Source organism: Chiloscyllium punctatum, unplaced genomic scaffold (assembly GCF_047496795.1).
Source record: "Chiloscyllium punctatum isolate Juve2018m unplaced genomic scaffold, sChiPun1.3 scaffold_77, whole genome shotgun sequence".
NCBI lineage: Eukaryota > Metazoa > Chordata > Chondrichthyes > Orectolobiformes > Hemiscylliidae > Chiloscyllium > Chiloscyllium punctatum.
Window position 1 is genome coordinate 193,363 of NW_027309811.1, and position 72,089 is coordinate 265,451.

The window sequence follows — 72,089 nt, forward strand, 5'->3', positions numbered from 1 at the left end:
ACACAGCTTGAAAACTTTGCCCCTTGGATCCGTTTTTAATCTTTGCCCTCTCAACGTAAACCAATGTGATCTTGTTTTGAACCCACCTAACTGGGGGGAAAAGACCCTGGCTGTTCACCTTATCCATGCCCTTCATGATTTTATAAATCTCCATGAAGTCACCTCTCAGTCTTTGACTCTCCAGGGAAATTAACCCTGGCCTATTCAGCCTCTCCCTGTCGCCCAAATCCTCCAACCCTAGCAAAGTCTTTGTAAATCTTGTCTGAACTCTTTCAAGATTCACAACATCCTTTCCAGAACAGGGAATTTCGAACTTAAAACATAATTCCTGAAATGGCTTAATCAATGTCCTGTTCAACCACAATTTGACGTACCAGCTTCTGTACTCAATGCATTGACCAATAAATATAAGCATACCAAAGACCACCTTCACTAGTCTGCCTACCTGCGACTCTACTTTCAAGGAACAATGAACTTGCATTCCATGGTCTCTATGTTCAGCAACATTCCCACGGACTTTACCATTAAGTGTACAAGTCCTGCTCTGATTTGTCTTTCCAAAATCCAACAGCTTACATTTGTCTAAATTGAACCCAGTCTGCCATTCCTTGCTCCAATGTCCCATCTGGTCAAGATACTGTTGCATTCTGAACTAACCTTCTTCATTGTCCACTACACCTCCAATTTTGGTGTCTTCTGTAAACCCACTGACCATATCTCATATATTCACATCCAAGTCATTTATTTAAGGACCCAATATCCATTCCAGCAGGACAATGCTGCTCACAGGCCTCCAGTCCACAAAGCAACCCTCCATCACCACCCTCTGCCTCCTACCTTCAAGCCAGTTTTGTATCCAAATGGCTAGTTCTCCCAACATTTCATGTTATCTAACCTTGCTAACCAGTCTGCTTTGTGGAACATGGTTCAGTGTCAATATAGACAGCGTCCAGAGTCTGCCTTCATCAATCACCTTTGTCACATCTTCAAAATAACTCAATCAAGTTAGAGAGAGGAAGAATTTCCCACACACTAAGCCATGTTAACTAGCCCTAATCAATCCTCGTCTTTCCAAATACATGTAAATCCTGTCCCTCAGAATCCCTTCCAACAACTTACCTACCACTGACGTTAGGTTGACTGTTCTCTTGTTCCCTGGCCTTTCCTTACCACCTTTTTTAAATAATGGCACCCATCTTCCAGCACCTCACCTGTCACAAACAATGATATAAATACCTCAGGGAGGGGCACTGCCAAAACCTTCCTAGCTTTCCACAAATTTCTGGGATACACCTGATCAGGTCCCAGGGATTTATCCACCTTGCTACTGTTTAAGACATCCAGTACTTCCTCCTCTGTAACATAGACACTTTTCAAGTTATCACTACTTATTTCTCCAAACTCTGTAGAATAGAAGAGCATAGTATTTCTCCCACATCCTGTTGTTCCATAGATGGCCTTCTTGATCTTTAAGGGGTCCTATTGTCTGTCTGGTTATTATTTTATGCTTAAAGTATTTGTAGAATCTCTTTGGATTCTCCTTAAACTATGTCCTAGAGATATTTCAAGTCCCCTTTTTGCTCTCCTGATTACCCTCGAGTATATTCCTGTAAAAACGTGATCTTGTACTCCCAATACCTCCGCCTCTGCCATATCTGCTCCCAGAAGAAGCAATTCCACTCCAGGACATCCCAGAAAGGTTTCCTCTTTCAAGGACCGCGTTTCTCACCCACTTGATCAACAATGCACTCCAACGCATATCCTCCACTTCCTGTACCTCTGCCTTCCCCCTACACCTCCAACCACAATAAGAATATAATCCCCCGGTCCTCACCTGCCACCCACTAATCTCCATTAACCTTTGCTATGTCTGCTACCTACAGTCAGACCCCACCACCAGGGATATATCTCCCTCCCCAGCCCTTTCTATCTTCTGCAGAGACCATGGGATCTTTGGTGCTGATGTGCTGCCCCACGGATACTTCAGTCTCTCACCCTGCCAAATGGCCGAGTGAGATTATCATTAGATGGATAATCCAGACACCCAGATAACGTTCTGAGGCCCAGGGTTTGGATCCGGTCACGGCAGACAGTGGAATGTGAGTTCAATAAAAATTTGGAATTAAGAATCTATTAAAGACCACGAATCCATTGTTGATTATTGCGAAAAAAACCCTCATCAGATTCGCTAACATCCTTCAGGGAAGGAATCTGCCATCCTTACCTGGTCTGGCCTACATGTGACTCCAGACCCACAGCAATGTAGTTGACTCTTTACTGCCCTTTGAGCCCAGCCAGTGACACCCTCATCCTGTGAATGAATAACAAAGAAGGTCAAGTCTTGTACACAACCATACTATTCTTACAGATAAGTGATCTCTTAGTAAATTTGCTTCTCAACTCCCTGCTGAGTATTGGGGAAGTTGGGGGGCGGTCAATAGTACCATCCCAATAAGGAGATCATCCCTTTCTTATTTCTCAGTTCTGCCTGGATGTACTCCCAGGAATACCCTCTTGAAGCCCAGCTGTAATGTTATCCCTTATCAAAAATACCTCTCCCCCTGCTCTGTTGCCCCCTTTCTATCTTTGCTATAGCATCTATACAGTGGAACATTAAGCTGCTGGCCCTATCCGTCATTAAGTTATGCCTCTGTAATTGCTATAATATTCCAGTGCGATGTTCAAAACCATACCCTGAGCTCCTCTGCCCCCTGCATTGAAACATATGCAGTATAACTGCTCATTCTGTGCCTTGCCCTTGTCTGCCTTGACTGTTTGACGTCTGAACTGTACCAGCGTCAGACTGAGCTCTTCCCTCACTCTCTCTCTGAGTTTACCCACAATCCTTCACTGGTTTAATGCCTCCTGAATAGCACTAGCAACTGTTCCCTTCCAGTGCCAGTACAATCCATCCTTCTGATGGAGGGCAATTCTACCCCACAAGAGATTCCAATGATCCAATAATGTGAACTCTTCTATTCCTATGTCATTGATACCAATAAACAACAGCCTCCCCTCAAAATGGTTATTCTCCCCTTTAAGAATATTCTGCTCCCTCTCTGAGACATCCTTATACAAAAATTACACATTCGAATTATAAACCTTACACTCATCAGGTCATCATAAAAGGATTACATGACACATTGAAGGTTTGGGGAGACCTTTTGAGAGAATGTGATGATTCAAAGGAGAATTTTTAAGCAGCAAATGGGATTGATCTGGAACACAATACTCACACACACAATGTGAATATCCAGATCCTGATATACTGAGTAATTCAATCAGAGTTTAGCAGAATATTTACTGAGATTACCAACTGAATGTCCACCTGTAATATCCCGTAATACAAGTTTATAAAATCTGTCACTATCAGTTTAAGTTAGAAACTCACAGCATCCCCTCCTTGTGGCCCAGGATTACTGTACATATTACCCTAGAGGACATCAGCAGTCAACTCAGAGGGAAATCTGTGGGTTTCTAGGACATTCCAACTTGAGATCTCATGTGACTGAACACAGCAGTTCTTTGACACATTGGAGAAAATGATCCAAGGGTCAGTGAGATATGGGGAACAAGAATTACTTTCTTTTCTTTCATTCCGTGCTGCCGCTCTGCCTCATCAATAAGACATGGGTGTGAAAGGCTAATGCCTAACGATGGGCAAGTTGTCTCCATCCTGACCAATGGGTAGGAAGATCCTCTCAATCACTCCAAAGCGTATCCCTAAAAAGACAGCAACTCTGTCTGCTTCCCACTGCCCAGTGCTCCCAGTAAATGTTTGGAAGAATGGGAAGGGGGGATATCTCCTAGAAAAGGCATAACTGTAAAGGTCTAGGAGGATTATGAAAAGAGAGAGATGCACAGGAGAAGGGGGCAACAAGTTGCCAGATGGGGTGTAACTTGGGAAAAATGGGAAGTTGCTCATTTTGGAGGAGATAATAAAAGAACAAAGTACTATTTAAATGGTGGAAACTGTAGAAAGCTGCACCACAAAGGGACCTGTGGTAATTGTTCAGGAAACACAGAAAGCTACCACACAGTTACACCAGGAAATCAGGAAGGGGAATCGAATGTTTTGTTTCAAAAGTTTTCAGTATTAGAGTTTGGAGTCTCTACCTGAGAGTAACGTGTGGAAGTGCTGGTGAGACCACCATATCTGCAGTAATGAGAGCAGTTTTGGTCCCTTTAGATAAGGAAATGTGTCACTTTATTGGAGGCATTTCAGGGAAGATTCAATGAGATGATCCCTGGTTTGGAGGGATTATCTTTTAAATAAAGGTTGAAAAGGTTGGGTCTCTACTCACTGGATTTTGGAGAAAGAGAGGTGATCACATTGAGACAGATGGGATTCTTTAGGGGTTTGACAGGATAAACACTGAGAGGATGTGTCTGAGGGTAAATACTGAGAGGGGAGTCTGAAACCAGATTATGAGTCACGGAATCAAGGGTTCGGTTTTGGATTCAAGTTTAAGGTGACACAGACGCGGGTAAGGGGTTTCAGTAGCAATGGAGCTGGGGTGAGGTGGAAAAAAGTAACGTTTAAGAGATTGGAATTCCTGGTGTTTGTGATTGTGTGGATGTCTGATCAGAAGGTCACCTTGGGGTCAGATATAACAGCAATATTGTGAAGAGTGTCATTCTGCTTCAGAGAGTTCCCAGTGAGAGGGAGGGGCTCAGCAGAAAGGTAAATGTAAGGCAATGGGTTTAACCATGACAATGTTTCATTGGAGGAAACTGCAGCTAATCGAGTAGTAGGAGTGTGGTAAGCAGTTTGATAACTGAGTAACAGTGGAGTAATGGAGAGGGATGATGGGGAGGGAGAGCTGGGCATCGTCCGTGTACATGTCAAACCTAACACAGTGTGTTTGGATGATATCACCTCCTGGCATGATGTACGTGAGATACAGGAGAGACCAAGGATAGATCGTTGAGGGACACCAAATGCAAGGAATTCAGAAAGGAAAAGGAGAGTGGAGATGGAGCAGGATTTTCCAACAACAGTGAGGTCAAGTATTAGTTTTTCACAGAATGGGAGAGAAGGACATAACCAAAAAAAAAGACCAACAGACAGAACAAGGAACAATATCTATGAATTGGCGAGGGGGAGTGATGAGGCGGCAGCAGAGGAAAGAGAGTTGGAAAGTGAGTTTAGTGAGATTAGGCTAAACTGTCAAGGTGAGCTCTGATAAGACTTGACAAGACACTGGAGAAAGATGTAGGTTCAGGACAAAACCAGGAACACCACGTGAGGCAGTTTGGCTCAGTGGGCTAGCGGGAGGGAGAGAAGCAGCAGATCGGATTATCTCAGTCTTAGTGACAGAGAAACTCCATGTGCTCCTCACTCGTTGTTGGAGGGGAGGATGGAGGAGACAGGATGATGGGCAGTGTTTTACAAAGAAACAAAACCAGGGTTAGTGATATTTAAAATGAATGAACAAACCTGGTGTATTTAGGTTTTATCCAGAATATTAAAACAAATGACTGAAGTCCAGGTTCGAATCCCATCTTGGCAAATGGTGGCATCTGAATTCAAGAAAAAAAAAAACAACGTATTAGGAATCTCCTGATCTCCATGAAACCATTGTCATTGGCGAAAAAAATCCTGCCAACCTGACAGCAGCCCAGCCAGCTACTCAGTGAAATAATCACTGCAAAGTCTCAACACAGGAATGAAACTGGATGGACCAGTTGGCAACTAACAAGGCACCAGAAATTACAACCACAGAATCAGCTCTCTCGATAGTGCAACGTCCTCCTCACTAACATATGGTTTTTGGTGCCAAAATGTGCAGAGCTGTCTCACAGACTAGTCAAGGAACAGCTTGACATAGTCATACCCACGGAATCATCCCTTACAAACAATGACCAGACACCACCATCACCATCCCAAGATATCGAGAGTGTGGTGCTGGAAAAGCACAACAGTCAGGTAGCATCCGAGGAGGAGAATCGACGTTTCTAGCCTAAGCCCTTCATCAGCCTGACCTGCTGTGCTTTTCCAGCACCAGACTCTTGATTCTGATCTCCAGCATCTGCAGTCTTCACTTTCTCCTAAAATCTCTGGATATGTCCTGCCCCACCAGCAGGACAGACCAGGCAGAGGTGGTGGCACAGTGGTGTACAGATAGGGAAGATTTGCCCTGGGAATACACAGCATTGGCTCCGGAGACCAGGAAGTCTCATGGCTCCTGCTGATTACCACGTCCCGTCCTCCCTTGGCTGATGAATCACTCCTCCTTCATGTTGAATAACATTTGGAGGAAGCACTGAGGCAATAAAATGGTGTCAAATGTACTCTGGGTACAGGATTTCAATGTCCACAATCGAGACTAGCTCTGCAATAGAATTACTGACTGAGCTGGCCAGATCCTAAAGGGTATAGCTGCTCAACTGAGTCTGCAGCGGGTGGTGAGGGAACCAACAAGCGGGAAAAACATACTTGATCTCATTGTTATGAATTGACCAGCTGCAGATACATCTGTCCATGACAGTATCAGTAAGACCAACCATCACACATTCATTTTGGAGACAAAGTCTTGCCTTAAAGTTGAGAAAAACCTCCATCGTGTTGAGTGACACTATCACCGTTCTAAATAGGATAGACTTTGAAGAGATGTAGGATCTCAAACTGGGTATCTCTGAGGCACTGTGGGACATCAACAGCAGCAGAACTGTACTCCAGCACAATCTGTAATCTCATGGGTTTGTAAATCCTGCTCTCACCCATCACAATGGACTGAAAGGAGGGCATGCCATGAGCAGCACCAGGCAGACTTAAAAATGAAGTGCCAACTCGGTGAAGTTACCAAACAGGACTATCTGCATATCAAACAGCATCAGCAGCAAGCAACAGAGCTAAGTGATCCGACGTCCAATGGAACAGATCGGATCTCTGCAGTTCTGCCACACCCAGTTGTGAACGGTGATGGACAATTAAACAACTCACTGCAGGAAGCATCACAGATATCCCCACCCTAACTGATAGAGGGGCCTCACACATCCATTCACCAGATAAGATGACAGCATTTGCAGCAATCTGCAGCCAGAAGTGCAAAGTGGGATGATCCATCTCAGCCTTCTCCAGTGGTTTCTAACATCACAGATGTGAGTTTTAAAGCAGTTCAATTGAGTTTGAATAACATCAAGAAATGGTTAAGTAGTGCAAAGGCTACGGGCCCTGCCAATATTCTGGCAATAATACTGATGGCTTGTGCTCCAGAACTTGCCACCCACCAATCCAAGTACCGCTCCAGCACGGGCATCTACCGACAATGTGGAACATTGCCCAGGGATGTTCAACACAAAAACACAGGGCAATCCAACCCAGCCAATTTCCATCGATCAGTCAACACTCGATTAGCAGTAAAGTGATGGAAGATGTCATCGACAGGGCTACCAAGCAGCAGCTGCTCAGCAACAGTCAGCTCAGCGACGCTCATTTTAGGCTCCACCAGGGCCACTCAGCTCCCGATTGTGTTACCGCCCTGATTCACAATCTGGCAACCAGCTGAATCCCAGAGGCGAGGTGAGGTGAGTGTGATAACTCAGTCCCACTCCAAGACCACTATTTCTAGCTGATTCCACCCTTGTCTCAGCTCATACACTTTCATCCACCTTGTGTTATCTCCAGACTTCATTTTCCAAACACACTCAGGGTCAGCTTGCCACAATCAACCTCCCTGTAATCTCAAGAAAGTCTAAATCTCTGCTTGTTGATTCATCAAAAGGCTCCTAATTATAATCAACATACAGCCATAGAGATGTATAGCAAGTAAACAGATCCTTCGGTCCAACCCGTCCATGCTGACTAGATAACCCAACCCAATCTAGTCTCACCTGCCAGCACCTGGCCAATATCCCTCAATTTAAAATTCTCACACTTGATTTAATTCCTGACTGTGATAATCCCTAGCTCCCTGCACCACACACACTGAGACCTCGACAACCCATTTTCTTCGAGACTCCCAACCATTTGTTAATTCATTACTTCACCTGTGTGGCTGTTTCTACAGTTGCTGAAGCAGCTTGGTCTGAAATTCGCAGCCAAAACTTCACAGGTCTGCCTTTAAGACATCCCTCAAAACCTGCTTTTTGGCAATGCTTTTGGTCACCTGACCTAAAATCTCCATCTCTGGCCTTATGTCTAAAGTTCTCAATAGTATTTTTGAGAAATTATAAGCATGATAATAAAAATACAAACTGTTGTTGATTTGGACATTATTTTCAAATCATCACTGTTACTGAATGAGTAATCTGTAATGCCACTTACCCAACCACATTGTAGGAGCACCTCCACCACACAAACTGCAGCTGTACAAGAAAGTCAAACATCACCCTCTTCACAAGCAACAGGGCTTTGGCATTAATCACTGGTATCTGTGGAAGGAGAAACACAGTTGATGTTTCAGGGAGTGCAAAATGGATTACAGGGAATGAAAATGGTGCAGAATTTGATCGTCAGAAATGAAAGGAAAATACACTTGCTTGTTGGAAAAAAGAATTCTTGACTGTCAAATATATTCAAGATAAATGTAATCTGATAATAGAGCAGTACATGGTCAGGGGCTGGGCCGCAGTGAAAAACTCATTTACAAAGGGTCTATAAAAGTAATAATACAGTAGTAAACAGACCAAAAATACACCTATGGTTCGAGACTGAGGAAACTAGACATTGACAAAGTGGTTATGAGGGAGCCCAGAGGTGAATCAGAGCAGTATTGGCTGCTCTGATCCCAGTGACTCTATACTAGAGAAAGGCTGCACATGCGCCTTGCTGCACCTTGCCCCCTACAAAGATGGCGGCTCCGCACGTGTCCAGTGAATCGTTGTCCCGAATAAAGATGGCGGCGCTCACTCAGGCCCGCAGCCGCGCTGAGGCCATTCCTAATTTACTGCAAACACGCGACTGGGACGTTCAAATTTATGCTTTCCGACGTCCATAATTTGTTTGTAAAACCTCTCCGCTCATAGCAACACAGTTTTTCTCCCGTTTCCCTGTTTATTTCTTTCCTTACCGTATCCTTTCTCTCCATAACTTCCCAACCATTCATTACAGCGACTCTGCGCCGCGCGCGAGGGTGATCACATGGTTTAGTTTAGCTCCGCCCTTCATTCACTTTGATTGGCTGGAAGACCAACATCCCGCTCGGTTCTCTGGCTCCGCCACCGTCCTTTCATTGGTCCGGTGCTGACATCAATCACCCGCGCGTCACTGTGTTAGATGGAGCATGCGCAGTGCGGCCTGCTTTTGCTGATATGTTGGGTAATGTGATGGGAGAGTTTACTGAGGGGAAGGTTCCCTTTGTGTGAGCTCTGCAGTAGATTTTCTTTATTCATGGAGGGAAGTGCCTTCCCACTCATGACTGTATAGCTGTGATTGATGAATCACTGCCATCTGAACCAGTACATAAACACCCCATTTTCACAACATCTGAGATCTTTAGCACATTGTATCACACTCTTCTTTGGAGACAACAAAAAAACACGAAACGGAGCCTCAAGGAATCGGAGCAGGAGTAGAGCATTCATTGCCTTCAGCTTCTTCCCCCATTCTATCAGATCATGGCTTGGCCAATCCAGACCTCAACACCTCTTTTATGCTTGATCCGCATAGCCCTCAACTGCTCAATATTTCAAAAATCTATCTGCCCTCTTTTAAAATAATTTGAGACAGAATCACAGATTCCCTACTATGTGGAAACAGGCCCTTCAATCCAACAAGCCAGAACAACCCTCCAAAGAGTAACCCAACTATTCCCCTCCCACATTTAACTTTCACAATTGTTTGGGTGAGAAAATTCTAGCCATTCACTGAGAGAAACAAATTCTTTACATTTTCTAAAATGAATGTTCCCTTATGTAATGTCCCCTGGTTTGAGACTTCACTGGTGCTAGAAGATCTAGTCAACATCTACCCTGTCAAGCTCCTCAGAATCTTGTTTCCATTAGATCACCCCTGCGTATCTATTCTTGATAGGTCAACCCTTTTGTCCTCAAAGCAGCTAAGTGAATCTTTTTTGAATGGTCTCCGATGTTAGTTTATCCTTTATTAAATATGGGAGCTAACACTGTATACAGTACTCCAAGTGAGGACTCAGCAACAGCCAGTGTGGTTAACCAATCCTCAGTCCATGCTAATACATTTCGCCGATACCATGAGCTCCTAAATTGTGCAATTAACTTTTATGTAGCACCTTATCATTTGCATTTTTAAAATCCAAATACAGAATATCATTGGATTGCCCTTTATCACCCTGCTTGTTATCTCCTCAATGAACTGTCACAAATTTGTCGAATATAGTTTCTCTTTCACAAATCCCAGTCTACCATGTTTAATGATAAGCTTTTCTAAATATCCTGCAATTTCTTACTTTAATATTAGACTCTGTAGATTCTTTCAGTAGATTTGCTAATTCCCCTCTTTTAAATCCATGTGGACTCTGTCCAATCCTGTCACTGTTCAGTAAGAAACTTGACTGTACTCCAATATACTTAGTAAGTGTATCTGTATTTATATTTAAAAATTGATTTCTTATAAATGCTGGACCCATGCAATATCAATGAATTAGTGACTCTGAATTTGGGTTATAATGTTTTTTCTATTAATTCCTTTTTGTACTGTGTTATGCAGATAGCACCAAGTGATCACTCTTAATTGTGAGTAACTTTGAAAATAATATATTTTAAAAATGACATCCCAAAATGCTGCCTCATTATTGTGCAAGGAGGATTTTGCATTCAATAGTTTGCAGATAAAATTGAACAGATTTTTGCTGCAATTTGGCCAGACTGCAGGTTACACCAAAGTGGCAACTCTGCTATCAAATTTTTACTTGACACTGCCCAAGGCGATACTGATGGAACTTCACTTTGCCATTCTTGTTCACCAGCTTTATTTCCAGGTTTAATCCTATAATCATCCTAGAGCTTGTAATTTTAGACAACTTCTCTTTTAGGTACATATGTAAATATCATACTGAAATGTTGCACTGAATGGTACCAAATCTGAAATTAGGCTCTAATCTGACCCTTCTACATATGTATTGGCATAAGTCTATGCCAGTTATTTTTCTGAAGCCTGTGATTCCTGATGAAGGGCTTATGCCTGAAACATCAACTCTCCTGCTTCTCGCATGCTGCCTGACTTTCTGTGCTTTTCCAGCATGACACTTTTCGACTCTGATGTCCAGCTTCTTTGGTCGTCACTTTCTCTTTTGAGAAGTTTAAACCAAGAATAATTTTTGTTGATCAAAGTGCAATAGGAACCAATTCATGAAATTCAGATATCTCACATTTACCTTAACTATGGGAAGGCTAAGTCATGACTAAATTATTGTCAGTAATTGAAACTGTGCTGACAAACTTGTGCAGTATCAGTGCCTCACCTTTACAGTGTTCCCAGATATCGCACAGCTGCAGTATTTTGTTTTGCACTGAGCTATATGTTGTTTTCACTTTTTTCTTTGTGAAAGGTTACAAAATTAACTTGGATGAATATATTTATAATTTCTTTAACCAATGTTGGGAGGAAAAAAAATGTCAGTATTTCAAGTGCTGATAAAGTAAAATAAACTGAATCAGTAGAAAGGGTTTAAGATGGATATGGAACAAATGCTGGCAAATGGGACTAGATTAATTTTGGATATCTGGTCAGCATGGGCAAGTTGGACTGAAGGGTCTGATTTTGTGTTGTACAACTGCGACTTCATTCTCTCAATTATTCAAGAAGTTGAAAACTTCAAGGAGGAAAAGGAGAATTTATGCAGAGAATGCACTTGAAATGATGATTGAGGTATATCAAACTCACATTATTTCATGACCTTTTCCTCTGGGTTCTTCACTAAACAAACTTGTTTTGTTAGCTGAATAACTATGTATCATGTGATTTGTTTCGCACAAAATATTTCATTAGGATCTTGCGAACTATTAAGAAGTGTTCATTTTTAAAATTTAGGTAGCTTGATTATTAAGCAAGAAAAGGTTAGCGTTTTACTCCCACTGAATCATTCCTCTATAAAAGGTAACAAGGTTTTTATTTTTTCTGGACTTTGAATATATGGAAGTCAATTCTGAAAGAAAAAAATCCTCGTCGGTAATGTTCCCACAGATGTGGAGTAATTGCTTCTGGTCAGTCTTCAGGTTATAGAGGCTCGGAAAGAAATGAGTTGGCCAAAGGAAGCAACATCATTTGGATGGACTATGCTCATTGGGGAAACTTGCAGGAACTGCAGAAGGAACACGTGTTTCAGAGTGTATGCAATAAACCTGAACATTGTTATTTTTTCACAGAGCTTGTGACCCGACTGGAGCAGCAATGAAGCTCGAATTGTTTTTTAAATTTCCGAGCTTGCCAAATTATTGTTGGTAAATGCAGGTGACTTTATCAAAGCACATTTCACACTCCCCAGCCAGGAATTTGATCCCAATTCTGTCAGTCCATCCATTCCTATGGATAACAGGTATTTTAAATGTGAGCACTCCATTTAACTATTTGAATTGAATACTTCAGTGGTTACATTCTTTTGGATTCTTAATTTCAAATTACTCAATGTGATTATTTTGTCCCCCCTGAATTTGCCAAGCACTGGGCAATTCTGGAATACTCCAAACATTTACAGTAGATGCATTCACACTATTGAAGGCAACCTGGCAGATTTGAATACCATTCAGGTAGTCAACAACAATACATAAGTAACTTTATGAATTGCTTACTGTACACCAACAACGCAAGTCAAGTATTAGTGAAACCACAGATTCTCTCCCAAGGATTCCAAAATCTAAACAGTGCATTCGAGATATGCTCACTATCACCATCTGGGAGCATTCTCCCAAAGTGCTCCCAGAATTTAGAAAGCACATACACTACCCTCCAAAGCTAAATCTGCTATCACAGGCTTCACTCTTATTGCATACAATGACATTTATTGTCCAGTTCTTTAACGTGACAAATGATTTTACAAACAATTTATAAAATTCATTAAATTCTGAAGAAATGTGATGTCAGCCCTTTGTAGAAGTGAATGGAAAGTGTGATGTTTGCTTGACCTTTGGCTCTATGTATCAGACCGAACTGAACCTTGAGCAAGATGTGGGATGTTTCCCACACTTTGTTTAAAAAAGCAAAGATTATGCTCTGAGATTTAAATGTTCAATAAGGTTTAGTAAAAACCCTTCCAAAAATTGAGTTTGTCTTGAGCTCCTTTAAAGAGACATGCTCTTGGGCTTCAATTTTGCGATATATAATCATTCTTTGGTGAAGGTGGCTGTGTGAAACACTGCAGGATATTGTGCTGAAGTGCCTCATTGGGTGGATGAGCTTTAATACTGGTGAAACTTGGCTAATTTCGAGATGGAATATTATTGAGAGTTAAATCTTGTTTTTAAACCGAGACGTGCTTGTGTAACTCAAGTGTGGAAACTATGCTCATGTTTGCAATGAACCTTTCACTTTTGGAGATTAGTATTTTTCTGATCGGTTTTGTAAATAAAGTTCACTATAGAAAGCACAGTGCTGGAGAACTGCAGGTCCAGCAGCATCTCTGAGGGGAATAAAACATTGGAAGCTCCAAGTCTCATGACCATTTGTCCATTCAGACGAAGAGTCACTGAAATTGAAATGTAACATTATTTTTCTCTTCACCGATGCCCTCAGAACTGCTGAGTTTCTCCGGCACTTTGTTTCTGGGATTCAGATCTCCAGCACCTGCAGTTTATTGTTTTGTTATAGATCCTATGATTTGACTTGGGTAGCGAGAGGCAGCAACTGTGATCAACTCGGATAAAACTCTCCAACCATGGAAAACAAACACATAGTTCTTTACACTTTGCAAAACACGACTGTAAATAAGAAATGCAATTATGCTAAGTGCATGGCGGCATACCACCGGCCTTGTCTCAAACTTGCTATTCATCTTTGAGGACTCATCTGTCAGAATTGTGTTTGCTCGCCTCCTTTGAGATCAGTCCACAAATGTCCCAGTTCCAATTCCTGGGCCGGGCCCAGTTACCACATTGCAGTGGGGTGGGGAGCTTTGTGTCAGCCTGAAGTTTTTGTTAAGAGCAACATTGCAGGTTGAAGTTGACGGTTTTGACGAATATTGCGTCATCAAACTTGGAGGAAATCCTTCCGAATGTATTGATTAACTGGACTGAGCCTGTTTATATGCAGCCCTATTAATAGTGCTGTAATATTCTCAGTTAATAATCACACAACACCAGGTTATAGTCCAACAGGTTTAATTGGAAGCACACTAGCTTTTGGAGCACCGCTCCTTCATCTGGTGATTGTGGAGGGCACAATTCTAAGGCACAGAATTTATAGCAAAAATTTAGTGTGATGTAACTGAAATTATCCATTGAAAAATACCTTGATTGTCTGTTGAGTCTTTCATCTGTTCGAATACCATGATAGTTTCACTTCTTTCATGTTGAAATCACAAAACCTTTTTTTAAAAGTTGCATTCCTGACAGTGGCCCATCAAATCACTCATTGTATTAATCACTGCACAGTCTCAACAAAGGAATGAAACTGGATGGATCACATTACATCTACCAATGCACTGGAAAATACAACACAATCAGCCCTCTTGACCCTTCTGTCTCACTGTGGGCCAAAACAGCAGCAGAACTGTACTCCAGCCCAATCTGAAATTCATGGCCTGGTATATTCCCCACTCAACCATTAACATCAAGCCAGGGGATCAACCCTAGTTCAATGGAGATTTCCGCAGGGCATGCCAGGAGCAATACCAGGCATACCTAAAAATGTGGTGCCAACCTGGTGAAGCTACCCAACCTGCATTCCAAACAGTGCAAGCAACACCAAATAGAACTATGTGATCCAACAAACAATGGATCAGCTCTGAGCTCTGCAGTTCTGCCACACCTAGTCAGGAATGGTGATGGATAATTAAACAACTCACAGGAGGCAGCATCACAGATATCCCCACCCTTACAGATGGAGGGGTCTCACACATCCATGCAACAGACAAGACAACAGCATTTGCAGCAATCTTCAGCCAGCAGTGCCAAGTGGATGAGCCTTCTACATTGGTCCCTGACATCAGAGACGTGAATCAACTTGGTTGAAAACTTATTTCAAATCAGATCAAGAAATGGAGAAGTAGTGTAAAGACTGTCAGCCCGACCAAAATTGTGGCAATAATACTGATGGCTGTGCTCCAGAAATTGCTACCCACCAAGACAAGTCCAGCACTGGCACCTACTGACATTGTGGAAAATTTCTCAAGAATGTTCAACACAAAAAAAGCAGGACAGAGCCAACCCAGCCAATTTCCCTCCATCAGTCGACATTCACTCAGCAGTGAAGTGATGGAAGGTGTCATCAACAGTGCTGTCATGCAGCTGCTCAGCAATAACCTTCTGTGACACCCAGTTTGGGTTCTGCCAGGGCCACTCAATTCCTGATCTTGTTACAGACTTGATTCACAAACTGACAAACAGCTGAATTCCAGAGGTGAGGCGAGGGTGATAGCCGAGTCCCACTCCAAGACCACTATTTCGACTTCAGTGATATCACCTGACCTCACCACAGTCTCAGCTCATTTACTGAAACTCTCATTCACTTATTTTGTTAACTCTAGATTTGATTATCTAAACCCACTCCTGGCCAGCATCCCACAATCACCCTCCCTATAATCTCCAGAATAGGGAAAACTCTACCGCCCAAGTACTCACTTGTACCAGAACTTGCTGATCCATCAAAAGGCTCCCATTTATAAGCAACAACAATTTACTTTCACACCCTTGACTTAATTCCTGGCTGTAATCATTCCTATCTTCCTGCACCACACACCCTTTCATATCTCAATAACTTAGTTTAGACTCCCAATAATGTGTTTATTTTTGAGTTCAGCTGTGTGACTGTTTCGAAAGATTCCAAGGCAACGTGGTCTGGAATTCCCACCCTCTAAGATCTGCTTTCGTCCTTTAAGGCATTCCTGAAAAAATGCTTATTTGGCAATGGTTTTGGTCACTGGACATAATATTCTCCAGCTGTGGCCTTATGTCAAAAGTTCTCAATATTTTTGTGAAATTAAAAACATGTTGAGTTGTACAGATATCTTCTACTTTTCACTATCGCTGAGTGAATAATCTGTAATGTCTCTTACCCAACCACGTTGTGGGAGTGCCTTCACCATTCAAACTGCAGTTGTACAAGGAAGTCAAACATCACCCTCTCCACAGGCAACAGGGCTTTGGCAATGATCACTGGTATCTGTGGAAGGTGAAATACACATGATGTTCCAGGGAGTGCAATATGAATTATATGGATTGAAAATGGTGCAGAATTTGACTGCCAGAAATGGAAGAAAAATCCACTCACTATTGGAAAACAAGAATTCTTGACTGTCAAAGATATTGTGGAAAAAATAACCTGATAATGGAGCAGCATACGGTCAGGAGTCGGGCAGCAGTGGACAATCCATTTACAAAAAGGTCTGTGAACGTAGTAGTAAAATATTAAACAGAGCAAAAATACTCTCACGTGAGACTGAGGAAGCTAGATAACGAACAAGTGGACATCAAGGAGCCCAGAGGTGAATCAGAGCAATGTTCACTTTTATGATCCCACAGTCAGAGATGTCTAGCACAAAAACAGACTCTTCAGTCCAACCCATCTATGCAAACCAGATATTCTAACCTAAACTATTCCCATTTGCCAGCACTTCACCAACATCCCTCTGAACCCTTCCTATTCAAATGCCTTTTAAATGTTACAATTTTGGTTGCCGTTTAGGCTCCTTTTGAATTTTCCTCTGTCACCCTAAAGCTATATCCTCTAGTTCTGGGCTCCACAACCCCAGGGTAAACACCTTGTCTATTTACGCTATCCATGTACCTCACGATTTTTTAAACCTCTTCAACATCACACCTCAGCCTATGACACTCCAGGGAAAATGGCCCCAGCCTATTATGCCTCTCCCTGCAACTCGAATCCTCCAACCCTGGCAACATCCTTAAAAAATCAATTCTCAAACCTTCCATGTTTCAGAGCCTCTTTCTGATAAGAGGGAGACCAGAATTCCACACAATATTCCAAAAGTGGCCTAACCAATGTCCTGTACAGCTCCTTTACTCAATGCTCTGACCAACGAAGGGAAGAATCCCAAACAATTTCTTCACTATCTTATCTACCTGTGACTCTACTTTCAAGGAACTATGAACCTGCATTCCAAGGTATCTTTGTTCAGCAAGACTCTCCAAGACCTTACAATTCAGTGTGAGTCCTGCTCTGATTTGCTTTTCTAAAATGCAGCACCTCACATTTATCTAAATTAAACCCTATCTGCCACTCCGCAGCCCATTGGCCCATCTGATCAATATCCCATTGTATTCTGAGACAACTTTTATCACTGTCCACAATACCTCCAATTTTGGTGTCATCTGCAAACTTACGAACAGTACCGGCTCTATTCACATCCAAATCATTTAAATGGATGAAGAAACAAATCCAAGAAAAAACAACATCAATTTCTATGGGTTTGAATGTGCTCTGGGGAAATCCTGCCCTATGACTCTCTACCAGGGAGGGCTGCACATACATACCTCTGAACTTTGCCCCCAACAAAGCTGGCAGCCGCGCACGTGTCCAGTGAATATTTGCCCCGAATAAAGATGGCAGCGATCACACAATGAGGTTATTTTCCAGTTTACTGCAAAAACAGGACTGTAAGTTTCAAATTTGTATTTTCCGATATGCACCCAATGTTTGTAAAACCTCTCAGCCCATACCAACACCATTTCCGTCCAACCTCCTGCTGTTTATTTCTTTCCTTACCAACAGCTCTCCATCCACACATCCCGCACATCCGCGCCCACTGCAAGGATGATCACGTGGTATAGTCTAGTCCCGTCCTTCATTTACTCTGATTGGTCGGAGGACCAAATGCCCCGCCAGGTCTTCCAGCTCTGCCCCTGCCTTTCCATTGGTCTTCCACTGACGTCAACTACCAGGGGCCCATTGTTGCCTGGAGCATGCGCACTGCTTCATGGCTTTTGTTGCTGTTTATCAGTTACAAGAGTGAGACACAAAGTTAAAAATCACACTACCACTTGATGAAGAAGCTGCAAAGCTAGTCCTTCCAAATAAACCTGTTGGACTATAAGCTGGTGTTCTGTGAATTTTAATTTTGTCCATCCTAATCTAACACCAGCACCTGAAAGTCAAGAGTGTGGGAGGAATGCAAAATATAACAACAAAAGAACTAGGAACAGGTGAAGGCCGTCCTGCCCTTTGAGCTTGCTCTGCCATTCATTAAGATCATGGCTGATCATTTTGTGGACGCAGAACCATTTACCAACGTTCTCACCATATCCCTTAATTAATTAATTAATTAATTCTTTTTTTAAAAAAAAAACTACCTTAGCTTTAAAAACGTTTACTGAACTAGCATCAACAATTTCCTTGGCAATGAATTCCACAGAGGTCAAGAAGTTCTTCTCAATTCAGTCCTAAATTTGCTGCCTCTAGTCTTATGGTGATGCCCTCTTGTCCTAGCTTCACCTGCCAGTGGAAACATTCTCTCTACTTCTGTTTTATCCATTCCATTCATTATTTTATATGTTTCCCATTCTTCTGAATTCCAATCAATATAATCCCAATCTACTCAGTCTCTGTTAAGCCAACCCCCTCAACTCCGGAATCAACCTAGTTAACCTCCTCTGCACCCCCTCTAGTGCCAGTACATCCTTGAGCAAGTAAGGAGACAAAAACTGCATGCAGTACTCCAGGTGTGGCCTCACCAGCACCCAATACAGCTGAAACATAACCTCTGCTTTTAAACACAATCCCTTCAGCAATGAAGGCCAAAATTCCATTTGCTTTCTGAGTTGATTGTTGTACCTGGTGACCAACCTTCATGCAGAAGGTTACTCAGGTGCCCCTGCATAGCAAATGATGCAACTTTTTAAAATTCAAGTAATAATCTGTTTTTTAATGATACTCCAACCAAACAGTAGGACTTTACATTTATGAACATTATATTCCAAATGCCAGACCATTGCCCACTCACTCAATGTATTAATGTTCCTCTGCAAAGTTTCACAGTTCTCCGCACACTTTGTTCTGCGACTCATCTTAGTGTCATATGCAAACTTTGACACCCTACATGTGGTCGCCAACTCCAAATCATATGTATCAATTCTAAATAATCGCAGTCCCAACACTGATCCCTGAGGCACACTATCAGTCACTGATTGCCAGCCGGAATAGTACTCATTTATCCCCACACTTTGCTTCCTGTTAGTCAACCAATCTTCTATCCATGCTAATACTCTACTCCTAATGCCATGCACCTTTGTATTATGCAACAGCCTCTTGCACAGCACCTTGTTGAAGGCCTTTTGGAAATCCGGGTACACCACATCCACTGGGTCCTTGTTGTCCACCTTGCTCGAAATGTCTTCATAGAATTCCAAAAGATTTGTGAAGCATGACCTGCCCTACATGAACCCATGCTCTGTTGTCCAATGGGACAATTTCTATTAAGATTCCCTGCTATTTCTTCCTTGACAATCGACCCAAGCATCTTTCCCACTACAGAGAATAAGCTAACTTGTGTATAATTCCCCACCTTTTGTCCACCTCCTTTTTAAAAACGTGGCATCACTTTTGTTGCTTTCCAATCTGCTGGGACTGCCACAGAGTCCAGTGAATTTTGGAAAATTACTGCCAGTGCATTTTCTATTTCTCCTGGCATCTCCTTTAGTACCCTGGGATGCATTCCATCAGGCTCAGAAGACTTTTCTGTCATTAGGTCAATTAACTCCAACAGTCCAACACTAGCTGTTCTGTAATAATGATGGTTTCCAAATCCTCACCTATCTTTGTCTCTTTGCTAATTATTGGCAAGCTATCAGTTTCCTCCACTGTGATATCCCATAATTAAATGTTCCTTCTCATTTTCGAAAGGACCAACATTTACTTTAGCCACTCTTTTCTCATTCAATATAAAATTTTGTTTTCTGTCTTTATAGTCTGTGCTAGATTTTTTTTTCATGTTCTATCTTACTTTTCTTTATAACTCTTCTGTGGCTTTCTGTTGACCTTTATAGTTTTCCCAGTTCTAGTTTCAGGCTGTTATTGGCCACTTTGCATGCCTTCTCTTTCAATTTGATTGCTTTCCATAGATACCCATCACAGAGTATGCCTTTTCTTACAGTCCTTCCTTTTCACTGAAATATATCATTGCTGAGCACTTTGTAAAGTACCTCTGAAAATCTTCCACTGCTCATCAACTGTCCCACCATAAAATCTTTGTTTCCAGTCTACTTTATCCAGGTTCTCCCTCATTCTATTGTAGTTTCCTGTGTTGAAGCACAGGACCCAGGTATTAGATTTTATCTTCACACTCTCCATATGTATTCTCAATTCAACCATACAGTGATCACTTCTTTCAAGAGGATCCCTAACTCTGAGGTCATTAATTATTCCTGTCTCATTGCACAGGGCCTGATGCTGGATAGATTGCTCCCTTGTCAGTTCCATTTCATACTGTTCAAGAAAACTTTCATGGATACACTTAATAAACTCAAGGCTACCCTGACTGAGCTGGTTTGATCAACCTCCATGTAGATTAACATCACCCATGATAATAGCCATACCATTTTACAGGCAATAGTTATTTCTTTGTTTATTGCCCATCCCAATGTGATGTTATTATTTGGTGGCCTGCACACTGCACCTGTCAGTGACTTTCTTGTTGGAATTTTGAATGCATCATTCCTGTTTCTCCTACTGTACAGCAATAACAACAACTACTTGCATTGTATGGAATCTTTTACAACGGCAAATCTCCTAAGGTGCTTCCTGGATGATCAAAACGTTGATTAAAGAGAATGATTTTAAAATACATCTTAAAGGAGGATAGAGAAGGTTCGGGAGGGTATTCCACAGACTTCTGCCCTTGACAGCACCATTCGTGGAGTGATGCAGGTGGGGTGGGTTGGAAAGGGAATGTGCAAAGGGGAAATGGAGGAGCACAGGCAGTGCATAAGGTCTTAAGGACAGAGGAGGTTCCAGACTGAGTCTCTCTGTCACAGAGTATGGCTGCCTCATGGAGTTTGAAGCTCTGCAATGGGTCCATGCATGTCACATTAGTCGAGGAGAGTATAACGGTGGCTGAGAGAACTTTTGATGAGGACTAGTCGCCTGAGGTAGAGTGCGCTGAGGTTAGAAACAGAAGAGGAGAGGTCACACTCCTTGGAGTTTTTTATAGGCCTCCACAGAGTTCCAGGGAGGTGGAAGAGAGGATTAGCAAAATTATTCTGGATAGGAGTGAAAGTAACAGGGTGGTCATTATGGGGGACTTTAACTTCCCCAAAATTGACTGGAAATGCTATAACTAATACGTTGGATGCATCAGTTTTATCCAATGTGTACAGGAGGGTTTCCTGACACAGTATGTTGAAGGGCCGACAAGAGGGGCAGCCACATTGGATGTGGTCCTTGGTAATGAACCAGACTAGGTGTTTGATTTAGTTGTAGGTGAGCACTTTGGAGTGTGACCATAATTCAGTTAAGTTTAGTTTAGCAAGGGAAAGGAATAAGTACATGCCACAGGTCAAGAGTTATTGATGGGGCAAGGGCAATTATAATGCTATTAGGCAAGAATTAGATGCACAGAATGGGGTAGCAAAATGTAGGGTATGCAGACAATGGAAATGTGGAGCTGGTTTAAGGTATTGCGTGTCCTTCAGCGGTATGTCCCTGTCAGGCAGGCGGAAGTGATAAGGTAAAGGAACCTTGGTTTACTGCGGAAACTGCATCTCTTGTTACGAAGAAGAAGGAGGCTTAGGTGTTGATGAGGCAAGATGGTTCAGATGAGGCGATGGAGAATTAAGATCAGCTAAGAAGGATTTAAAGAGAGAGTTAAAAAGAGCAAAGAGAGGACACGAGCAGTCTTTAACAAATAGAATAAAAGACAACCCTAAAGCTTTGTATAGGTATGTGAGGAATAAAAAGATGATTAGGGTAGGAATAGGGCCAATCACAGACAGAATGGGAAGATGAGTGTTGACCCTGTGGAGATTGGAGAGATGCTAAATGAACATTTCTCATCAGTTTTCACTCAGGAAAAGGAGAATATTGTGGAGGAGGAGAATGAAGTATGAGATATTAGACTAGAAATTATTAAGGTTAGTTACGAACACGTGTTATCAATGCTGGAAGGAGTGAAAATACACAAGTCCCCTGGGCTGGATGGGAATTATCCGAGGATTCTCTGGGAAGCTAGGGAGAAGGTAGCATAGCCTTTGGCTTGGATATTTGAGTTGCCATTGTCTGCAGATTTGGTACCAGAGCACTGGAAGATTGCAAATGTTGTGCCCTTGTTCAAGAAGGGCAGTAGAGAGCCTTACTTCTTTTGTAGGAAATGTTTAGGAAAGGATTATAAGAGATAAGATTTATAATCATCGGGCAAACATCAATTTGATTTCAGATAGTCAACTTGGCTTTGTCAAGGGCAGGTCATGTCTCACAAACCTCATTGAGTTTTTTGAGAAGGTCACCAAGCATGTAGATGAGGGTAGGGCATTTGACATGGTATACATGGACAAAAGTAAAGCCTTTGACAAGGTTCCACATGGTAGGCTGTTGGAAAAAATGCAGAGCCATAGAATTGAGGGTGATTTAGCAGTTTCGATTAGAAACTTGCTTTCTGAAAGAAGGCAGCGAGTGGTGGTTGATGTAAAATATTCAGCCTGGATTCCAGTTACTAGTCACGTGTCACCAGGATCTATTTTGGAACCACTGCAGGTATAGGTGAATGGATTAGGAAATTTGCAGATGACACTAAAGTCAGTGTAGTAGTGGACAGTGTGGAAGAATGTTACAGGTTGCAAGGGGACTTGGATAAACTGCAGAATTGGGCTGAGAGGTGGCAAATAGAGTTCAATGCAACTAAATGTGAGGTGATGCACTTTGAGAAGAATAACAGGAAGGCTGAATACTGGGTCAATGGAAAGATTCTTGGTAGTGTGGTGTGCAGAGGGATCTTTGAGTCCATGTACATAGATCCCTGAAAGTTGCCACCCAGGTTGATAGTGCTGTTAAGAAGGCAAACGGTGTGTTAGGTTTCATTCGTGGAGGGATTGAGTTCCGAAGTTGATATACCATACTGCAACTCTACAAAAAACTGGTGCAGTCACACTTAGAATATTGTGTTCAATATTCCTCTAGCTTATCTCTCCATGCTTCAGGCTCTCTGCCTTTATATCTGATGAAGGGCTTTTGCCCGAAACGTCGATTTTACTGCTCCTCGGATGCTGCCTGAACTGCAGTGCTCTTCCAGTACCTCTAATCCAGAATCTGTACCCCACCACATCACTTTGCCCCACAATCGTGGTATCTGGTTGTACAGAAGGAGGAGTGGCACAGTCTGTACTGAGATGCACTGGGGCCCTGAAACACATGGTAAAGACTGAAATCACCAGAGCATTAAGAGCCCCACCACATTGTTTGCATGTTCTATTGTTTATACACTGTTCCTGCCTTCCCTTGTTTTTTCTTAATCAAGTTGTTATTATACACACCTGCACAAGCTGTGAAATGAACTCAGCCCTCTCAATCCAAGATTCAGGATATTTTCACCACATCACAAGGCATCGACTCTAACCTCCCCTGTCCCTTAGCCTACTGAGTCGCGCCTGAATCAACTCCGCAATTGGGAGGAAAGGGCGGAACAGGAGGACCGAGCAGCAGCCGGTCGTCTAACCAGAGTGAGTGAGGAGCGCGGCCAAAGCATTCTCGGGAGTGAACGCTTCAGGATTGGTCAGAAAGCAAACTATTTTGCAGGATTGATCATTCTCACTACATAGTGGAGCATTCAACCTTTCTCATGAATCAATGTGAGATTTTTACAAAATAGTTGAGATGTAAATCTGATAACGTACATTAGGGAGATTTAAACAATCCTTGGATAAACACATGGGTGATTTTGCAAAAGTTTAGGGGGACGAGCTGAGAATAATTCACAGGTCGGCGTGAATAATTCACAGGTCGGTTTACACAATGCGAGTAAGAAACTTATTTTCAAACTCCCAGAACGATTGGTAATTTACATACCTGGCTAGTATGGTTAAGTTGGACCGAACAATCTATTTGCATACTAATGATCTCAATGACTGTAACTCGACAGAGCAACTGTTAATGACTAAAATTTCACCCATGATCCTGTGCAGATATGAATATTCTCTATAAACTCACCGATACTCTCAGACGCACGCGCGGTTTGGATTCTATGTGGAGCATGCGCAGTGTCACATTGATCAGGACACCGAGAGAGCGACATGGAGCTGCTTTCTCCGGCAGCGGTTGCGATCGGCTTCAGAGAGTCGCGCTCAGAGCCGGTGTGTGGGAGCGTCGCTCGGAAAAAGGAGCGAAGAGATTTCACAATTCCTGGATACAGGTTAAAAATAACTCTAAAAATGCCCTCCAGGCCCAGGTAAGGAGGCGGCGGTCTCTGATCAGGGAAGCGGCCCAGGGTCACGGCCGCCATTTGTTTGAGGGAAGAGGGAGCGCGGGCCTTAGGGCCGCCATCTTGAGAAGGTCAAGGAGCAGGAGGGCGGGGTATCGGGGTCTGCAGAACAATCCGAGGAAAGGGAAGACCCATTGTTATTGATTAATCCCACGAACACAGCTTCACTGGGCGATCCTGCAGGAATATCCTCTCTCAGTCCTCCTGTGATGTTTCACCCAATCAGAACCAGCAGCTCTCCTCCTCTCTCAGCTCCCCTTCTGTCCTTCCTGCAGCATCTGTCCCCTGGAACATTGAGCTGCCTGTCCTGTCCCTCCCTCAGCTGTTGTTTCTGTAATACCTGGGATATCCCAGTCCCACCTTAGATTACTTCACTAAAGACAGGAATGTACCCGATGGATTTTTCTTAACATCAGCAATTGTTTAATACTCATTTACACGTTTTTAATTACATTGTTTTTGAAGCATTTACTTCACATTCAATCATTTGCAATGGTGGGATTTGAACCTATGTCCAGAGAACACTTGCTGAGTTTCTGGATAAATTGTCACACAATAATGCCTCTAGGCCATCACTTCGCCTGCTCACAGTTTGTATATCCCAGTGCAACATGAATTAAAACTCTTTTTTCCAGCACAATTGTTTGACCCGGCATTCTGATGATGTGACTCAGTAACTTTCCATGTGGTATCCCTCACTGTGTGGGTCTAATTGCTGCCTCTGTCAGCGTCTCTCACTCTTGAAGCTACTCCAGATCATGAGCCAACAGAATTCTCCACTCCAGAGAGATGAGGCAACACAGGTCAGGATTTTCCAGATCTCTGTGGGCTCAGTGCCATTCTATATGTGTAACCCTCAAAGCATTCGTCTAATTGCCCATTCTGCCTATTTCTGTGTCCTCTACAGGTAATCATGAAGTTCCAGACTCAATAGATTTGCCAACTGCTGGTTGGGATGATGGTTGGTCAGCCAGAAAGACAAAGTCAGGGAGGTCGGGAGTCTTCAATAAATCCTGCTGCCAGGTAAGATCATTCCAGTGCACAGAGCAGAAAGTAATAATCAGCACGCCTGCTGCAAGTTTTGTTGCAATGAGACAGCATCGGGAGTTCCCAGTTATCAGTCCAGTCTTGTGCTTTCTTAGGGAGCATCAGAACAACTGAGGGGAAAGCAGGCCTCCCACGAGAGGGTGGTAATGCAGCCTGGGATCTTTCTGTTCCCTATTCCCTCTCCAACATTGTATCTATGGCTTGTATTGAGGACCAGTGTCTTCAATCATTCTAACTCCTATAACAGTTCCTATCTCTGTCATCTCCTCCCCTCTCACCAATTATTTCACATATTTGAAACCTCCAGTCCAGATGACCATCTGTATCGCTGTAACTTGCTTCAGTCTCTACAACATGCCTTGTCTCGATAGTCTCCTCCTCCAATAACTGGAGACATCGGGTCTGTTTCTGTGCTGCATGACTCTTCGGCCGAGGTTTCCTGAATGGAATGAGTCGGAATTGCCTGTGTTTGGCTCATATCCCTTCAAACCTTCTCCTCTCCATGTACCTGCCTGAGTGTCTTTTCCATGTTGTAATTGTACTTGTTTTTACCATTTCCTCTGGCAGTCCATTCCGTCTATGCACCATCCTCTGTGGATAATGTTGCCCCTCAGCTCCCTCTTTAAATCCTTGCTGTCTCACGTCACGTTTATGCCTCTATCTTTGGACTCACCTACCCTTGGCAATTCACCTTACTTAGACCATACATGGTTTCATAAACTTGTATAAGGTCACCCCGTGGCCTCCTCTGCCCAGGAAAAATATTGACGACAGAGTTACCAATATCTCCAACTCATGTACTCAATGCTCTCACCAATGCTCTCACAAGTGTGCCAATTGCCGCTTTCAACACCCTGTCGCCCTGTGATGCCAGTCAAAGGAACAATGTAACTGCACCCCTTGGTCTCTCTCTTTTCTACAACACTGTTCAGGGCCCAACCATTACCCGTGTTAGTCCTCCTTGGTTTGTCTGAACTAAATCCAACAACTGAATTAAACTCCATCTTTCATTCCTTGGCCCCTTCGTCTATCATTTTGGTCACATCTTGAGCAAACTCCAGTCAAGTTTGTGGGACATGTTTTCCCATGCACAAAGCCATGCTGGCTGTCCGTAATCAGGCCTTATCTTTCCAAATGCATGTAAGGCCTACCTCTCAGAATGACCTCCAACAACTGACCCACCCTGATGTCTCGCTCATCAGTCTGTAGTTCCCTGGCTTTCTCTTGCAGCCTTTCTTAATTAATGACACAACATTATAATCATAGTTGGAGGCATACCGCACTCCGCACTGTTCAGTTAACGCTAACCATACTCTAAAACAGATCTCATCTCACCTGCCTGTTCCTGGATCATATCCCTTCCAACTGTTCCTATTCCTGTACTAATCTAAATGTCTGTTAAACATTGTAATTGTCCCCAGGTTCTTGGGAAGTTCATTTCACACACAACCCACCCTCTGTGTAACAATGTGCCTCTCAAGTCTTTTTTTTTAAATGTCTCTCCTCTAAACTTAAAAATGTAGTGCCTTGTCTTGAAACTCCCCTGTCCATGGGAAAATACAACTCCCATTAACTCTATCTATCCCCCTCATGATTTTATAAACTTCTATGAGGTCATCTGTCAACATTCAGGTTTCAGTGAAAAATACCAACCTATTCAGCCTTTCTTTATACTGAAGCCTTTCCTACCCAGCCACATCCCAGTAAATCTCCTCCCAACCCTTTCCAACTTAATAATATCCTTCCTATAACTGGGCGACCAGAACTGGACACAGTATTCCAGAAGAGGACTCACCAATGGCCTGTATAATCTCAATGCGACTTCCCAACTCCTATATCCAAAGGACTGAGCAATGAAAGCAAGTGAGGCAAGCACCTTTTTTTAAACTATCCTGTCTCTCCATGTTACAAACTTCAAAGAATTATGTAGCTGAACCCTGAGGTCCCTCTGTTCTACAACACTGCTGAAGGTCTTGCCATTAATTGTATAAGCCCTACCCGGGTTTGTTGTACAAAATGCATTACCTCGCATTTATTCAGATTGAACTCCATCGACAGTTTTTCAGCCATTCACACCTTTCATCAGGATCCCTTTGTAATCCCAGAAAACCTTCTTCACTGTCCACAATGCCACCCTCCAGTCTAACAGCCTATCACACATAGCTCTCTATGATACAAATATCTCTGTTAGGGGCCCTACAATTTCTTCACCAGCTTCCCACAATGTCCTGAGATCCATTTGATCAGGTCCTGGGGATTTATCTACCTTTGTGTTTTAAAACCTCCAGCACCTCCTTTTCTATAATGTGGACTCATTTCAAGACGTTGAGTCATAGAGATGTACAGCACAGAAACAGGCCCTTCGGACCAACTCCTGCATGACGTTTCTCGTCACATTTGCCACAATTTTGCCAATATCCCTCTGAACCCTTGCTATTCATACACCCATCCACATGCCTTTTAAATGTATTTCTATCAGCCTCCACTATTTGCTCTGGCAGCTTATTCCATCCACTCTGCGGGAGCCAGTTATTCTTGAGGTTTCTTTGAAAGTTTCCCTCGCCTGGGGAAATGACCTTGTCTATTGACCCTGTCGATGCCCATCATGATTTTAAACACCTTTTATCAGGTAACTCCTCAGCTTCCCATGTTCAAGTGAAAACAGCCCCAGCCTATTCAGGCTTTTCCCTGAAGCACAAACCCTCCAACCCTGGCAACATCTTTGGTCATTTCTTCTGAACACTTTCATGTTCCACAACATCCTTCCGATGGCAGTGAGACCATAATTGCACACATTATTCCAATAGTGGTCAGGCCAAACACTGTTTAGTTCCTTGAGCGCCCCAGTCTTTATCCACACTAAGTTCCAAAGTGAAATATTTGTTTTGGATCTTGTAGTTTCACACATTGTTGCCTTCATTGATTATTAAGGAGACCGGGTTTGTCCCGAGCTCTTCTTTTGCTCTTAATACACTTGTAAAGTCTCTTTGGATTCTCCTTAACTTTCTCTGCCAACGCTATCTCGTGTCCCCTTTTTACATTCCTGATTTCTATCCTAAGTGTATTTCTACAGCCCCAATGCTCCTGAAGGGATTCCCTTCAGGAGAATCAGTTATATCAGTTATATCTGACATGTGACCCCCTTTTTCTTGACCACAGCCTCGAAACTCAGCCAGTGTTTCCTAATTCAGTCAGCATTCAGCTGCACACTAACAAGAACACACTGGCGCTGAACGCTCCTTTTATCTCGATTTTAAAATATTCCTACTTGCCAGATTTCCCTTTATCTGCAAATACTCTCCCCTGATCTACTTTAAAAATTCCTGTCTAATACTATCTTGCTCCATTGAATAACTTTAACTTGTGGACCAGGCCTGTCCTTTTCCATCGCTATTTTCAAACTAATACAATTGTGGTAACTTTCCAAAGTGCTCCCCCACTAACACCTCAGTCCCGTTCCCTACCTTGGGGAGGTCAGGTTTGGCCCCATTCTCCAGTTGGGCCACTTACATAATGACTGGGAGTTTTCGGAACACACTTAACAAATTCCTTCTAACCAAATGCTTAACTTAGTAACAATCCCAGTCCAGGTTTGGAACGGTTAAGATCCCCTATCATTACAACCCTATTATTCTAAGAGATGTCTGAAATCTCCTGACATATTTGCTCCTTCATCTCCGTTTGCCTATCGCTGTAGTCTGACCGTAGAAAACTAATGACCAATTTTTATTTCTCAGTTCCACTAATATCATTTAACTGGGTGATCCTACATGAATCCTCCCTCTAGTTACTGCTGGGATGTTTCACCCAATCAAACCCACCAGGTCTCCTCCTGTTTTGCCTCCTGTTCTCTCCTTCCTGTAGCATCTGTCTCTGGAACATTGAGCTGCTGGTCCTGTTGCTCCCTCAGCTGTGTTTCTGTAATATCTATGGGATCCCAATCCCATGTTCCCATCCATGCTCTGGGTTCATCTAACTTATCTGTTTGGCCTTTTGCATTGAAATAACTGCAGTTTAATCCACCACTTTTCCATAATTGTCTGCTATGTTCTTGCCTGCCTTGTACACTTATATTCCTCTGTTGAACCTATTTACCAGCCTCAACTTTCTTTCTGGCCTTATGACTCTTTGGCGTCACACAGCCCTGCCAGACAAGTTTAAATCCTCTCGAGCAGCTCCAGCAACATTCCCCACCAGGATGTGGGTCCCCCTCCTGTTCCCAGTTCAGGTGTATTCCCCACCCTGTCTACCTGTGCTGACACCTTCAGACATCCAGGGACTTGCCCACGAATGTCCCTGTATTCCTCAGTACTCCAGGAGGACCTAACATTCATGATGTATATCATTCATTTATTAGACTTCCCACAGTGCATTACCTCACAGTGACCAGAAGTAAACTCTGTCTGCCATTACTCTGCTCAGTTTATCATCTGATCGATATCAGACTGCAGCCTGAGTCCATCCCCCTCACTGTGGACAACACCCTCACCTTTCATGTTATCGACAAACCTACTAATGTTACCGTCTGCTTTCACATCCGAGTGATTAATGTCCATAATGAACAGCAATGGCTCCTGCACAGATCCCTGTGGTACATCCGCTGGGCAAAAGCTTTCAGTCACAAAACCAACCCTCCACCATGTGTGGAGCCAATTTACCAACTGACCTTTGATCCCATGGGATCTTCCCTTTTGGACCAGCCTTCCGTGTGGGACCTTGTCAAAGACCTGAATGAACTCCATATAAACCATATCATCTGCACGGCCCTCATCAATATCAGAGGACAGTCGTCTAACAAATCCATACAGACAATCCCTAATGAAATTGCGGGGGGAATCCGTTTTTGGTGGATACATTCTTCCTCTTTTTGCAGTTCTGTGTACTGCAGTGTGTTGTGGCCCTTTTGAACAGTGTCTTGATGCAACTTCTTTTGTGAGTGTTGAGGTGGTTGCTTTCATAGATCAGGACTTGGTCTGTGTGTGTTGCTTTCCTGTATACCTTTGTGGTGAATTCTCCATTCGGTGTTCTCTGTACCGTCACGTCTAGGAATGGGAGTTGGTTGCCCTTTTCTTACTCTCTTGTGAATCGGATTGCGGTGAGTGTGGCGTTGATGATCCGGTGTGTGTTCTCTATTTCTGTGTTTTTAATGATTACAAAGGTGTCCTCCACATATCTGACCCCGAGTTTGGGTTGAATTTGCAGTAAGACTGTTTGTTCTAATCTTTGCATTACCACTTCTGCTATGAGTCCAGAGATGGGTGAGTCCATGGGTGTGTCGTTGATTTGTTCATATATTTGGTTGTTGAATGTGAAGTGTGTTGTGAGGCACAGGTCCAGTAGTTTGAGTATGCCGTCTTTGTTGATAGGTTCAACGTCCTGTTGTCTGTTCTGTATGTCCAGCAGGTTGGCTATTGTTTCTCTGGCTAGGGTTTTGTCGATAGAGGTGAACAGTGCCATTACATCAAATGAGACCATAGTTTCTACCTTGTCTATGTGTATATTTCTGATGATGTCCAAGAATTCCTGTGTTGACTGTACAGAGTGTCTGGATCCGCTGATCAGGTGTTTCAGTTTCTGCTGTAGTTCTTTAGCCAGTTTGTGTGATGGTGTCCCTGGTAGTGATACTATGGGTCTGAGTGGGATGTCTGGTTTGTGAACTTTAGGTAGTCCATAGAATCTGGGGGTGTTGTTGGTTTCAGCTTTCATTCCCTGTCGGTCAAACCTGGTTATCTGTCCGTTTTTTATTGTAGGTTTCTCAGTGTGTTGTTTATCCTATTGGTGAGCTGCGGGGTGGGGTCAAACTCCACGCAATTTCATCCACAGATGCCTCAGGGAAAGACAACTGAATGAAGACATGCCACGACCCAAAGGACTAGCCACACTACCATACATCAGGAACATTTCCGAACTGACAGCCAGACTACTGCGACCACTAGGACTCATAACAGCACACAAACCAACAGCCATTCTCAGACAACAACTCACCAGGACGATGGACCTGACACCCAGCATGAGCAAAACCAATGTAGTGTACAAAATCCCATGCAAGGACTGCACAAAACACTGCATAGGACAAACAGGAAGATAGCTAACGATCCGCACCCATGAACACCAAACTGGCCACGAAACGACACGACCAGCTATCCTTAGTAGCCACACATGCAGATGACAAGCAACGTGAGTTCGACTGGGACAACACTACTATTATAGAACAAGCCAAACAGAGAACATCCAGGGAATTCCTCGAGGCATGGCACTCATCCACAGATTCAATCTATAAGCACATCGACCTGGACCCAATATACTGGCCACTGCAGCGGACAGCTGGATATGACAACCGCAAGCGGCAGATACAAATCACTATAAATCCCGGAGGAAAGATCACAGAAGCGCTTCACAGGAGGCTCCCAAGCACTGAGGATGTCACCTAGACAGGGGACGAAACGTCTGCAACACAAATTCCCAACTCGGCGAACAGAACCACAACAACGAGCACCCGTGCTACAAATCGTCTCCCAAACTTTGAAGCCCTTTAGACTCTACTAAGCTCAGTCATGAACAAGCCACCATCTCTCTATTTCCTTTGCCTTGTTCAGTGTCTGCAACTTTCGCTGTATCTTCCAGTAAAGTTCTTTAGATACTGCAGGTCTGCCTAGCTCCCCAGATAACCTGTTTCATCCCCTACAGCTCCCTCAATCACTGTAACACCCTCTGCTCTGTCTAATCCTCCCCTTTCCCACTGTCTTCCAGGCACAACGGCGATCCTGTAAGAGAGCAGTGTGGAATGGGATGTTATAAATCTCAGCTGAGGCTTGAGGCCTACCATTACCTGGGAATCACAAGGGGAGAGAAGCTGAGAGAGAGCAGCACAAAGTGGGAGAATATAAATCAGCAGCGAGGGTCAAGGCCGACTGGGACTTGGCGTTGGATATAAAGCAGAGCAGGAGGCTCGAAATCAGCACTGAGTCACAGAGGGAGTGACCGTGTGAGGGAGCAACTTGGAGCAGGAGCTTGAGGCTGACTCACACCTGGGAGAATATAAATCAGCCCTGAGGATCGAGGCCTAGTTGTACCTGGGAGTCACAGAGACGCTGACACTGTGAAGGCGCAGACTGGAGTGAGAGCTGGATAATGACATGTCCGAGGAGACACATCACTGTGTGTGCACGTGTCCCTCCATTGTTCTGTGTTTGTGTGTGTATGCGTGCGTATCCCCTTCCCTCGCTGTGTGTGTGTAACTCTCCTCACTTATGTGTTTGTACCTCCCTTGCTGTGTGTGAGCATGTCCCTCCTTCACTATGTGTGTGAGCATATCCCTCCCTCACTGTGTGTGTGCATGTCCCTCCCTCGCTCTGTGTTTTTGTTTGTGTGTGCGTATGTCTGTGTGTCACCATCCCTCACTTTGTGTGTGTGTGTCCCCTCTCGCTTTCTGAGCAATGTCCCACCCTCGCTGTGTCTGCGTGTCTCAACCTTCTTGTGTGTGTGCGTGTCCAACCCTCGCTGTGTGTGTGTGCGTGTGCCCCTCTTGCAGTGTGTGAGGGTGTCCTCTCCTCGCTCTGTATGTGTGTGTATGCATATCACTCACTCACTGTGTGTCTGTGTGTCCGTCCCTCGCTGTGTGTGTGTGTGTGCGTGTGCGCGTCCCTCTCTCACTGTGTGCGCGTCGCACTTGCTTTGTGTGTGTGTCCCTCCCTCGCTGTGTGTGTCTGTGTCCCTCCCTCGCTGTGTGTGTGTGTGTGTCCCTCATCGCTGTGTGTGTGTGTCTGCGTGTCCCTCCTTCACTTTGCGTGTGTGTGTCCCTGTCCCTCACTGTGTGTGTCCCTCCCTCGCCGTGTGTCTGCATGTATCCCCCTCACTGTGTGTATGTGTGTGTCCCTCCATCGCTTTGCATGTGTGTGCACCCTCTCAATTTGTGTGCACATGCCCTACCCCTTGCGGTGTGTGTGCTTGTCCCTCCTTCACTGTGTGTCCCTCTCTCGCTATGTGTGTGCGTGTCGCTTCCTCGCTGTGTGTGTGTGTCCCTCCCACGCTGTGTGTGTCCATGCTCCCTCCCTCGCTGCGTGTCTCAGCCTGTCCCTCCCTTGCTCTGTGTGTGTGTGTCACTCCCTCACTGTGTGTGTGTCCCTCACTCTCTGTGTATGTGCACATGCATGTCCTTTCCTCACTGACTGTGCATGTCCTTCCCTCGCTGTGTCTGTGTGTGTGTCTCTTCGCTGCGTGTCCCTCCCTCACTCTGCGTGTGTGTGTTCCTCCCTCGCTGTGTGTGTGCGTGTCCCTCCCTTGCTCTGTGTGTGTGTGTGTGTGCGTGTGTGTGTGTGTGCGTGTGTGTGTGTGTGTGTGTGTGTGTGTGTGTGTCCCTCCTCACTGTGTGTATGTGTGTGTGTGTCCCTCTTGCTGTGCGAGTGTGTGCTTGGCCCTACCTCGTTGTGTGAGCATGTGTCTCCCCCCTCGCTGTCTGGGCGTGTGTCCCTCTCTTGCTGTGTGTGTGTGTCTGTGTGTGTCTCTGTGTGTGTGTCACTCTCTCGCTGTGTCTGTCTGTGTTTGTGTGCTTTCTCATGCATGTGTCGCTCCCTCACTGTCTGTGTGTGCGTGTCCCTCCCTTGCTCTGTGTGTGCGTGTCCCTCCCTCGCCGTGTGTCTGCATGTATACCCCTCGCTCTGTGTGTGTTTGTGTGTGTGTGTGTGTGTGTGTGTGTGTGTGTATTTGTGCGTGTCCCTCCTTTGCTTTGCGTGTGTGTGCCCCCTCTCAATTTGTGTGCACATGCCCTCCCCCTCGTGGTGTGTGTGCTTGTCCCTCCTTCGCTGTGTGTCCCTCCCTCGCTGTGTGTGTGCGTGTCGCTCCCTCGCTGTGTGTGTGTGTGTGTGTCTCCCACGCTGTGTGTGTCCATGCTCCCTCCCTCGCTGCGTGTATCAGCGTGTCCCTCCCTCACTCTGTGTGTGTCCCTCCCTCACTGTGTGTGTGTCCCTCGCTCTCTGTGTATGTGCGTGGGCATGTCCTTCCCTCGCTGTGTCTGTGTGTGTCCCTTCACTGCGTGTCCCTCCCTCACTGTGTGTGTGTGTGTGTGTGTGTGTGTGTGTGTGTGTGTGTGTGTGTCCCTCCTCACTGTGTGTGTGTGTGTGTGTGTGTGTGTGTGTGTGTGTCCCTCCTCACTGTGTGTGTGTGTGTGTGTGTGTGTCCCTCCTCACTCTGTGTGTGTGTGTGTGTGTGTGTGCGTGTCCCTCCTCAGTGTGCGTGTGTGTGCGTGTGTGTGTGTGTGTGTGTGTCCCTCCTCACTGTGTGTGTGTATGTGTGTGTGTCTGTCCCTCCTCACTGTGTGTGTGTGTGTGTGTGTGTGTGTCCGTCCCTCCTCACTGTGTGTGTGTGTGTGTGTGTGTGTGTGTGTGTGTGTGTGTGTGTGTGTGTCCCTCCCTCGCTGTGTATGTGTGAGTTACTCCCTTGCTCTGTGTGTGTCTCCCTCTTGCTCTGCATGTGTGTGTGTGGCCCTCCCTTGCTGTGTATGTGTGAGTTACTCCCTTGCTCTGTGTGTGTCTCCCTCTTGCTCTGCATGTGTGTGTGTGGCCCTCCCTCGCTGTGTGTGCATGAGTCTCCTCCTCACTGTGTGTGTGCGTGACCCTCTCTTGCTCTGTGTGTGTGTGTGTGTGTGTGTGTGTGTGTGTGTGTGTGTGTGTGTGTGTCCATGTCCCTCACTGGCTGTGTGTGTGCGTGCCCCTCTCTCGCTGTGTGTCTGTGTTTGTGTGCTTGGGCATGAGCGTGTCCATCCCTCTCTGTGTGTACGTGTCCCCTCTTGCTGTGAGTATGTGTGACCCGTTTACAGTGTATGTGAGTGTCCTTCCCTCGCTGCGTGTGTGTGTGTGTGTGTGTGCCCCTTCCTTGCTGTGTGTCTATGCGCGTGTCCCTCCCTTGCTTTGTGCGTGTGTGAGTGTGCCTCTTGCTGTGTGTGCGTGTGTCACTTCCTCGCTTTGAGTGTGTATCCCTCCCTTGTTCTTTGTGCATATCCCCACCATTGTGTGTCCGCATCGCCCCTCGCTGTGTGAGTGCCTGTCCCCCCTTGCTGTGTGTGCGTGTGTCCCGTCTCGCTGTGTGTATGTGCCCCCTCTCAATTTCTGTGCACATGCCATCCCCCTCACCGTATGTCTGCTTGTCCCTCCTTCCCTGTGTGTGCGCGTGTCCCTCCCTTGCGGTTTATGTGCGTGTCCGTCTCTCGCTCTGTGTGTTGGTGTATATCCCTCCCTCGCTGTGTGTGTGCATGTCCTTCCCTCCGTCTGTGTGTGTGTGTCCCACTCTCACTGTGTGTGTCCCCCTCTTGCTGTGAGTATGTGTGTCCCTTTTGCAGTGTATGTGAGTGTCCCTCCCTCGGTGTGTGTGTGTGTGTGTGTATATATGCATGCGTGTCAATTCCTCACTGTGCCTGTGCGTCACTCGCACGCTGTGTGAGTTTGTGTGTGTGTGTGTGTGTGTGAGTTCGTGTGAGTGTGTGTGTGTGTGTGTGTGTCCCTCCCTTGCTCTTTGTGTATATTCCCCTCGCTGTGTGAGTGCATGTCCCCCCTTGCTCTGTGTGATTGTGTCCCTCCCTCGCCGTGTCAGTGCCTATCCCACTCACTGTGTGTGCGTGTCCCCTCACTTTCTGTGCACATTTCCTCCCCCCTCGCCGTGTGTGTGCTTGTCCCTCCTTCCCTGTGTGTGTGTCCCTCCCTCGCTGCATGTCTCAGCACGTCCCTCTCTCGCTGTGTGTGTGTGTATCTCTTCCTCGCTGTGTGTGTGTGTGTACGTGTTACATGCTCACAGTATGTGTTCTTGTGTCACCCCTTCACTGCGTGTCCCTCACTCGCTGTGTGTGCGCGTGTCTCTCCCTCGCTGTGTGTATATATGTGTGTATGTGCGTGTCCCTCCCTCTGTGTGTGTGTGTGTGTGTTTGTGTGTGACCCTCCCTTGCTGTGTGTGCATATCCCTCCCTGGTTGTGTGTGTGCGTGCGTGTCCCTCTCTTGCTCTGTGTGTGTGTGTGTGTATGTGTACCTCTTGCTGTGCGTGTGTGTGCATGTGTCTCCCCCTCGCTGTGTTTGCGAGTGTCCCTCTCTTGCTCTGTGTGTGTCTGTGTTTGTGTGTCCCTGCCTCACTGTGTGTCTGCGTGTATCCCCCTCTCACTGTGTGTGTTTGCATGTCACTCCTTCACATTGCGTGTGTGTGTGTCCCCGTCCCTCGCTCTGTGTGTGTCCCTCACTCTCTCTCTCTGTGTATGTGCGCATGCATGTCTTTCCCTCACTGTGCCTGTGTGTGTGTCCCTTCGCTGAGTGTCCCTCCCTCACTGTGTGTGTACGTCCTCCCTCACTCTGTGCGTGTGTGTGTGTCCCTCTCTCGCTCTGTGTATGTGCGTGTCCCTCCCTCGCTGTGTATGTATGACTTTCCACGCTTGCTCTGTGTGTGTGTGTGTGTGTGTGTGTGTGTGTGTGTCCCTCTTGCTGTGCGAGTGTGTGCTTGGCCCTCCCTTGTTGAGTGAGCATGTGTCTCCCCCCTCGCTGTGTGTGTGCGTGTCCCTCTCTTGCTGTGAGTGTGTGTCCCTCACTTGCTCTGTGTGTGTGCGTGTCCTTCCCTGCCTCACTGTGTGTGTGTTTGTGTGTGTGTGTCACTCTCTCACTGTATGTGTACGTTTCACTCCCTCGCTGTTTGTGTGTCCCTCGCTCGCTGTGTGTGTGAGTGTGTGTGTGTCCCTCCCTCGCTCTGTGTGTGTGTGTGTGTCCCCATTGCTGTGTATGTGCGTGTCCCTCCCTCGCTGTGTATGTGTGACTTTTCCCCCTTGCTCTGTGTGTGTTTGTGTGTGTTTGTGTGTATGTGTGTCCCTCCCTTGCTCTTTGTGTACATCCCCCTCACTGTGTGAGTGCATGTCCCCCCTTGCTGTGTGTGCCTGTGTCCCTCCCTCGCCGTGTCAGTGTGTGTCCCCTCTCACTGTGTGTGCGTGCCCCCTCTCACTTTCTGTGCACATTTCCTCCCCCTCGTCATGTGTGTGCTTGTTCCTCCTTCCGTGTGTGTGTGTGTGTGTGTCCCTCGCTGTGTATGTGTATGTCTGTCCCTCGCTGTGTGTGCCTGTCCCTCCTACACTGTTTGTGCATGTCCTTCCCTCCCTAGCTCTGTGTGTGTGTGTTTGTGTGTGTCCCTCCCTCGCTGTGTGTGCATGTCCCTCCCTGGATGTGTGTGTGTGTGTATGTGTGACTTTCCCCCCTTGCTCTGTGTATGTGTGTGTGTGTCCCACCCTTGCTCTTTGTGTATATCCCCCTCACTGTATGTGCGCATCTCCCCTCGGTGTGTGAGTACATGTCCCCCCTCGCTGTGTGTGCGCGTATCCCTCCCTCGCTGTGCCTGTGCGTATCCCCAGTCGCTGTGTGTGCGTGCACCCTCTCAATTTCTGTGCACTTGCCCTCCCCCTCGCCGTGTGTCTACTTGTCCCTCCTTCCCTGTGTGTGGGTGTCCCTCCCTCGCTGTGTGTGTGCATATCCCTCCCTCGCCGTGTGTGTGTGTGTGTCCCTTCCTTGCTGTGTATGTGTACGTGTCATATCCTCACCATATGTGTTTGTGTGTCCCCCCCTTCACTGCGTGTCCCTCCCTCGCTGTGTGTGTGTGTGTGTGTGTGTGTGTGTGTGTGTAAGTGTGTCTCCTCCCATGCTGTGAGTGTGCGTGTCCCCCTTGCTGTTGTGTGTGTGTGCGTGTCCCTCCCTCGCTGTGTATGTGTGAGATCCCCCCCTTTGCTGTGTGTGTGTGTGTGTGTTTGTCCCTCTTGCTGTGCATGGTCCTCCGTCGCTGTGTGCATGTGACTCCCCCTCGCTGTGTGTGTGTGTGTCCCTCTCTTGCTCTGTGTGTGTGTGTTTGTGTGTGACCCTCCCTCGCTGTGTGTGCATGCCTCTCCCTGGCTGCGTGTGTGCGTGTCCCTCTCTTGCTCTGTGTGTGTGTGTGTGTGTCCCTCTAGATGTGCACGCGTGTGTGTGGCCTTCCCTCTTGTGTGTGCATGTGTCTCCCCCTCGCTGTGTTTGTGAGTGTCCCTCTCTTGCTCTGTTTGTGTGGACCTCCCTCGCTGTGTGTGCATGTGTCTCACCCTCGCTGTGTGTGCGTGCGTGTCCTTCCCTCGCTGTGTGTGTGCGTGTGCCTCCCCCCTCGCTTGTGTGTTTGCGAGTGTTCCTCTCTTGCTCTGTGTGTGCGTGTTTCTGTGCGCGAGTTTCTCCCTCGCTGCATGTGTCTGTGTTTCTGTGCTTGCACATGTCCCTCCCTCACTGTGTGTGTGCCCCCCACTTGCTGTGAGAATGTGTGTCCCTCTAGGAGTGTATGTGCGTATCCCACCCTGGCTTTGTGTGTGTGTGTCTCTCTTGCTCTGTGTGCGTGTGTCACTCCCTCGCTCTTTGTTTGTGTGTGTATGTGTCCCTCCATTGCTCTTTGTGTATATCCCCTCATTGTGTGTGCGCATCCCCCCTCGCTGTGTGTGCGTGTCCCTCCCTCGCTGTGTGTGTGCGTGCCCCCTCTCAATTTCTGTCCACATGCCCTCCCCCTCGACATGTGTGAGCTTGTCCCTCCTTCGCGGTGTGTGCGTGTCCCTCCTTGCAGTGTATGTGCGTGTACCTCCCTCGCTGTGTGTCTGCGTGTATTCCCCTCACTGTAAGAGTGTGTGTTTGTCCCTTGCTCTGTGTTTGTGTGTATGTGTGCGTGTCCCTCCTTCGCTCGCTTTACGTGTGTATGTCCCCATCCCCCGCTGTGTGTATGTGCGCATTCCTCCCTCGCTGTGTGTGTGTGTGTTCCTGTCCCTCGCAGTGTGTCTGTCTGTATTCCCCTCACTGTGTGTCTGTTTGCGTGTCCCTCCCTCGCTTTGTGTGTGTGTGCCCCCTCTCAATTTGTGTGCACATGCCTTCCCCCTCGCTGTGTGTGTGCGTGTCCCTCCCTCGCTGTGTGTGTGCGTGTCGCTCCCTTACTGCGTGTTTCAGCGTGTCCCTCCCTCGCTGTGTGTGTGCGTGTCGCTCCCTCACTGCGTGTCTCAGCGTGTCCCTCCCTCGCTGTGTGTGCATGTCCTTCCCTCTCTGTCTGTGTGTGTTTCCCTTCACTGCGTGTCTGTGCGTGTCCCTCCCTCGCTGTGTGAGTGTGTGTGTGTATCTCCCTCGCTGTGTGCGTGTCCCTCCCACGCTGTGTATGTGCATGTCCCCTCCCTCACTGCGTGTCTCAGCGTGTCCCTCCCTCGCTGTGTGTGCATGTCCTTCCCTCACTGTCTGTGAGTGTGTGTGTGTGTGTCCCTTCGCTGCATGTCTGTGCGTGTCCCTCACTTGCTGTGTGTGTGCGTGTCTCTTTCCTGCTGTGTGTGTGCATGTCCCTCCCTCGCTGTGTGTGTGTGTGTGTGTGTGTGTATGTGCATGTCCCTCCCTCGCTCTGTGTGTGTGCGTGTCCCTCCCTCGCTCTGTGTGTGCGCGTGTCCCTCCCTCGCTGTGTGTGTGCGCGTGTCCCTCCCTCGCTGTGTGTGTGCGCGTGTCCCTCCCTCGCTGTGTGTGTGCGCGTGTCCCTTCCTTGCTGTGTATGTGTGTCCCTTCCTTGCTGTGTATGTGTGTCCCTTCCTTGCTGTGTATGTGTGTCCCTTCCTCGCTGTGTATGTGTGTCCCTTCCTCGCTGTGTATGTGTGTCCCTCCCTCGCTGTGTATGTGTGTCCCTCTCTCGCTGTGTGTGTGTCCCTCCCTCGTTGTGTGTGTGTGTCCCTCCCTCGCTTCGTGTGTGTGTGTGTGTCCCTCCCTCGATTTGCGTATGTGTCCCTCCCTCACTGTGTGTCTGCGTGTATTCCCTCACTGTGTGTGTGTGTGTGTGTGTCCAAAATTTGCACCTTCAGTGAATTGGCCATCATAAATTGATTGTGGTATTCAGGAATGTGTGGTTTAAATAAGTTCACCACGAGAAATTCAGGGTTTAATGTATAGGTAGAGGGGTGGGTCTGGGTAGGATGCTCTTCAGAGTTTTGGAATGGTCTGGTTGGGCCGAATGGCCTGGTTGCACACGATGGCGATTCTATTCAGGTTATCGTCCAGCACTGTCAACCATCCCCGTCTCTTACACCTTGCCTTATCCCCAGTATTCTCCTCAACACAGTAATCTCCTCCAGACTCTAAAACACTCCTTGCCTATGTAACCTTCTCCAGTCCTTACAAAGATCGATATGTCTGTCACCTCTTCCTGCTTTTAGAACCCTCCCTATAACTATTACCATTTGGTACAGCACTCCCAATCATTGTTCCCTCTTGAAACTCCCATAAACATTTGTGTCTCTGAAAACTAATCTGGACTGTCTCAACTTCCCTTTGACAGTTACATGCTGAGACCTGCTCTATATCAGTGAAGAAATTAAGTCTTGGCAACAACTCGCTGTTATAATCTCCCTCCAGCCTTACAGCACTGAGGATCAGTAGAAGCTCTTTTCAACCCGACAGCCATCCCTGTGTCTGTAATCTCCTCCACTCCCCATAATACATTCTCTCTGAGCTCCTCTGTAGTCCACTAAACACTCCCTAACACTGTCTGTATCAGTATAACCTTCTCCAAAACACACAACCTTCTCTATCTGTGTAAATCCCTACACCGGACCCTATCCCTCTCAGCTCCGTCTAACAATACAACTCTCGATGTCTGTGTATTCACCTTCAGCCCCTACTCTCCTCCCGATCTGTGTAACCTTCTCCATGCATTTTTGCTTCAGTCTCTTCAACTGTCCCTGTCAGTGTAACCTCTTCCAGACGAGAAAACTCTCCTCTTTTTGACTTACTCAGACCACACAACCCTCACTATCTATAACCTACTCCTGTCTGAGAAACCTACTTCTGCAGTTGCTCCAACTCTCCATAAGCTCCTGCAGCTCTTACATCCCTCCCTATCTACCAAATCTCTTCCAGTCCCTAAACACCAACAGTCTGTGGAGACCCGACCACCATCCCTATCAGTGTAATCCTCTCAGGTCTCTGCAGTAATCCTGATCTGTCGAACTCACTCCATGCCTGTGCCTCTCCCAATCCGGTCCCTACAAAATGCACTATCTATTTAACACCCTCCTGTCACTATCACCCCCATGTCAATGTAAGCTCCTCCTGTGTCTCCACCATCTACCCATCTCCATAACCTTGTCCAGCTCTTACACCACTATCTGTTTAAACGTCACCCTCCTCTACAACTTCCTCCTGTTTGTGCTATGCTCCCTTATCTGTGAAACTGTTTCTGACCAAAATTGCTATCCCAGTCTCTGAAAAGAAATCCAGATTCCACAGCCTCCATAACCCCCAGAACCTAATCCTTCCTGTGTCTATAAACATCGTTAGTCACGATACCCTGCATATCTCAGTTTGTTCTTCCAGTCGATACAAATATCTTTATCTCTGTAATCTGCTCAGCTCCCTAAAACAGTCCCTGTCTGTGATTCAGCCCTGGCCTACAAACATTCTTATCCCTGTAAACTTCTCTATCCCTCCCAACATTCCCAACTCCATGAACCCCTGTCAGCCCTACAGCTCTCCACATTTCTGTAACCTCCTGTGGGTCTATGGTCCTCCCTCCCTGTGAAATCACCTCCAGTCCCCACACCCCTCCCAATCTGGGTCCTCTGCTCCAGATCAGGCCATTGCTGTCTCTGTAAACACCTCCACTCCTGACAACTCTTCCCATTTGTGTAACCTCGTTCAGACCCCATACTCTCCAGCTTCCTGAATCCTCTTCCTGCATTGCAACCAAAACCATGTTTGTGTAACAATCTCAAGTGCTTAAACCTCCCCAATTCCGTAACCTTTTGCAGTCCTAACAAAACACCTAAACTATGAAACCGCTCATTTCCATACAATCCTCCCTCCCTCCCTCCCTCCTCAAATGCCTTCATCACCATGAAACCTCACAATTACTGAAGCCTCCTTTTGGCACTGCAAACCTCCTAATATCTGCAAAATCCTCGTGTCCTGACATCCCTCCCTATCTCTGTAACTCCCTCCACCCTCCAGTGTCATTCTGGGGAGCATGGGAGAGGAGAGAACGTTTGTAGAGTTTGGACCATATTACGGAGGTAGAATTCTGGGAATTACAGATTTAGTTTTATGTCTGTGGTGTGCAGATTATTGGCGAGGACTCTAAAGACAGGATATACGACTACTTGGAACACCATAGTTAAATTAGCCACAGTCAGTATGGGTTTGTGAGCGGTCAGGTCATGCCTCACAAACCTTATTGAATTCTTTGAGGATATGGCAGAATATGTTGATGGCTCATTCAGAAAAGAAGGAAAATTGGGATACAGGGAAATCTGTCTGTCTGGATACAGGATTGGATGGCCCAGAGAAGACAGAGGGTGGCAGCAGATGGAAGTATTGAGCCTGGAGCTCAGTGACCAGTGGTGTTCTGTAACAATCAGCTCTGGGACTCTGCTCTCTGTGAATTTTGTAACTGACTTGGATGTGGATGTTGGAGAGTGGGTTAGTAAGTTTGCCAATAACGTGAAGGTTGGTGGATTGGTGGGGAATGTGGAGAGCTGTTGTAGAATGCAATGGGACATTGGCAGGACACAGAGCTGGGCTGGAAGTGGCAGATGGAGTCCAATCTGGAAAAGTGTGAAGTGATTCATTCTGGAAGGTCAAATTTGAATACAGAATACAGGGTGAAAGGTAGATTACTTGCCAGAGATCATGGGGTCAGTGTCAATAGATCCCTCAAAATCGCCACGCACGTTGGTAGGGTTGTTAAAAAGGCACTTGTTGTGTTGGCTCCCCTTAGAAGGGGATTGACGGTAAGAGCCGTGAGGTTTTACTGCATTTTTATAGCGTCCTGGTGAGACCACACTTGGAATATTGTGTTCAGTTCTGGTCCCCTGTTTACAGGAAGGATGCGCACGATTTAGCGAGCGTACACAGGAGATTTACCAAGATGCTGCCTGTAATGGAGGGCAGTTCTTACAAAAAAAGGTGAGGGAGCGAAGGATTTTTTCATTGGAGTGAAGAAGGGGGCGGGGCGACTTTGTGGATGTGAACAAGATGATAAGAGGCACAGAGTGAGTGAATAGTCAGAGACTTTTCCTCCTTTGGCATAAATGGCTATTACAAGGGGGCGTAACTTTAAGGTGAATGGAGGATGGATAAGAGAATAGAGAATTGTAGGTGGTTGGATGGACTGCCAATGGTGGTAGTAAAATTAGGCACATCTGGGACATTTAATAGAATCTTGGACAGACACATGGATAATAGTAAAAGGAAGGGTATGTAGTTTATTTTGATCTTACAGTTGGATAAAAGGTTGGCATGAAATCATGGCCGAAGGGTCTTGGGCTGAACTGTTCTGTGTTCTTTGTTCTGTCTGGTAAACTGGGTAATAAGCTCAGATCAGTGTCAAAGGATATGGCTTTCAGGAGGAGCTCGTGAACTGGATACAAAATTTGCTTGATGGTAGGAGACAGAGGGTGGTGGGAGGCATGTTGTTTTTTTCTGGCTGGAGACATGTGACCAGCGGTGGAGTGGGTCCACTGTTGTTTGTCATTTGGATAAATGGTTTGGATGGGAATATTGGTTTCCTGGTAAGTAATTGTTTTGTGTGACACTGAAATTGGTGGTAAAGTGGATAGTGGAGAATGTTTATCTGTGATACAACAGGATGAACAGTACTGCTGGGATAGTGGGCTGAAGAATAGCAGATGGAGTTTAATTAGATAAAGGTGAGGTGTTCCATTTTGGTGGAACAAACCAGGGTGGGACTTGTACAGTTATTGTTCGGGCCCTGGATCGTGTTTTCAGTCAGAGATCCAGTGACCCAGGTACACATTTCTTTGAATGTGGTGTCACAGGTAGACAGGCTGGTGAAGAAGGCATTTGGGATGGTTACCTTCATTCGGGAGAGCATTAAGTGTAAGAGTTGGGATGTCATGTTGTGGCTGTAAAAGACATTGGTGGGGCCACCATTAAAACATTGTTGATCAGTCGGAAGAACTCATCTAGTTCACTAACCTCCTTTAGGGAAGGACATCAAATATTCTAACCTGGTCTGGCCAACATGTGACTCCAGACCCACAGCAATATGACTGACTCTGAGCTGCCCTCTAGGTAATTAGCAGAGGGGCCAAATAACGTTGTTCCAGGCAGTGACACCCACATCCCATGAATGAATAAATAAAAATACCTATGTCCCTCCGTACCTCTGCAAACCCCTCCAGCTGCAGAAATCCGTCCTGGCTTTGTAACACCCTGACCACTCTCTGTAACACTCTCACCACCTCCAGCACATTCATCTCTCCCTGTTCCTATCGTGTCATTAAACCTTGACAATGATTCCCCTTCCCACTGCCCTCCTCCTGCTAGCAGACCCATTGCAATTTCTCCTAAAACACTCTCTCACTTCAGGCTTTTAAGTACTTTTTGGTGATCTTCTCAGCCTCATAATCTAGTATGATTCGTTTTGTCCTGAGTAAAGGATCAGTGGGAATTTCTTGCTGAGGTTTTTACTGTTTCAATTGAATGTCCTTTTGTTGAGTATTTTGCATTGTCCCTTCAAATATTTTCCACTGTTCATTTACAGGCACATATTTCAGTCTGTTTCCCGCGTTTACCTTGGTCAGTTCTCCTGTCAAACTCATGTAATTGTCTATTTTTATTTCTAGTTGCAGATTTCCTTTCTGTGAATCACTTTAAAACTTTATTTATCTTAACTGCACTTTACCACATTTCCCGAAGGATCTCTGCAGGTGACATTACTCATTCACTAAGTTTCATTACATGGTCGCTCTGCGATAGTTATGTCCCTTAACAGTTGCACAATGTGTCTTTCAAAGAAACACTGAAAAAAAATTCACCAAACTCATCTTCCAATATCAATGGTGACTGTGTGATTGTCCCAGATTATACAAATATTGAAGTTTCCCAAAGTTATCACAATGTGTTTGTTAAAAAAATTCCAATGAGTTCGTGTGTAATGCAGTGCTGAACAATGGAATGCTGTTCAGTGGCTAAAACTGTTCTGCTGCTTGTGACCTTGGCAAGTAGTAGCCAGAATGTACATTCAGACTGACTCTACTTCATGATCTGAGGCCAAATGCTTTCTCTGTAATGCCTTTGTTATCCATTATTGTTATCGTTGCCCATTTTGCCTGAGTTTGCACAAGATTACAAACCACTGAATATTTTTGTTCACCCTGTATCCATGTCTCCCTGGTGTCTAAACCTCTTTTATCTCTGTGTCACAAATACTTCGACCATATTGCAGCAACGTTGTCCGTTTAAAAAAAAACATAATATATTCTCTTCCACAATTTTCCGTCACAAATCTATTTGCTGATGTACAATTTTAGATGAGATTACTTACAGTGTGGAAACAGGCCCTTCGGACCAACAAGTCCACACCGACCCGCCGAAATGCAACCCACCCATACCCTTACATTTACCCCTTACCTAACTCTACGGACAATTTAGCATGGCCAATTCACCCGACCTGCACATCTTTGGACTGTGGGAGGAAACCGGAGCACCCGGAGGAAACCCACGCAGACACGGGGAGAACGTGCAAACTCCACACAGTCAGTCGCCTGAGGCGGGAATTGAACCCAGGTCTCTGGCGCTGTGAGGCAGCAGTGAGAACCTCTGAGCCACCGTGCCGCCCCGATAAGTCAACACTGACCCTCCGAAGAGCAGCCCACCCAGACCATTCCCCTACACCTAACACTGTGGGCAATTTTCCATGGCTAATTCACCTAACCTGCAACTTTTTGGACTGTGGGAGGAAACCGGAGCACCCGGAGGAAACCCACACAGACACGGGGAGAATTTGCAAACTCCACACAGACAGTTGCCTGAGGCGGGAATTGAGCCCGGGTCTCTGGTGCTGTGACGCAGCAGTGCTAACCAATGTGCCATCGTGCCGCCCTCAACGTAAAAATTTTAGTTAAACTCTGTCTCCTCCTGTTCCTTTCTGCTTGTCTTCAGTCACATTCCCATGCTGCTCCCATACTTCACCTTTCTTCTGTGGTTTTGGAAAGATCCTTTCACTTGAATCCTGTCCCGGCATCCTCTCTGTCAGTTTAATGCCCTGTCCATAAACCTACCAACATGATTGGCCAGGACACTGCTCCTAGCACAGTTCCAGAGGGACCATCCTAATAGATTTTTTTAAAATCAGGTATGGGATGTGTGAGTCTCTGTCTGACCAGCCTTTATTGCCCAGTCCCAGAAGCCCTTGAACTGAGTAGCTTGCTCGGCCATTTCAGAGGGTAATTGAGGGGCAAACCCTTTGCTGTGGGGATGTCGTGCAGACCACGTGAGGATGGGCAGATGTCCTTCTCTAAAGGACAAGTGTTTGGATTTGTTGTACATCAGTAATGGTTTCATACTTATTTGTGGATTGTTAATTATTATTTTTAAAATTATTGATTTCAAGTGTCTCCTTTTCAGTTGGCGGGATTCAATCCTGCCTCCCCTGAACATTAGCTGAGGTTTTGGATACATTCTCTCGCAATAATACCACTAGGCCATTACTTCACCTGCTCACTGGGTGCTCATCCCTGAGCACTGATACCAGGGCATCATGAAGCTAAACCCATTCTTCCGACACAATTGTGTGATCCTGACATCTTCCAGCAATCTGGGACTATTACTTAATATCGCTCCATTTTCCAGATCTCTGTGGGACTCTGTGCCATTCTCCATGTGTAACCTTCACTGCATCTGTTTAATTTCCCATTCTGTCTATTTCTCTGTCTCCTGTAGGTACTGAGGAAACTCCTGAATCAATAGCCTTCCCAGCTGCTGGGTGGGTCGTCCCTCATCTCATTGAACGCAGTTGGTCTGCCAGAGAGAGACAAAGGGAAAGGAGATCTGGAGCGTTCAATAAATCCAGTGGTGAGGTAAGGTCACCCACAGTGCACAGAGCAAAGAACAATGAGAGGGCTCCAAACATCTGTTAACACAACATGACATAGATACAGTGCTGGAGGGGAGTACAGTACACACACACACCCCAGGTTCAATCACCACCCCAATGTAAGTTCTGTTATATTAAAACTCACTTCTCTGCAACAGTATATCTATGGCATGTCTTGTGGTCCAGTGTCTTCGATAATTTTTAATCCTGTAACAGATCCTATCGCTGTAACCTCCTCCTTTCCCGATAGTCCCTCCACATATTTGAATTGTGCTGCATTCCAGACTACCATCCCCATCGCTGTAACTTGCTTCATTGTCTACAACATGCCTTATCTCGGTAGTCTCCTCCTCCAATAAGGTAAAAACATGGACTGCGGATGCTGGAAACCAGAGTCTAGATTAGAGTGGTGCTGGAAAAGCACGGCAGGTCAGGCAGCATCCGAGGAGCAGGAAAATCGATGTTTCAGGCAAAAGCCCTTCATCAGGAACAGAGGCCGGGAGCCTGCAGAGTGGGGAGATAAATAAGAGAGGGGTGGGGATGGGGAGAAAGTAGCATAGAGTACAGTAGGTGAATGGGGTGGGAAAGAAGGTGATAGGTCAGAGTGGAGGATGGGGGAAGGTAGCAAAGAGTACAATGGGTGAATGGGGGTGGGGATGGGGGTGATAGGTCAGAGACGAGGGTGGATTGGATAGGTGGGAAGGGAGATAGGCCATTAGGACAGGTCATGAGGGCGGTGCTGAGCTGGGTGGCTGGAGGTGGGGTGAGATGGGGGAAGGGGAAATGAGGAAACTGGTGAAGTCCCCATTGATGCCCTGGGGTTGAAGTGTTCCGAGACGGAAGGTGAGGCGTTCTTCCTCCAGGCGTCGGGTGGTGTGGAAGTGGCGGTGGAGGAAGCCCAGGACCTGCATGTCCTCGGCAGAGTGGAAGGGGGAGTTGAAATGTTGGGTCACAGGGTGGTGGGGTTGATTAGTGCAGGTGGCCCAGAGATGTTCCCTAAAGTACTCTGATAGGAGGTGTTCAGTCTCCCCAATGTAGAGGAGACCGCATTGGGAGCAACGGATACAATAAATGATATTGGTGGATGTGCAGGTAAAACATTGGATGTGGAAGGCTCCTTTCGGGCCTTGGATGGTGGTGAGGGGGGAGGTCTGGGCGCAGGTTTTGCAATTCCTGCAGTGGCAGGAGAAAGTGCCAGGAAGGGAGGGTGGGTTTTGGGGGGGCATGGAACTGACCAGGTAGTCACAGAGGGAATGGTCTTTGCGGAAAGTGGAAAGGGGTGGGGAGGGAAATATATCCCTGGTGGTGGGGTCCCTTTGGAGGTGGTGGAAATGTCGGCAGATGATTTGGTTTCTGAGAAGGTTGGTCGGGTGGAAGGTGAGCACCGGGGTGTTCTGTCCTTGTTACGGTTGGAGGGGTGGGGTCTGAGGGCGGAGGTGTGGGATGTAGACGAGATGCATTGGAGGGCATCTTTTACCACGTGGGAAGGGAAATTCCGATCTCTAAAGAAGGAGGCTATCTGATGTGTTCTGTGGTGGAACTGGCCGTCCTGGGAGCATGTACGGTGGATGTGGAGGTATTGGGAATAGGGGTTGGGAATTTTGCAGACGGTAGGGTGGGAAGATGTGTAATCTAGGTAGCTGTGGGAGTCGGTAGGTTTGTAAAAATGGTCGGTGTCAAGTCGGTTGTCATTAATGGGGATTGAGAGGTCCAGGAAGGGGAAGGAATTGTCTGAGATGTTCCAGGTAAATTTAAGGTCAGGGTGGAATGTGTTGGTGAAGTTGCTGAATTGCTCAAACTCCTCGAGGGAGCACGAGGTGGTGCCAATGCAGTCATCAATGTAGCGGAGGAAGAGGTGGGGAGTGGTGCCATTGTAACTACGGAAGATGGACTGTTCTACGTAGCCAACAAAGAGACAGGCATAGCTGGGGCCCATACGGGTGCCCATGGCTACCCCTTTGGTATGGAGGAAGTGGGAGAATTTGAAGGAAAAATTGTTAAGGGTGTGGACAAGTTCAGCCAAACGAATGAGAGTATTATTGGAAGGGTTCTGTTGTGGATGTCGGGAGATGAAGAAACGGAGGGCTTGGAGGTCCTGGTCATGGTGGATGGAGGTGTAGAGGGATTGGATATCCATGGTGAAGATGAGGCGTTGGGGGCCTGGGAAACGGAAGTCTTGGAGGAGTGGAGGGTGTGAGTGGTGTCTCAAACGAATGTGGGTAATTCCTGGACTGGGGGATAGGACAATGTCGAGGTAGGTAGACATGCGTTTGATGGAATAGGAGCATGCTGAGAGAATGGGTCGGCCAGGGTGGTCAGGCTTGTGGATCTTGGGAAGGAGATAGAACCGGGCAGTGTGGGATCCCGGACAATAAGTTTGGACGCTGTGGGTGGGAGATCTCCTCCTGAGGTGTTGAGGTTCTGTATGGTCTGGGAGATGACGGTTTGGTGATTGGAGGTGGGTCATGGTAGAGGGGGTGGTAGGAGGAGGTGTCTTTGAGTTGGCATCATGGCTTCAGCGGTGTAGAGGTCAGTGCACCAGACTCCCACTGCACCCCCTTTATCTGCTGGTTTGATGGTGAGGTCGGTATTGGAGCAGAGGAAGTGGAGGGCTGCACGTTGTGAGGGTGAGAGGATGGAGTGGGGGAGGGGGTAGATAGGTTGAGGCGGTTAATGTCTCGGTGGAAGTTGGAAATGAAGAAATTGAAGACAAGTAATAGGCCAGCGCGGGGTGTCCAGGTGGATGGAGTGTATTGGAGGCCGGCAAAGGGGTCCTCAGAAAATAGGTGGGAGTCTTCATTGTAAAAGTCAGCTCTGAGGCGGAGGTGATGGAAGAAGTGTTCGATGTCACGGCGTGTATTAAATTCATTGATGTGTGGACGGAGGGGGATAAAGGTGAGGGCTTTGCTGAGGACTGATCATTCGTCCTCAGTGAGGGGATGGTCAGGGGGAATGGTGAAAACTCGGCAGGACTGGGAGCTGGGACCAAGCGTAGGTCTGGAGCTGGGGGAGGCGACGGCGCCTGGAACAGGAGTGGGTGTGCTGTTAGGGGGAATGGGGATGGAGTCATGAGCAGGGGTGGTGTTCCCCTCAGGGTACTGGGGGCAGGGATGTTGACGGTGGGACTTGGGGGTGGTGTCAGCAAAATGCAGGTGAGTGGCGTTGGTGGGGGCAGAAGTGGTGGCAAACACGGCAGTGGGGGGGCGTGGAAGTCACTGAGTGTGTGACATCAGCGATGATGTGAGGGGCGGAAGTGATGTCACTTGTGGTGTATGAGGAATTGTGAGGGGCGGAAATGGCATTTACTTTATTTTAACCAATAATTTCCTGTCACAAATCTGTTTGACAATGTCATATTTTAATTAAACTCAGTCCCTTACTGTTTCTTTCTGTTGGTCTTCATCCACATCTCCATGGTGTTCCAATATTTCAACCTTCCTCTTTGGACTTGGGAATATCCATTCCCCTCAGACCTGTCCCCCTCCTCATCTGTGTCCATTTATAGCACACTGCATAATCCTGATACCTGGGGAGCCTATCCCAATAAAATAGCTCCGTCCTCCCTGAGTACTGGTAGCAGTGCTCACTGGTCAGAACCACTTCTGATGATACCATTGTGTGATCCTGATACATTCCTGCACTCTGCTGATATCACTGTCTCTCTCCATGTGATATCCCTCACTGTGGGTCTAATTGCTGCCTCTGTCAGTGTCTCTCACTCTTGCAGCTACTCCAGATCCTGAGCCAACAGCATTCTCCACTCCAGAGGGAAGCAACTGCGCAGGCCAGGGACGGAGACTGGGTATTTCCAGATCTCTGTGGGACTCAGTGCCATTCTCCACGTGGAACCTTCATTGCATTAATCTAATTTGCCATTCTGTCTACTTCTCTGTCTCTTGCAGGTATTTCTGATGTCCCTGACTCAGCAGAATTCCCAATTCATGAATCGTCCATCACCACATTGAAGACAGTTGGTCAGCCAGAGACAGATGGAGAGGGAGATCTGAACCCTTCAGTAAATCCTGCAGCCGCTAAGATCACTCACAGTAAACAACACAGGGAGGAGTTAGTGGGCTTTAATTCAGACCCTGAGGGCATGATGTAGGAACAATGCTGGGCAAGGAACATGAGAAAATTCTCAGGCTTCATTTTCATCATCTTGCCTGTAAATTCATCTGTTCCACAGAACCCTCCCTATGTCTGTCAGTTTCTCCATTGTCTGTTTCATCGATACCACTTCCCCTATCTCTATCAGCCCCTACAATCCTGCTTGTCCCTGTAAGCTCCTCATATCAGTAAAACTCTCCAAGTTTCTGCCTTTGCCTTTAATCCCGGGTTCTGTCACATCTCTTCTTTACTGGAAAACAACAACTCTTCAGTTCCTTTCGCCATCCTGGTCAGTGTAGTCCTTTCCAGACCTGAAAAACCTCCCTGTCTTAGTGACTGTTTTGACCTCCTACTACCTTCATGATCTCTGTAACCTTCCCGTCACGACAACAAAAAAGCTCTTTTCCTTAGTAACCTCCTCCAGCTGTGAGACTCCTCCATGTCTCTGGGCACAAAGCAGAGTGACCCTGCTTCTCTCATAAATTAGTTTCTCATTTCTAATGATGACTATCAACTCTTCCTGTCTCTAAAACGCACTCAGTCTCTGTAAACTCTGCTGGTCCCGATTGATGGAATTTCCTTCGGTAACAACAAACCTTTATACCTTAAATCTCCTCCAGACGCGACCACACAGTTTATTTCTATAACCTCAATGAATGATAGAGTCCTAGAGATGTACAGCACGGACACAGACCCTTCGGTCCAACCCGTCCATGCCGACCAGATATCCCAACCCAATCTAGTCCCACCTCCCAGCACCCGACCCATATCCCTCCAAACCATTCCCATTCATATACCCATCCAAATGCCTCTTAAATGTTGCAATTGTCCCAGCCTCCACCACATCCTCTGGCAGCTCGTTCCATACACGTTCCACACTCTGCGTGAAAAGATTGCCCCTTAGGTCTCTTTGATATCTTTCCCCTCTCACCCTAAACCTATGCCCTCGAGTTCTGGACTCCCTGACCCAAGGGAAAAGACTTTGTCTGTTTATCCTATCCTATCCATGCCCCTCATAATTTTGTAAACCTCTATAAGGTCACCCCTCAGCCTCCGAAGCTCCAGGGAAAACCACCCCAGCCTGTTCAGCCTCTCCCTGTAGCTCAAATCCTCTAATCCTGGCATCATCCTTGTAAATCTTTTCTGAACTGTTTCAAGTTTCACAACAATTCTTCCGATAGGAAGGAGACCGGAATTGCACAAAATATTCCAACAGTGGCCAGACCATTGTGCTGTACAGACGCAACATGACCTCCCATCTCCTGTACTTAATACTCTGACCAATAAAGGAAAGCATACCAAATGCCGCCTTCACTCTTTTATCTATCTGCGATTCCACTTTCAAGGAGCTATGAACTTGCACTCCAAGGTCTCTTTGGTCCGCAACACTCCCTAGGACTTTCCCATTACGTGTATATGTCCTGCTAAGACTTGCTTTCCCAAAATGCCGCACATCGCATTTATCTGAATTAAACTCCATCTGCCAGTTAGCCCATTGTCCCATCTGGTCCAGATCCTGTTGTAACCCTCTTCGCTGTCCACTACAGCTCCAATTTTGGTGTCATCTATAAACTTACTAACTATACCTCTTATGCTCGCATCCAAATCATTTATGTAAATGACAAAAAGTAGAGGGCCAAGCACTGATCCTTGTGACACTCCACTGGTCACAGGCCTTCAGTCTGAAAAACAGCCTTCCACCACCACTATCTGTCTTTTACCTTTGAGCCAGTTCTGTATCCAAATGGTTAATTCTCCCTGTATTCCATGAGTTCTAACCTTGCTAATCAGCCTCCCATGGGGGACCTTGTCGAATGCCTCACTGAAGTCCATATCGATCACATCTATCACTCTGCGCTCATCAATCTTCTTTGTTACGTCGTCAAAAAACTCAATCAAGTTTATGAGACATGATTTCCCACGCACAAAGCCATGTCAACTATTCCTAATCAGTCCTTGCCTTTCCAAATACATGTGCAATTTGTCTCTCAGGATTCCCTCCATCAACTTGCCCACCACTGAGTTCAGGCTCACCGGTCTATACTTCCCTGGCTTGTCTTTACCACCCTTCTTAAACAGTTGCACCACTTTTGCCAACCTCCAGTCTTCTGGCATCTCACCTGTGATTATTGATGATACAAATATCTCAGCACGAGGCCCAGCAATCACTTCTCTAGCTTCCCACAGAGTTCTCGGGTACACCTGATCAGTTCCTGGGGGTTTATTCTCCTTTTACTGTTTCAAGACATCCAGCACTTCTTCCTCTGTTTCTCTGGACATTTTGCAAGATGTCACCATCGATTTCCCTACAGTCTATATCTTCCATATGAATTTCTACAGTAAATACTGATGCAAAATATTCATTTCGTATCTCCCCCATTTTCTGCGGCTCCACACAAAGGCCGCCTTTCTAATCTTTGTGGGGCCCTATTCTCTCCTTCGTTACCCTTTTTTCCTTTAATATATTTGTAAAAACCCTTTGCATTCTTCTTCATTCTCTTTGTCAGACCTATCTCATGTCCGCGTTTTGCCCTCCTGATTTCGCTCTTAAGTATACTCCTACTTCCTTTATTCTCTTCTAAGGATGCACTCGGTCTACCCTGTCTATTCTTGACATATGCTTCCTGCTTTTTCTGAACCAAACACTCAATTTCTTTAGTCATCCAGAATTCCCAATAATTACCAGCCTTCCCTTTCACCCTGAAAGGAATATACGTTCTCTGGATTCTCATTACCTCATTTCTGAAGGCTTCCCATTTTCCAGCCGTCCCTTTAGCTGCGAACATCTGCCTCCAATCAGCTTTCAAAAGTTCTTGCCTTATACCGTCAAAATTGGCCTTTCTCCCATTTAGAACATCAACTTTTAGATCTGGTCTATTCTTTTCCATCACTATTTTAAAACAAATAGAATTATGGTCGCTGGCCTCAAAGAGCTCCCCCACTGACAGCTCACTCACCTGCCCTGCCTTATTTCCTAAGAGTAGGTCAAGTTTTGCACCTTCTCTCGTAGGTACATCCACATACTGAATCAGAAAATTGTCTTGTACACACTTAACAAATTCCTCTCCATCTAAACCTTTAACACAATGGCAGTCCCAGTCAATGTTTGGAAAGTTAAAATCCCCTTCCTTACCTACCCTATTATTCTTACAGATAGCTGAGATCTCCTTACAACTTTGTTTGGCAATTTCATTTTGACTATTGGGGGGTCTGTAATACAATCCTAATAAGCTGATCATCCCTTTCTTATTTCTCAGTTCCACCCAAATAACTTCCCTGGATGTATTTCTGGGAATATCCTTCCTCAGCACAGCTGTAATGCTATCCCTTATCAAAAATGCCACTCCCCTTCTCTCTTGCCTCCCTTTCTATCCTTCCTGTAGGATTTGTATCCTGGAACATTAAGCTGCCAGTCTTGCCCATCCCTGAGCCATGTATCTGTAATTGCTGTGAGAACCCAGTCCCATGTTCCTAACCATGCCCTGAGTTAATCTGCCTTCCCTGTTAGGCCCCTTGCATTGAAATAAATGCAGTTTAATTTATTAGTCCTCCCTTGTCCCTGCCTGTCCTGACTGTTTGACTCCCTTCTGTTCTCAGCTGGACCCGTCTCAGATCGAGCTCCCAAAATCCTCCCTGTGATTGTTATCACGTCCCATCCCTGCATTCCTCCAAAATCCATGTAGAGTCCTACCATTCCTAAAACCCACCTGTATCTGTCACCTGTCCCAGCTTCCACATCCCTCCCTATCTCCCTATCTCCGTAAGACACCATCCCCCCACCCACCCCCGTCCCAGTTACTACATCCCGCTGTATCACGAAATGCCAGTAGTCACTATAATATCAGATTAAGGCGTGAAAGCAGGAATACTGTACTGGGTTAAATGATCAGTCGTGATCACATTGAATGGTGGGACCGACTCTGTGGTCAAATGGCCGATACCTGCTCTTCTTTCCTGTGCTTCTCTATAAACATACGATCCATATAACCTCCTTCAGTCCCCACATCCCTCCCTCTCTCCATAAACTCATTCAGTCCCCATGACTCTTCCTATCCATGTAACCTGAATCATTCCCCAGAAACCTCCCTAACTTCATAACCTCCAAAAAGCCCCACGACCCTCCCTATCTCCATAATCTCATCCTGACCCAACGACCCACCCGTTCAGAGTAACCTACTTCAATCCCCATGATCCTCCTGATCTGTGCAACCTCCTTCAGGCCCAACAACCCTGCAGATCTCTTTGGCCCCTTTCAGGCCCCACATCACTCCCTATCTCCATCATGTTCTTCAGTCACCACTGCACTCTCTGTGTCCATAATCTCATACAGTCCCCACATCACTCCCTATCTCCATAATTTCCTTCAGTCCCCACGACCCTCCTTATTCCCAAAACATCTATTACCTGTTGAACCTGTAAGCTACATTTTTCAGATTGATAAACACGAACTCCCATAACCCTTTCTGCTGCCAGTCTGAAACCAAACAGTGTTAACCTGATAGTAGGTCGGTAGCTGAAATATGTTTGAAAGGGTATGTCAATGAACAATAACTGGACCCTTAGAAACGCTTTTAATAAAAAGAGAATATGTTTTTGAGCATGTTGGATTTTATTTTTATTGGTGAGAATATAAATGGCAGAATAGATACGGGTGTAGGAGTGGTTGTACCGAGGAAACGGTTTATTTGAATTTTCAGAAACCTTTACACAAGTTTCAATAAGGGCTAAAGAGTAACTTGTTAGAGAATAGGGCACCTTAACTGTCAGGACATGGGTGAGATATTAGACGAAATAGTGTTGTCAGAATTTACTGTGGAGAAAGACATGGAAACTCGGGAAGTTGGGGACATAAATAGTGATGTCTTGGAAAGAATCCTCACCAGAGAAGAGAAAGTGCTGCAATATTAAAATAAAAAAAGGTAGATCAATCCTCAGTCACTTGTTAGTTTGATCCTAGAATATTGTGGGAATCTGGGGAAGAGATTGCAGTGTCCCTAACAGAGATATTTATATTATCAACATACACAATGAGTTACTGGAAGACTGGAGGGTGTTCCATCACTTTAAGGCTTCAGGGAGCAGCCAGGAAATCACAGCCCAGTGATCCACTGGTATGTTGTTGGAGGAGATTCTGAGAGAAATGAGCTACATATATTTGGAAAGGCAAGGGCTGATTAGAGATAGTCAGCATGGCTTTGTGAGTGGGAAGCCATGTTTCACAAACCGGATTGACTCTTCGAGGAGTTGACCAAGAGATCGATGAAGGCAGAGCAGATAGTGTTGTCTACATGAACTTCAGGAAAGCATTTGTCAAGGTTCCAAGGGATGTAGAACATCTAGTCAAGAGGAAGAAGGAAGCTAATTTAAGTTTGAGGAACCAAGGATCAGAAGCTCGAGAGAGTTACATGGGGCAGCACGGTGGCTCAGTGGTTAGCACTGCTGCCTCACAGCACGAGGGACGCGATTTCAATTCCAGCCGCAGGCGACTGTCTGCGTGGAGTTAGCACATTCTCTCCATGTCTGCGTGGGTTACCGACAGGTGCTCCGGTTTCCACCCACAGCCCAAAGATCTGCAGGTTAGGTGAATCAGCCATGCGTTGTTCAAGAAAGGGAATAGAGATAATCCTGGGAATCACAGACCTGTCAGTCTTCTGTCTGTGATGTGCAGATTATTGGAGACTCTGAGATCCAGGATTTATGATTCCTTGGAAAACCATAGTTTGATTATTGAATGTCATTATGGCTTTGTAAGGGACAGGTCATACCACACAAATCTTATTGAATCCTTTGAGAATGTGACAAAACACATTTATGGCTCATTGAGAAAGTACAGAGCATGGGATACAGGGAAACCTGCCTGCCTGGATACAGAATTCCTGGCCCATAGAAGACAGAGGGTGATGACAGATGGAAATCATTCAGCCTGGAGCTCAGTGACCAGTGGTTTTCTGCAGAGAGAGGTCAAAACATCTCTCTGCTCAATGTGATTTTATGTATGACTTGGATTTGTGAGTGGAAGAGTGGGTAAGTAAGGTTGCCAATGACACGAAGGTTGGTGGAGTGGTGAATAGTGTGGATGTCAGCTGAAGGTTGCAATGGGGCATTGACAGGATGTAGAGCTGGGCTGAGAAGTGGCAGATGAAGTCAAATCTGGAAAAGTGTGAAGTGCTGCATTTTGGAAGGTGAGACTTGAATGCAGAATACAGGGGTAAAGGCAGAAGACTGAATAGTGTGGAGGAACAGATGGATCTTGGATTTCATGAGCAGAGATCCCTCAAACTTGCCACCAACCTGATAGTGTTGTTAAGAAAGAATATGTTGTATTGGCTTTCATTAGCTGGGGGATTGAGTTTTAAAGCAATGAGGTTATGCTGCAGCTCTATACAGTCCTGTTTAGATCTCAATTAGAATATTGTGTTCAGTTTTGTTCCCTTCATTACAGGAAGGATGTGGAAGCTTTAGAGATTGTAAAGTGAAGATTTACCAGGATACTGCCTGGACTGGAGGGCATGTCTAATAAAGAAAGGTTGAGGGAGCTAAGTCTTTTCTCATTGGAGTGAAGAAGAGTGTGGTGTGATTTGTTAGAGGTGAACAAAATGGTGTGAGGCAACGATAGAGTGAACAGTGAGAGACCGCTTTATCCCATGGTACAAGGGGTCATATTTGTAGGGTGATAGGAGGATAGGTAAGGGGGGATTTCAGAATTAGTACTTTATACAGAGAGTGGTGAGTGGGTGGAACAGGACATTTTACCAGACTCTTGGATAGGTACATGGATGATAGCAAAATGAAGGGTATGTCAGTGAGTTTGATCTTACAGTCAGGTAAAAGATGGGCATGGCATCATGGCCGAAGGGTCCTGTGCTGTACTGTTCTGTGTTCTACGTTCTGTCTGGTAATCTGGGTAATAAACTCAGATGAATGTAAAAGGATATGGCATTCAGGAGGAGCTAGTCAACTGGATACAAAATTGGGCTTGATGGTAGGAGACAGAGGGTGATGGGAGACATGTTGCCTTCCTGACTAGAGACATGTGACCAGCGGTGAAGTGGGTCCACTGTTGTTTGTCATTTGGATAAATGGTTTGGATGGGAATATTGGTTTTGTGGGAAGTTTTTTCACTGATACTGAAATTGTTGGTAAAGTGGACAGTGCAAAACGTTACGTATGATACAACAGGGCGAATAGTACGCTGGGGTAGTGGGCTGAAGAATAGTAGATGGAGTTTAATTAGATAAATGTGAGGTGTTCCATTTTGGTGAAACAAACCAGGGTGGGTTTGTACAGTTAATGTTCGGGCCCTGGGTAGTGTTGTCAGTCAGAGACCCAGGGATGCAGGTACACAGTTCTTTGTAAGTGGTGTCACATGTAGACAGGCTGGTGAAGCAGACATTTGGGGTGGTTACCTCCATTCGGGAGAGAACAAAGCGTAGGAGAAGGATGTCATGTTGTGGCTGGAAAAGACATTGGTGGGGCCACCATAAAACATTGTTGATCAGTGGGAAGAATTCATCTGGTTCACCCACCTCCTTTAGGGAAGGACATCAAATATTCTAACCTGGTCTGGCCGACATGTGACTCCAGACCCACAGCAATGTGGCTGACTCTGATCTACCCTCTGGGTAATTAGCAGTGGGGTCAAAGACCGTTGTTCCAGGCAGTGACACCCACATCCCGTGAATGAATATATAAAAATACCGATGTCCCTCCGTACCTCTGCAAACCCCGCCAGCTGCAGCAATCCGTCCTGGCTTTGTAACACCCTGAGCACTCTCTGTGACACTCTCACCACCTCCAGCACCTTCACCTCTCCCTATTCCTATTGTGTCAATGAACCCTGACCGTGGCTCCCCTTCCTACAGCCCTCCTCCTGCGAGCAGACCCATTCCAATCCATTAATATTTACTCCTAAAACACTCTATCACTTCAGGATTTTAAGTACTCTTTGGTGATCCTCTTCGCCTCATAATCTAGTATGATCCCTTTCGTCCTGAGTGAGGGATCAGTGGGAATTTCTTGCTGAGGTTTTTACTGTTTCAGTGGAATGTCCTTTTGTTGAGTATTTTGCATTGTTCCTTCAAATGGTTTCCACTGTTCATTTACAGACATATGTTTCAGTCTGTTTAGCTTGTTTATCTTGGTCAGTTCTCCTCTCACACACACATAATTGGCTATTTTTATTTCGACTTGTAGCTTGTCCTTTCTGTGTTTCACTTTAAAACTTTGTTTATTTAAACTGCACTTTATCACAATTTCCCGAAGGACCTCTCCAGGTGACATTACTCATTCACTAAGTTTCATTACACGGTCGCTCTGCGATAGTTATGTCCATTAACAGTTGCACAATGTATTTTTCAAAGAAACACTGAAAAAAAATTCTCCCAACTCCTCTTCCAATATCAATGCTGTCCGTGTGATTGTCCCAGATTATAGAAATATTTCCGTTTTCCAAAATTATCACAATGCCTTTGTTAAAAAATTCCAATGAGTTCCTGTTGAATGCAGTGATGAGCAATGAAATGCTGTTCGGTGGCCAAAACTATTACTCACCTTGTGTTTTTGGCAAGTAGTAACCAGAATGTACATTCAGACTGACTCTACTTCATGATCTGCGGCCAAATGCTTTCTCTGTAATGCCTTTGGTATCCATTATTGTTAGCGTTACCCATTTTGCCTGAGTTTGCACAAGATTACAAACCACTGAATATTTTGTTCACCCTGTATTCATGTCTCCCTGGTGTCTAAATATCTTTTATCTCTGTCTCACAAATCCATCGACCTTATTGCAGCAACGTTGTCCATTCAAAAAAAAACATAATATACTGCCTTCCACAATTTTCTGTTACAAATCTATTCGCTGATGTACAATTTTAGTTAAACTCTGTCCCATCCTATTCCTTTTTGCTTGTCTTCAGCCACATTCCCATGCTGTTCCATTGCTTCACCTTTTCCCTTTGGATTTGGAAAGCTCCTTTCACCTACATCCTCTCTGTCAGTTTAATGCCCTGTCCATAAACCTACCGACATGATTAGCCAGGACACTGGTCCCAGCACAGTTCCAGTGGGACCATCCTAATAGATATTTTTAAAAATCAGGAATGGGATGTGTGAGTCTCTCGCTGACCAGCCTTTCTTGCCCAGTCCCAGAAGCCCTTGAACTGAGTAACTTGCTCGGCCATTTCAGAGGGTCATTGAGAGGCAAACCCTTTGCTGTGGGGATGTCGTGCAGACCACGTGATGATGGGCAGATGTCCATCTCTAAAGGACAAGTGTTTGGATTTATTGTACATCAGTAATGGTTTCATACTTATTTGTTGATTGTTACTTATTATTTTTCAAATTATTGATTTCAAGTGTCCCCTTTTCAGATGGTGGGATTCAATCCTGCCTCCACTGAACATTAGCTGAGGTTTTGGATACATTCTGTCGCTATAATACCACTAGGCCATTACTTCACCTGCTCACTGGGTGCTCATCCCTGAGCACTGATACCAGGGCATCATGAAGCTAAACCCATTCTTCTGACACAATTGTGTGATCCTGACATCTTCCAGCAATGTGGGACTATTACTTAATATCGCTCCATTTTCCAGATCTCTGTGGAACTCAGTGCCATTCTCCATGTGTAACCCTCGCTGCATCTGTTTAACTTCACATTCTGTCTATTTCTCTGTCTCCTGTAGGTACTCAGGAAAGGCCTGACTCAATAGCCTTTCCAGCTGCTGGGTGGATCGTCCATCACCTCATTGAATGCAGTTGGTCTGCCAGAGAGAGACAAAGGGAAAGGAGATCTGGAGCCTTCAATAAATCCTGTCGTGAATTAAGGTCACCCACAGTGCACAGAGCAAAGAACAATGAGAGGGATCCAAGCATCTGTTAACACAACATGACATAGTACAATGCTGGAGGGGAGCACAGTGCACACACACACCCCAGGCTCAATCACCACACCAATGTAAGTTATGTTATATTAAAACTCACTACTCTACAACAGTGTATCTATGGCATGTCTTGTGGTCCAGTGTCTTCAATAATTTTTAATTCCTATAACATATCCTATCGCTGTAACCTCCTCCTTTCCCGATTGTCCCTCCACATATTTGAATTGTGCTGCATTCCAGACTACCTTCCTTATCCCTGCAACTTGGTTCAGTGTTAACAACATGCCTTATCTCGGTTGCCTTCTCCTCCAATAATGTAAACACAAGGACTGCAGATGCTGGAAACCAGATTCTAGATTAGAGTGGTGCTAGAAAAGCATGGCAGGTCAGGCAGCATCCGAGGAATAGGAAAATCGACGTTTCGGGCAAAAGCCCTTCATCAGGAATAGAGGCCGGGAGCCTGCAGAGTTGGGAGGTAAATGAGAGGGGGGTGGGGATAGGGAGAAAGTAGCATAGAGTATAATAGGTGAATGGGGTGGGGAAGAAGGTGATAGGTCAGAGTGGAGGATGGGGGAAGGGAGCAAAGAGTTCACTGAGTGAATGGGGGTGGGAATGGGGGTGATAGGTCAGAGAGGAGGGTGGAGTGAATAGGTGGGAAGGGAGTTAGGCTGTTAGGACAAGTCATGGGGGGCTGAGCTGGAAGGCTGGAGGTGGGGTGTGAGGTATGGGAAGGGGAAATGAGGAAACTGGTGAAGTCCACATTGTTGCCCTGGGGTTGAAGTGTTCCGAGGCGGAAGGTGAGACGTTCTTCTTCCAGGTGTCAGGTGGTGACGAAGCAGCGGTGGAGGAAGCCCAGGACCTGAATGTCCTCGGCAGAGTGGGAGGGGGCGTTGAAATGTTGGGCCACAGGGCAGTGGGGTTGATTGGTGCGGGTGTACCAGAGATGTTCCCTAAAGTGCTCTGCTCGGACGTGTCCAGTTTCCCCAATGTAGAGGAGAGCGCATAGGGAGCAACGGATACAATAAATGATATTGGTGGATGTGCAGGTAAAACTTTGGATGTGGAAGGCTCCTTTGCGGCCTTGGATGGTGGTGAGGGGAGAGGTGTGGGCGCAGGTTTTGCAATTTCTGCAGTGGCAGGGGAAGGTGCCAGGAAGGGAGGGTGGGATTTTGGGATTTTGGGATTTTGTTACGGTTGGAGGGGTGGGGTCTGAGTGCGGAGGTGTGGGATGTGGACGAGATGCATTGGAGGGCATCTTTAACCACGTGGGAAGGGAAATTGCGATCTCTAAAGAAGGAGGCCATCTGGTGTGTTCTGTGGTGGAACTGGCCCTCCTGGGAACAAGTACGGCGGAGGAGGAGGAATTGGGAATACGGGTTGGCAAATTTGCAGGCGGTAGTCTGGGAATAGGTGGAAGCTTGGTAGCTTTGGGAGTCGGTAGGTTCATAAAAAATGTCGGTTGTCATTAATGGGGATGGCGTGGTCCAGGAAGGGGAGGGAGGTATCAGAGATGGTCCAGGTAAATTTAAGGTCAGGGTGGAATGTGTTGGTGAAGTTGATGAATTGCTCAAACTCCTCGAGGGAGCACGAGGTGGTGCCAATGCAGTCATCAATGTAGTGGAGGAAGACGTGGGGAGTGGTGCCAGTGTAACTACGGAAGATCAACTGTTCTACGTAGCTAACAAAGAGACAGGCATAGCTCGGGCCCATACGGGTGCCCATGGCTACCCCTTTGGTCTGGAGGAAGTGGGAGGATTTGAAGGAAAAATTGTTAAGTGTGAGGACAAGTTCAGACAAACGAATGAGAGTGTCGGTGGAAGGGTTCTGTTGTGGCCGTCGGGAGATGAAGAAACGGAGGGCTTGGAGGTCCTGGTCATGGTGAATGGAGGTGTAGAGGGATTGGATATCCATGGTGAAGATGAGGCGTTGGGGGCCTGGAAAACAGAAGTCTTGGAGGAGGTGGAGAGTATGGGTGGTGTCTCGAACGAATGTGGGTAATTCCTGGACTGGGGGAGAGGGCAATGTCGAGGTAGGCAGACATGAGTTCGGTGGGGTATGAGCATGCTGAGACAATGGGTCGGTCAGGATGGTCAGGCTTGTGGATCTTGGGAAGGAGGTAGAATCGGGCAGTGGGGGATCCCGGACAATGAGGTTGGAAGCTGTTAGTGGGAGTTCTCCTCCTGAGGTGATGAGGTTCTGTATGCTCTGGGAGATGACGGTTTGGTGATGGGAGGTGGGTCATGGTAGAGGGGGTGATAGGAGGAGGTGTCTTCGAGTTGGCATCATGGCTTCAGAAGTGTAGAGGTCAGTGCACCAGACTACCACTGAACCCCCTTTATCTGGTGGTTTGATGGTGAGGTCGGTATTGGAGCAGAGGAAGTGGAGGGCTGCACGTTGTGAGGGTGAGAGGTTGGAGTGGGGGAGGGGGTAGATAGGTTGAGGCGGTTAATGTCTCGGTGGAAGTTGGAAATGAACAAATCGAAGACAGGTAATAGGCCAGCGCGGGGTGTCCTGGTGGATGGAGTATGTTGGAGGTGGGCAAAAGGGTCCTTGAAAGGTGGGTGGGAGTCTTGATTGTAAAAGTATGCTCGGAGGCGGCAGAAGAAGTCTTCAATGTCACAGCGTGTATTAAATTAATTGATGTGTGGACGGAGGGGGATAAAGGTGAAGTATTTGCTGAGGATTGATCATTCATCCTCAGTGAGGGGGAGGTCAGGAAGAATGGTGAAAACTCGGCAGGACTGGAAGCTGGGACCTGGCGTAGGTGTGGAGCTTGGGGAGGCGACGGAGCCTGTAACTGGAGTGGGTGTGCTGTTAGGGGGAATGGGGGTGGAGTCATGAGCAGGGGTGGTGTTCCCCTCCGGATTCTGGGGTAGGGATTGTGATGGTGGGACCTGGGGGGGTTGTCAGCAGAATGCAAGTGCGCGGCATTGGCGGGGGCGGAAGTGGTGACAAACACGGCAGCCGGGGGGGTGGGCATGGAAGTCACTGAGTGTGTGACATCAGCGATGATGTGAGGGGCGGAAGTGATGTCATTTTGGTGTGTGAGGAATTGTGAGGGGCGGAAATGGCATTTACTTAATGTTAACCAATAATTTCCTGTCACAAATCTATTTGACAGTGTAGTATTTTAATTAAACTCAGTCCCTTACTGTTTCTTTCTGTTGGTCTTCATCCACATTTCCATGGTGTTCCAATATTTCAACCTTCCTCTTTGGACTTGGGAATTTCCATTCCCCTCAGACCTGTCTCCCTCCTCATCTGTGTCCATTTATAGCACACTGCATAATCCTGATACCTGGGGAGCCTATCCCAATAAAATAGCTCAGTCTTCCCTGAGTACTGGTAGCAGTGCTCACTGGTCAGAACCACTTCTGTTGTTACCATTGTGTGATCCTGATACATTCCTCCACTCTGCTGATATCACTGTCTTTCTGCATGTGATATCCCTTACTTCTGGGTCTAATTGCTGCCTCTGAAAGTGTCTCTCACTCTTTGCAGCTACTCCAGATCCTGAACTAACAGAATTCTCCACTCCAGAGGGACGCAGCAGAACAGGCCAGGAATGGACATTAGGAATTTCCAGATCTCTGTGGGATTCAATGCCATTCTCCATGTGTAAGATTCATTGCATCAGTGTAATTTTCCATTCTGTCTATTTCTCTGTCTCCTGTAGGTATTCCTGATGTCCCTGACTCAGCAGAATTCCCAATTCCTGTCTCGTCCATCACCACATTGAAGACAGTTGGTCAGCCAGAGAGAGATGGAGAGTGAGATCTGAAGCATTCAGTTAATTCTGCAGCCGGTAAGATCACTCACAGTAAACAGCACAGGGAGGAGTTAGTGGGCTTTAATTCAGACCCTGAGGGCATGATGTGGGAACATGAGAAAATTCTCAGGCTTCATTATCACCATCTTATCTGTAAATTCATCCGTTCCACAGAACCCTCCCTATGTCTGTCAGTTTCTCCATTGTCTGTTTCATCGATACCACTTCCCCGATCTCTATCAGTCCCTACAATACTGCCTATCCCTGTCAGCTCCTCCTACCACTACAACTCTCCAAGTTTCTGCCTTTGCCTTTAATCCCGGGTTCTGTCACATCTCTCCTTAACTGAAGAAAAACAACTCTTCAGTTCCTTAAGCCATCCTGGTCAGTGTAGTCCTTTCCAGACCTGAAAATCCTCACTGTCTTTGTGACTTTTTGAACTCCTACTACCTTCATGATCTCTGTAAATTTCCTGTCACAACGTCAAAAAAGCTCTGTACCTTAGTAACCTCCTCCAGCTGTAAGACTCCTCCTTGTCTCTGGGCACAAAGCAGAGTGACGCTGCTTCTGTCATAAATTAGTTTCTGCATTTCTAATGATGATTATGAAGTCTTCCTGTTTCTGAAATGCAGTTAGTCTCTGAAAACTCTGCTGGTCCCAAATGATGTAATTTCCTACGATAACTACAAACCTTTATGACTTCAACAACCTCCACATGCAGTCACACAGTTTATTTCTATAACCTCCATGAGTGTTGGAGTCATAGAGATGTACAGCACGGACACAGACCCTTTGGTCCAACCTGTCTATGCTGACCAGATATCCCAACCCAATCTAGTCCCACCTGCCAGCACCCGGCCCATCTCCCTCCAAACCCTTCCCATTCCTATACCCATCCAAATGCCTCTTAAATGTTGCAGTTGTACCAGCCTCCACCACATCCTCTGGCAGCTCGTTCCATACACGTACCACCCTCTGCTTGAATAAGTTGCACCTTAGGTCTCTTTTATATCTTACCCCTCTCACCCTAAACCTATACCTTCGAGTTCTGGACTCACCGACCCCAGGGAAAAGTCTTTGTATTTTTATCCTATCCATGCCCCTCATAATTTTGTAAACTTCTATAAGGTCACCCCTCAGCCTCCGACGCCACAGCCCCAGCCTGTTCAGCCTCTCTCTGTAGCTCAAATACTCCAACCCTGGCAACATTCTTGTAAATCTTTTCTGAACCGTTTCAAGTTTCACAAAATTTTTCTGATAGGAAGGAGACCAGAATTGCACAAAATATTCCAACAGTGCTGTACAGCCGCAACATGACCTCCCAACTCCTGGACTCAATACTCTGACCAATAAAGGAATGCATCCCAAACGCCGCCTTCACTCTCTTATCTATCTGTGATTCCACTTTCAAGGAGCTATGAATATGCACTCCAAGGTCTCTTTGTTCAACAACACTCCCTAGGACCTTACCATTACGAGTATAAGTCCTGCTAAGATTTGCTTTTCGAAAATGCAGCACCTCGCATTTATCTGAATTAAACTCCATCTGCCACTTAGCCCATTGTCCCATCTGGTCCAGATCCTGTTGTAACCCTCTTCCCTGTTCACGACACCTCCAATTTTGGTGTCATCTGCAAACTGTGCTCTCATCCAAATCATTTCTGTAAATGATAAAAAGTAGAGGGCCCAGCACTGATCCTCGTGACACTCCACTGGTCACAGGCCTTCAGTCTGAAAAACAACCCTCCACCACCACTCTCTGTCTTTTACTTTTGAGCCAGTTCTGTATCCAAATGGCTAGTTTTCACTGTATTCAATGAGATCTAACCTTGCTAATCAGTCTCCCATGGGGAACCTTGTCGAATGCCTTACTGAAGTCCATATAGATCACATCTATCACTCTGCCCTCATCAATCTTCTTTGCGACTTCTTCAAAAAACTCACTCGAGTGTGTGGGACATGATTTCCCACGCACAAAGCCATGTTGACTATCCATAATCAGTCCTTGCCTTTCCAAATTCATGTACATCCTGTCTATCAGGATTCCCTCCAACAACCTGCCCACCACTGAGTTCAGGCTCATCGGTCTATAGTTCCCTGGCTTGTCTTTACCACCCTTCTTAAAAAGTTGCACCACTTTTGCCAACCTCCAGTCTTCTGGCATCTCACCTGTGATTATTGATGATACAAATATCTCAGCAAGAGGCCCAGCAATCACTTCTCTAGCTTCCCACAGAGTTCTCGGGTACACCTGATCAGGTCCTGGGGAGTTATCCAGCACTTCTTCCTCTGTATCTGAACATTTTGCAAGATGTCACCATCGATTTCCCTACAGTCTATATCTTCCATATCCTTTTCCACAGTAAATACTGATGCAAAATATTAATTTAGTATCTCTCCCATTTTCTGTGGCTCCACACAAAGGCCGCCTTGCTGACCTTTCAGGGGCCCTATTCTCTCCATAGTTACCCTTTGTCCTTAATATATTTGTAAAAACTCTTTGGATTCTCCTTAATTCTATTTGTCAAAGCTATCTCATGTCCCTTTTTTGCCCTCCTGATTTCCCTCTTTAGTATACTCCAACTTCCTTTATACTCGAAGGACTCACTCGATCTATCCTGTCTATACCCGACATGTGCTTCCTTCTTTTTCTGAACTAAACCTTCAATTTCTTTAGTCATCCAGAATTCGCTATACCTACCAGCCTTCCCCTACACCCTGACAGGAATATACTTTCTCTGGATTCTTGTTATCTCATTTCTGAAGGCATCCCATTTTCCATCCGTCCCTTTACCTGCGAACATCTGCCTGCAATCAGCTTTCAAAAGTTCTTGCCTAAGACGTCAAAATGGGCCTTTATCCAAATTAGAATTTCAACTTTTAAATTTGGTCTATCCTTTTCCATCACTATTTTAAAATGAATAGAATTATGGTCGCTGGTCCCAAAGTGCTCCCCCACTAACAGCTCACTCACCTGCCCTGCCTTATTTCCTTAGCTTAGGTTAAGTTTTGCACCTTCTCTAGTTGGTACACCCACATACTGAATCAGAAAATTGTCTTGTACACACTTAGCAAATTCCTCTCCATCTAAACCTTTACACTATGGCAGTCCCACTCGATGTTTGGAAAGTTAAAATCCCTTACCATATCTACCCTATTATTCTTACAGATAACTGAGATCTCCTTACAAGTTTGTGTGGCAATTTCCCTTTGACTACTGTGGGGTCTATAATACAATCCTAATAAGGTGATCATCCCTTTCCTATACCTCAGTTCCACCAAATAACTTCCCTGATGTATTTCTGGGAATATCCTCCCTTAGCACAGCTGTAATGCTATCCGTTATCAAAAATGCCACTCTCCCTCCTCTCTTGCCTCCCGTTCTATCCTTCCTGTTGCATTTGTATCCTGGAACATTAAGCTGCCAGTCCTTCCCATCCCTGAGCCATGTTTCTGTAATTGCTATGCGATCCCAATCCCATGTTCCTAACCATGCCCTGAGTTAATCTGCCTTCCCTGTTAGGCCCCTTGCATTGAAATAAATGCAGTTTAATTTATCAATCCTACTTTGTCCCTGCCTGTCCGGACTGTTTGACTCACTTCTGTTCTCAGCTGTACCCGTCTCAGATCGAGCTTCCAAAATCTTCCCTGTGATTGTTATCACGTCCCATCACTGCATTCCTCCAAATCCGTGTAACGTCCTCCCCTTCCTAAAACCCGCCCTGTATCTGTCACCTGTCCCAGCTTCCACAACCTTCCCTATCTCTGTAAGGCACCCACCCCCCCCCCCCCATACCCCCTGTCCCAGTTACTACAGCCCGCTGTATCACTAAATGCCAGTAGTCACTATAATATCAGAGTAAGGTGTGAAAGCAGGAATACTGTACTGGGTTAAATGATCAGTCGTGATCATATTGAATGGTGGGACCGACTCTGTGGTCAAATGGCCAATTCCTGCTCTTCTTTCCTGTGCTTCTCTATAAACCTACTATCTATATAACCTCCTTCAGTCCCCACAGCCCTCCCTATCTCCATAAACTCCTTCAGTCCCCACGACTCTTCCTATCCATGTAACCTGAACCATTCCCCACAAACCTCCCTAACTCCATAACCTCCAAAAGGCCCCACAACCCTCCCTATCTCCATAATCTCATCCTGACACAACGACCCTCCAGTTCAGAGTAACCTCCTTCAATCCCCATGATCCTCCTGATCTGTGCTACCTCCTTTAGGCCCAACAGCCCTGCAGATCTCTTTGGCCTCTTTCAGGCCCCACATCACTCCCTATCTCCATAATATTCTTCAGTCACAAGTGCATTCTCTACGTCCATAATCTCGTTGAGTCCGCACATCGCTCCCTATCTCCATAATGTCCTTCAGTCCCCACGACCCTCCTTATTTCCAAAACATCTATTACCTGTTGAAACTGTAACCTACCTTTTTTCAGACTGATAAACACGAACACCCATAACTCTTTCTGCTGCCAGTCTGAAACCAAACAGTGTTAGCCTGACAGTAGGTCAGGAGCTGAAATATGCTTGAAAGGATATGTCAATGAAGAATAACTGGAACCTTAGAAACACTTTTAATGAAAAGAGGATGTGTTTTTGAGCCTGTTGGATTTTATTTTTTTTGGTGTGAATATAAATGGCAGAATAGATACGGGTGTAGGAGTGGTTGGACTGAGGATACGGTTTATTTGAATTTTCAGAAAACTTTACACAAGTTTTAATAAGGGCTAAAGAGTAATTTGGTAGAGAATAGGGCACCTTAACTGTCAGGACATGGGTGAGATATTAGACGAAATAGTGTTGTCAGAATTTACTGTGGAGAAAGACATGGAAGCTCAGGAAGTTGGGGAAATAAGTAGTGATGTCTTGGAAAGAATCCTCAACAGAGGAAAAAAAGTGCTGGTATCTGAAAACAAATAAAGGTAGATCAATCCTCAGTCGCTTATTAGGTCGAATATTGTGGGAATCTGGGGAAGAGATAGTGTCCCTAACATATATTTATTTTATCAATACACACAATAAGTTACCGGAAGACTGGAGGGTGGCTAATGCTGTTCCATCACTTAATGTCTGCAGTTAGGAAGTCACAGCCCAGTGAGCCAGTGCTGGGTAAGTTGTTGGAGGAGATTCTGAGAGAAAGGAGCGACATATATTTGGAAAGGCAAGGGCTGTTTAGAGATAGTCAGCATGGCTTTGTGAGTGGGAAGCCATGTTTCACAAACCGGATTGACTCTTCGAGGAGTTGACCAAGAGATCGATGAAGGCAGAGCAGATAGTGTTGTCTACATGAACTTCAGGAAAGCATTTGTCAAGGTTCCAAGGGATGTAGAACATCTAGTCAAGAGGAAGAAGGAAGCTAATTTAAGTTTGAGGAACCAAGGATCAGAAGCAGGGCTCTAGACAGTTACATGGGGCAGCACGGTGGCTCAGTGGTTAGCACTGCTGCCTCACAGCACGAGGGACACGATTTCATTTCCAGCCCCTAGCGACTGTCTGCGTGGAGTTAGCACATTCTCTCCATGTCTGCGTGGGTTTCTGACAGGTGCTCCGGTTTCCACCCACAGGCCAAAGATGTGCAGGTAAAGGCAGAATACTGAATAGTGTGGAGGAACAGATGGATCTTGGATTCCATGAGCAGAGATCCCTCAAATTTGCCACCAAGCTGATGGTGTTATTAAGAAAGAATCTGTTGTATTGGCTTTCATTAGATGGGGGATTGAGTTTCAAAGCCATGAGGTTATGCTGCAGCTCTATACAGTCCTGTTTAGATCCCAATTAGAATACTGTGTTCAGTTTTGGTCCCTTCATTACAGGAACGATGTGGAAGTTTTAGAGAGGGTAAAGAGGAGATTTAACAGGATGCTACCTGGACTGGAGGGCATGTCTTATGAAGAAAGGTTGAGGGAGCTAAGGCTTTTCTCATTGGAGTGAATAAGAGTGTGGTGTGATTTGTTAGAGGTGAACAAGAAGGTGTGAGGCAAAGATAGAGTGAACCTCTTTATCCCATGGCATACATGGTACATGGGGGCATAATTGTAAGGTGATTGGAGGATGGGTAAGGGGAGATTTCAGATGTAGGTTCTTTACACAGAGAGTGGTGGGTGGGTGTAATGGGACATTTTAACAGACTCTTGGATAGGCACATGGATGACAGCAAAATGAAGGGTATGTAAGTTAGTTTGATCTCACAGTCGGATAAAAGATGGGCATGGCATCATGGCCGAAGGGTCTTGTGCTGTCCTGTTCTGTGTTCTACGTTCTGTATGGTAAACTGGATAATAAGCTCAGATCAATGTAAAAGGATATGGCATTCAGGAGGAGCTAGTCAACTGGATACAAAATTAGGCTTGATGGTAGGAGACAGAGGGTGATGGGAGACATGTTGTTTTTCTGACAGGAGACATGTGACCAGCGGTGAAGTGGGTCCACTGTTGTTTGTCATTTGGATAAATGGTTTGGATGGGAATATTGGTTTCCTGGTAAGTAAGTTTTTTTGAGTGGCACTGAAATTGTTGGTAAAGTGGTCAGTGAAGAAGGTTATCTATGATACAACAGGACGAATAGTACACTGGGATCGTGAGCTGAAGAATAGCAGATGGAGTTTAATTAGATAAACGTGAGGTGTTCCATTTTGGTGAAACAAACCAGGGTGGGACCTGTACAGTTTATGTTTGGGCCCTGGGTAGTGTTGTCAGTCTGTGACCCAGGGATGCAGGTAGACAGTTCTTTGTAAGTGGTGTCACAGGTAGACAGGTTAGTGAAGCAGGCGTTTGCGATTGAGAGTAGAAGTTGGGATGTCATGTTGTGGCTGTAGAGGACATTGGTGAGGCCACCATAAAAGCATTGTTGACCAGAAGGAAGAACTCATCTGGTTCATTTACATCCTTTAGAGAAGAACATCTG

General features: G+C 45.9%; 1 long non-coding RNA gene across 1 annotated transcript; it reads left to right on the forward strand.

The window, feature by feature from the left end:
- The first annotated feature begins 25,425 nt into the window (after positions 1-25,425).
- On the forward strand, positions 25,426-51,554 carry LOC140471405 (uncharacterized). Its single transcript, XR_011956996.1, has 3 exons — positions 25,426-25,520; positions 47,265-47,401; positions 51,321-51,554. It is a non-coding gene; the product is annotated as an uncharacterized lncRNA (long non-coding RNA).
- The last annotated feature ends 20,535 nt before the right edge of the window (positions 51,555-72,089 follow it).